At 39.1% G+C, this 72089-nt stretch overlaps 3 gene segments (V, D, J or C); all 3 read right to left on the reverse strand.

Annotated features, from left to right (window-relative positions):
* Window positions 1–348: 348 nt before the first annotated feature.
* Window positions 349–1708, reverse strand: LOC133255878 (T cell receptor alpha variable 12-3-like). The segment is given in 2 exon segments: window positions 349–1334; window positions 1422–1708. Coding segments are annotated over 2 exon segments (381 nt in total).
* Window positions 1709–15705: 13997 nt separating this feature from the next.
* Window positions 15706–38839, reverse strand: LOC133255500 (T cell receptor alpha variable 35-like). The segment is given in 2 exon segments: window positions 15706–16076; window positions 38809–38839. Coding segments are annotated over 2 exon segments (402 nt in total).
* Window positions 38840–43898: 5059 nt separating this feature from the next.
* Window positions 43899–44852, reverse strand: LOC133255875 (T cell receptor alpha variable 29/delta variable 5-like). The segment is given in 2 exon segments: window positions 43899–44415; window positions 44581–44852. Coding segments are annotated over 2 exon segments (483 nt in total).
* Between the last annotated feature and the right edge of the window lie 27237 nt (window positions 44853–72089).

Raw genomic sequence — 72089 nt, forward strand, 5'->3', positions numbered from 1 at the left:
TAGGTTTAAAGTCTTACTTTGTCTTTTATACCCTGTCCAACATTTGTACAAGGATGCTAGGTTTTGGATGGTAGTAGACAGTTAGAAGTGTGGTTTGAACCATTGCAGCAGGTGTCCTCTGACTCAAGCAGCCTGTGTGAAAATTTCCCTTACTCACTTGGCCTCCTGTCTCCAACTGGAAAGGTAAGAACTGACAAAGAAATATGGTATTATTATCTCTAATTTCAGGAAATAAGAATTCCAAAAGCTTAAGCTATTTGCTTACAACTGAATAGCTGTAATGTAGTCAGAGCAGAATTTTTCTGATCTCATATCTCCAAACTACCATGATGTGTCTTACAAAAAAAAAAAAAAATCAGTGTGTATTTTTTAATTAATTTATTTTAATTGGATGCTAATTACTTTACAATACTGTAAAGTATTGTACAATACTTCCTCCCCCATCCCATCCCTCAGGGTCATCCCAGTGCACCAGCCCCTGAACACCCTGTCTCATGCATCGAACCTGGACTGGCAATCTATTTCACATATGATAATATACATGTTTCAGTGCTATTCTCTCAAATCATCCCACCCTCGCCCTCTCCCACAGAGTCCAAAAGTCTATTCTTTATATCTGTGTTTCTTTTGCTATCTCGTATATAGGCTCATTGTTATCATCTTTCTAAATTCCATATATATGCTTTAGTATACTGTATTGGTGTTTTTCTTTCTGACTTACTTCACTCTGTATAATAGGCTCCAGTTTCATCCACCTCGTTAGGACTGATTCAAATACATTCTTTTTAATAGCTGAGTAATATTCCATCGTGCATAGGTACCACAGCTTTCTTATCTATTCATCTGCCGATGGACATCTAGGCTGCTTCCATGTCCTGGCTATTGTAAACAGTGCTGCGATGAACATTGGGGTACATGTGTCTCTTTCAATTCTGGTTTCCTCAGTGTGGTTTTGGGTGCTACATTCTGCTTCCTCCTGTGCGTTGATGTTCTTGTACGGCCACCCTATGCAGTATTCTCTTTGTGCCTCTCCAGGGCACAGAGATACAAGGCTGTGTCTGCAGGCACCACCTTTTTGATGTACAAATTTGTTGTGTTGGCTGTATTATCTGAGTAAAACCGTTCTGTGGCAAAACTGGCATATCCTTTTCCAGAGGACCCCCATTGTCTGTAGAGAATATATTCTGGTGCCTGATTTGGATATTGTCGATACCAGAGGACACTAATGAAGCTCTTAGATGAAGTATAATAATTACAAAAGAGGCTCACAGTCTTCCCCTCTTCTCCAGACACTTCTGACTCCTGGGATCTGATCCAGTCTGCTCTCCTCAGCCCTGAAACACAAAGCAGACCTCAACCAAGGCTCATTCAGGCTGCCTCCTCCAGGAGGGCAACTCAGATGCAGGACAGGACTCAGTTACCTGGAAGGGCCAGTGCTAGAAGTGAAGTGAAGATAAACTTCATATTCGTCATTCTTCTGGATCTCTTGGTAATGAGTTTACATTATTTGGTGACAGCTTCCAAGAGGACAGTGTCTCAGAATCAGGTCACTGGGTTTCAGATCAGAAATGGGAGGAGCTCAACTGAACTACATAAGAAGATTTTTTTTTTTTAAAGAAACAAAACTATCTTTTCTTGCAGAGACTTTGAAAAACACTGGTTCTTTGAAATAATGTAAACTTCCCACATCTCTCTAGACTTATTTTTTAATGTTTGTGAACAAGATGAAATGGAAAGTAGAAATGCTTAACTGTCCACAGTGGTAATTCCTGTAGGTTGAGGTTATAGGTGTTTCTTTAACATGATTTTCTTTGTTCTTTTTTTTTTTTTATGACAAATAAATACTGGTCTTGTAATTAGAATATTTCTTTTGGTGACAGGCTACTCTTTTGAGATGTAAATTCTGTTGGTTCTTGTTAATAGAAGGAAGCAGGAATGAATGAAAAAGAAACAGTTCCCATTTCAGCTGCGTTTTCGCCCCAGGACTAAACTAAATTGCAAGCTCTTCATATCCCTGAGCCAATGACCAGCTGTGAGAGGAGTTACCATGTTCTTTGTATCTCAGGGGTCTTCTGGAAAAAAACATACAAGCAGACAAAAAGTCTAACACCAATGTTTTCTTTTAGAAGTCTAGGTAGATTCAGCAAAATGAAAAAAAGAAAAAAGGAGGGGATGGGGGGGTCATAGTCTGGAATGATAGGGTAGCTTCTTAGAGTCCAGAAAGGGCAGAAGAGCACATTCTGCTTGACTGGTGGGTAAGAGGACCTGCTGCTCATGGAGGTCTGCGTTTTAAGTGGTATCAATGCCCGGAATGCCATTTGTGTAAATGCCCTCCTTGTGTAGCTCTGAACTAGTGCAAAGACATGTGTTCAAATACTCCACAGGAGGTTTTGGTCATGAGAGATGCCTTTCCATCAAAGCACCAGATGTATGTATTTTGAGATACAGACTCAGGGCTGTGGGAGCTTATAAAAACTCATTTATGTTTTGAGTGTATCTCCTGAGGACTTTCTGGTTATATTGTGAAGAGGTGGGATACCCTGGATTCAAGCATGTCAGAAAAGGAAAAAAAGAAGCAGGGGGTGAGGAGAGCCTTAAAAATCCTATTGAATAAGAAACATAGTTTTTAAGGCAGAAGCTTAAATAAAACAACATAGTTGATTTCAGTTCAGTTCAGTCGATTAGTCATGTCTGACTCTTTGCGACCCCATGAATCGCAGCACGCCAGGACTCCCTATCCATCACCAACTCCTGGAGTTCACTCAAACTCACGTCCATCAAGTCAGTGATGCCATCCAGCCATCTCATCCTCTGTCGTCCCCTTCTCCTCCTGCCCCCAATCCGTCCCAGCATCAGAGTCTTTTCCAGTGAGTCAATTCTTCCCATGAGGTGGCCAAAGTACTGGAGTTTCAGCTTTCGCGTCATTCCTTCCAAACACCCAGGACCGATCTCTTTTAGAATGAACTGGTTGGATCTCCTTGCAGTCCAAGGGACTCTCAAGAGTCTTCTCCAACACCACAGTTCAAAAGCAACAATTCTTTGGTGCTCAGCTTTCTTCACAGTCCAACTTTCACATCCATACATGACCACTGGAAAAACCATAGCCTTGACTAGATGGACCTTTGTTGGCAAAGTAATGTCTCTGCTTTTTAATATGCTATCTAGGTTGGTCATAACTTTCCTTCCAAGGAGTAAGTGTCTTTTAATTTCGTGGCTGCAATCACCATCTGCAGTGATTTTGAGTAGAAATTAAACTAAGAACACTTGAAACAAGGTGATGGCATTGTACTGTTTCTTTAACTTAATGTTATCCTATAAACACTATTGATATCACTTCATAATCTCTATATTTTTGAATGTTGAGTTTTAAGCCAACTTTATCACTCTCCTCTTTCACTTTCATCAACAGGTGCTTTAGTTCCTCTTCACTTTCTGCCATAAGGGTGGTGTCATCTGCATATCTGAGGTTATTGATATTTCTCCCAGCAATCTTGATTCCAGCTTGTGCTTCATCCAGCCTTGCATTTCTCATGATGTACTCTGCATATACGTTAAATAAGCAGGGTGACAATATACAGCCTTGATGTACTCCTTTCCCAATTTGGAACCAGTCTGTTGTTCCATGGCTGGTTCTAACTGTTGCTTCTTGACCTGCATACACATTTCTCAGGAGGCAGGTAATGTGGTCTGGTATTCCCATCTCTTGAATTCTCCACAGTTTGTTTTAATCTACATAGTCAAAGGCTTTGGTGTAAATAATAAAGCAGAAGTAGATGTTTTTCTGGAATTCTCTTGCTTTTTCAATCATCCAATGGATGTTTGCAATTTGATCTCTGGTTCCTCTGCCTTTTCTAAATCCAGTTTGAACATCTGGAAGTTCATTGTTCATGTACTGTTGAAGCCTGGCTTGCAGAATTTTGAGTGTTACTTTGCTAGCATGTGAGATGAGTGCAATTTCTGGAAAAGCTGGCTTAAAGCTCAACATTCAAAAAACTAAGATCATGTCACCTGCTCCCATCACTTCATGGCAAGTAGATGGGGAAAAATGGAAGCAGTGAGAGACTATGTTTTCTTGGGCTCCAAAGTCACTGCAGATGGTGACTGCAGCCATGAAATTAAAAGACACTTGTACCTTGGAAGAGAAGCTATGACCAACCTAGACAGCATACTAAAAACCAGAGACATTACTTTGCCAACAAAGGTCCGTCTAGTCAAAGCTATAGTTTTTCCAGTAGTCATGTATGGATGTGAGATTTGGACTGTAAAGAAAGGTGAGTGCCGAAGAATTGATGTTTTTGAACTGTGGTGTTGGAGAAGACTCTTGAGAGTCCCTTGGACTGTAAGGAGATCCAACCAGTCCATCCTAAAGGAAATCAGTCCTGAATATTCATTGGAAGGGCTGATGCTGAAGCTGAAACTCCAATACTTTGGCCATCTGATGCAAAGAACTGACTCATCTGAGAAGACTCTGATGCTGGAAAAGATTGAAGGCAGGAGGAGAAGGGGATGACAGGATGAGATGGTTGGATGGCATCACTGACTCAATCAACCTGAATTTGAGCAAGTTCCGGGAGTTGGTGATGGACAGGGAAGCCTGGTGTGCTGCAGTCTATGTGGTCTCAAAGAGTTGGACATGACTGAGTGACTTAACTGAACTGAATCTCTATATTTTAGAGTATTTTAAAAAATATACTCTAACAAGTAGGCTCCATCCTATGGGTGAATATTTTGTTTCTGAATATAGCACCTCAAGTTTCATGTTTCTCATTTTTTTTTTTCTTCTAGTAAATTTCTTCTTTAGGAAAAATTCAGTAGAATTCATGGGATTCATGACTATATAGCCATCTGCTGAGAATGAAAAGGACCTACTTTATCTTGATGAGTTGTCAAGAATGACAAGGGAGATGGCCAGGTAAAAACCATGTCCCAGGTTGTCATAAAAGGGCCCTGAATTCAGCCTATATGTTGAAAATCTCATAAACTCCCTTCCTTACCATGCATGAAAGGAGTAACTAAAATTAAGAAATATTTTAAACAGATTGAAAACCAGATCAAATAATGCAATAGACTTCCTTTACCCACCACATGAATTTTATAAATATTAAAAACTTATCATAACTTATAAACATTTATATATGACTGTGTATTTAATGCATTGGAGGCTAAGTGTCTGACAGGTCTTGTATATGGGAAAACTTGAGGGCATGTGGACTGTAAATTGCTGAGGGTAAGATGATTTCTACAGTGAATAATGAGTTAACACTGTGATTTTTATTTTTCAGTGTTTGGCCTTGTATACTTCTTGAGGATTAAGAATTGGGGGAGGGTGATAAGATAAAAACCCAGTTTACATACAACTTTTGAGGAACACACCTCCTGCATTAAAGAAGGCCATCTGCAGAGTGATTAGTCATCAGCCTCCTAGACCTTTTCTTCCTACAACTTCAAATGAAAAAAGAAATATTTTGTCTTTTTCTTCCTGTTGTCTTCACTTTATATTTGCCATAGAGTTTCTTACTTCAATTTTGTAGCCTTAAATAAATTAAAGATGAGTTCTTATCCCATCCCTGGCTTCTGGCTCTTTGTGTAGAAAGAAAAGGAGGAAAGAAAAATGGAAAGAGAGGTGTGTGGAGGCTGAAGAAAGGCAGCAACATCCTGGCACATTTAACTCTGTTTCTTCCTTTAATGATTATCTGCTGTTCTCCTGCTCTGTCTCCTCCTTTCCTGGTCAGTGTAATCAGAGCTGTGCTCAACTTGCAATGTGTTTTCTTAACACTCATGAGCCCAAGTTGTCTTTATTGTCTGCATTCTTCTACAGACAGGGTATTAGAACACTCCACTTATAGGTTAATCTTTAAAATTGATTATCAGGAGAAATAGGTCATTTTGTAGCTTTACCACCTTCCCAGTTTAAGGGATAGCATTAATCTGCTACCAATAAAAAATCTTGTTTTAATGCTGTGTCATTTGGTCTTGTATTGGTCTTGTCATAATCCAGCGACACTGTATATGTCAGATAATAACCCTATAATGCAGTTTCAGTTTCCTGGGATTTTGTTATTTTATTTTATTTTTAAACTTTACATAATTGTATTAGTTTTGCCAAATATCAAAATGAATCCGCCACAGGTATACATGTGTTCCCCATCCCGAACCCTCCTCCCTCCTCCCTCCCCATACCATCGCTCTGGGCCGTCCCAGTGCACCAGCCCCATGCATCCAGCATCGTGCATCGAACCTGGACTGGCAACTCGTTTCCTACATGATATTTTACATGTTTCATTGGGATTTTGTTATTTTAAAATGAAACATATTGTATTTTTTTTCTCCTTGCAGGCAGTTTAAACAGTAAAGAATATTATAAAGCAGAAAAATAATAAATAGTACTAAGCCTTTGGGTTTCCCAGGTGGTGTTAGTAGTAAAGAACCTGCCTGCCAATGCAAAGAAGTGCACTGTAGATGTAAAGTAGATGTAAAGAGATGCAGGTTCAATCCCTTGGTCAGGAAAATCCCCTGGAGGAGCAAATGGCAACCCTCTCTAGTACTCTTGCCTGAAGAATCCCATGAACAGAGGAGCTGGCAGGCTACAGTCCACGGGGTCACAAAGAATAGGACAAAACTGAAGTGACTTAGCACACACACAGTACTCAAAGACAACTATCAATAATATTGCTGCAAACATTTTGGTGTTGTTGAATTCTCATGTTATTGTGAACATGTTACTTTATTCATGTGTCAAATGTGTTATTCTGATGTTTTGTGTATTTCTCCGGTATAAAATTGTGGTCATGCTGTGATAATTTTTCTTCCCGTGATATATAACATGGGGCATGTATTGGAGAAAGCATAGCCTTTGGAGTTCTATAGTCTTAATTTCAAATTCTATCAGGTTTTTTTATGCGGGGATACCTTAGTCTTCCTGAAATTGCATTTCCTGATCTGTTAACAGGGAATAGGAACAATGATCAATCAGAGTTACATTGAAAATTCAATGAAGTAATATTTGTGAAGTACAAGAAAGAAAGAAAGAAAGTGAAGTCGCTCAGTCGTGTCTGATTCTTTGCGACCCCATGGACTGCAGCCTACCAGGCTCCTCTGTCCATGGAATTTCCCAGGCAAGAGTACTGGAGTGGGTTGCCATTTCCTTCTCCAACAAAGCACATAGTATTTTCTCATCTCAATAAACAGTTGTTTTCATTACAAACTCTTTGTTAATACAATAAATATGATGAAAGAATATTTCATGGAAAAATATATCATAACTCAACCAGGCTAAGCTTATGTTAGTTTTGTATGACTTGGGTTGGCTAACACTTATTTTTTTGGGGGGAGACTGCTTAAGATACTAAGTGTTCAAATTAATGTGTTATATCTTAAGAAAATTCTACTATGTCATTTTCATGAAGCACCTAGTATAAGCAACAACTCTCAAATCAAGGGAGTGAGTGAGAATACTGAAAGTAGGGAAGAAAAACTTTCATTTGAATCGAGCAACGATGCCTTGGTTTTCACTTTTTGTTCTTTGCTAATAGGTCCAGCAAACAAGTTGCAGGGAGAACTCCATCTGTAAATAAGTCTATTCTAGGTGGGACTAGAAAACCAAAAATAAACTGAACTTTTTATCCATAGAAGCTGTCAGGCAAAGTGAATGATGGGTGGTACACATGCTAGTTGCTGGTGCAATCCTGGTAAAAGGCTTTCTTTCTACCACAGGCCATAATAGTGTGGTAATGGAGTTGGTATTCACTGAAAATATTAGCTATGCTGACTTCCGTAAAGAGTGATATGATTTGGTCTGAGCTGACTCATTAAGCTTCCTGAGTAATTGTCAACAGGGGCACTAGGATCTTCACCAATAGTTGCTTTTCCATACAGCTTGATTTTGAAGGCATGCGTGATTTAGCAAGAAACCCATCCAACAGTTGCAGGAGCCTCAGTTGTAGCATTTGGGTCCAGGCTGCAGGTGCCTAGAAAGCACTGTGCCTCCACTGCACAGAGGTAGGTGGCTGAGTCTCCGAGCTCAGTGACTGTGATGTGCAGGGTGCTGAGAAGTTCTTTTCTGTCTAATGTGCCTACTAATCTTCCTGACTTCTTCTCAATCCCAGTTGAAATTAGCGCAAATAGAAATGTGGGAACTTTCTCTTCCTGCTTATACCAGTGCAGGCTTTGAAAGTTAGTCACTTTGTAACTGCAACTGAGAGTTGCATTGCTTCCCTCATGGACAATCAGAGATGGGGGACTCTGCATCACGTGGTCATCACTCTTCACCACTGTTTAGAAAAGATCAATAAATAAATTGGTCAGAGAAAGAATGATGTCAGGTCAAATCTTGTCAGAGATCATAAATATTCTCCGGTAAAAACATTAGATGCTCCCAGATAAGTCAGAATGAATTTCACTTTCCCCTCCTTGTGTTTTCTGAGGATTAATCCTCAGATTTTCTTGACTGTCCCTCATCTTTTATATTAAGAGTTGTGCTACTCACAGCTCAGTTGAAGCCAGAAGATCACTAGTGAAGCTCGTGGCCACGTCTCCATCCTTCGCTTCTTGGGTTTGTTTTCACTGCCTCAAGCTTTCTTTTTTTAAACCAACACCCTCTCTCTCTAGCACGTGTATGTGCATGCATGTGTGCAGATACACAGACACAGACACAGACACACACACCACAAAAGGGAAATAGCAATTTGACTATTCAGCCAGCCAGGAAAACAAGTATCGTTTAGCTCTAATTCAAATTCAAATCCCTGCCATCAGTCACTCGGGAGTCATTTAAAACAGAGCACTACCATCTTGTGAGCTGGTGAAGAATAGCTGTAAACTTGAATCCACATGTTTTAACAGTGATGATAGGTTCTTCCAAAATTGCGTCACCGTTGAAGGACAGACTACTCCAAGCTACCCATACCGCTAATAGTGGTTGTGGCTCAGCGAAGGCAGAGGGAAACGGTACACCAGAAAGTTAGAAAATGCTGTTAGTTCCAGGAGGAACCCACGCTGTGGGGTGAAGGGCTGAAGCATTCTGTGGAGAGCTGGAACAGAGGAACAGGTGGGGAGAGAGGCAAAACTTCTTTCCCAAAACTCCTTTGAAGACTCACTATTGATCTCATTATCCTGGAAGACAGGAGAGCCGCTAGAAAATAAGCAACACGTCGATATTCCCAGGGTCTTCAAATTTGGAATTATTAAATCTAAAATATCTATGTATGCAACATTAAAAAGATAATACAGGAAGTCAACGATGAGAAAAGAATCAAGATGAAAAAACTGGCTAGGTGGATTAAATAAAGAACCAAATATAACTTTCATAAATGAAATAATGTAATTGTTGGATGTCATAATTCAGTGGATGGGCCAAACAATAGATTAATAGAATTAAAAGGATAATTCATGAATTGAAAGATAGATGTGAATTTTTGTGAATTCAGTATAACATAGAATCTCCAAGGAAGAGACCTGAGAGTCTACATTTTTTAAACCAGCAACTCAGGTTATTTCTATAAACAGCCACATTTTAGAAATATTGCCAAGTCAAAGAGAAGATTTTAAAAGAAGTCAGAAAGAAAAAAAAAAGTTATTGACAAAGGAATGGCAATGACACTGAGCAGATATATCAAAATCAGCAATGGAAGCTATAATATACTGGAAAATGTCTTCAAAATACTGATAGAAAATAGCTATTAACCTATTAACGAGTAATAAATTAATGAGTAATAAACTAAAATTATGAGTAAACTATCTTCAAGAATGAGGTTGGAAAAAAAAATGAGGTTGAAATTAAGACTGCAGACTTTGTTCCTAGAAAGAAACGAGCAAAAGCAATCTCTCAGAATGAGACTTCCCTGCTGGTCCAATAGTTAGGACTTTGAGGTCTCAATGCAAGGGATGTGGGTTCCATTCCCAGTCAGGAAATGAAGATCCCTCATGCAGCTAGGTGTGATCAAACACACACACACACACACACACACACACACACACACACACACGAAATCTCAGAAGGAAGATCTGAGATGCAGGAAGGGATTGTGATCAAAGGAACTGCTTTAAAGTAATTCAACTGGGTGAGGGTGAGAGGGGATGAAGGAGTATGAATGAAGAAAAATTAGTCATGCTGAGATTACTGATAATTGTTGAATTCTGGTGAGGCATACCTATATTATTATTTATATTGTTTACTATTTATATTATATTATTTATTATTATTTACATTATTCTATCTTCCTTTGTACATATTTGAAAATGTCCATAATAAAACATCAATTAAAAAATATTATCTACTGAGATACTCTTGGAATTTTTTCTTTTAATCTACTAAATTAAAATTACATGAAAGCATGTGCACATTTTCAGTCATGTCCAACTCTTTGTGACCCAATGGATTTTCCTAATGTTATTTTCCACACATTTCTAAAATGAACTCTAATTACTCATATTATTTTATGTCATGTATTCATTACAGTTTAGATTTGCCAATATTTTTAATTTTTATTTTTCAGTTATTTTCAGGAAAGAAATTTCTCCCATTCAATCGTCTTAACTGTTTTTTTTTTTTTAAATCAAAGTTGTAAAGCATCACAAAATGAATTAGGAAGATTTTTCTTTGTTTTCTTTCCAAAATAATTTTTAAATGATGCTAATTATCTTTTAAAATATCTTTTCAAAAAACTGGACCTGAGATTGGTATGTTCCTGTGTGTGTGTCTGTGTGTGTTTTTGTGTGTAAACATTTAGCTACTAATTCAATTTTGTTGTTTTGATAGATATATTCAGATTTTTTCTCATTTTAAAAAATTTAATTGGTGTATAGTTGATTTAAAATGTGTTTCTGCTGTATAGCAAAGTGAATCAGTTATACACATATAAATATGTATCGACATTTTAAAAACTTCTTTTCCCACAAAGATTATTACAGAGTATTGAGAAGAGTGCCCAGTGCTATGGAGCAGGTTGCTATTAGTTATCTATTTTATATGTAGTAGTGCAGATATTTTTCTTGTCAGCGTTGGTGAGGTTTTTTCTTTTTTTGCCCTATGAAATCAACTATTGTATCTGTTTTCAATTTATTAGCATGAATTATTTCTATCGCTATAAATCTATTGTATCTTTAATGATACTCTCTTTTCTTTCCCATTCCTAATGTTGTTTCTTTTTATCAATTGCTTCCTCTTTCACCAGTTTTGCCAGAGGTTTATCAACATTATTTGTCATTTCAAATGATATTTTGCTTTTGCTCTATTTTATTAATTAAATTTTGTATTTATTATTCTGTTTGGGATTTATTTGTTGCCCCTTTTCTATGTTAAGTTGATTGCTCAGTTCAGTGGACATGCAACCTCTTCTTTTCTAATACATAATTTAGGACTAGAAATATCCTTTTAGGTATTGTTTTAGTTGCATCCAACAAACTTGACAGGTGGTGTTTTCATTTTTATTGAATTAAAATAATTTGAGTCCTATCATAAAATTGTATGTAGTGTGTTTTAAAGTATATAAATATATGGAGTGTTTTAATTATGTTTTTGTGGATTATTTGTATTTCTGTTAGATTCTGTCAAGAGATCAGTTTTTTATGAGTTTGGCTCTTTAGTTTTGTTTTCTTTTCAGCCAAATTAGATTAATTTCTAATTGTTGGGTATAGAATTTGACATAATCCTAATATGAATATAATGCAATATAATGTGATAATATGGATAAGCCACATTTCATATATCTCTTTTTTAGTGGATGGACACTTGGGTTGTTTCAATTTTTTGGCTATTAGGAATCATGCTGCTATGAACATTTGTATATAAGCTTTTGCAAACATGTTTTCAATCCTTCTGTAGACACCTAGGAGTGTAATTACTGGGTCAAATGGTAACTCTGCTACTGCTAAGTCACTTCAGTCATGTCCGACTCTGTGTGACCCCATAGATGGCAGACCACCAGGCTCCCCCATCCCTGGGATTCTCCAGGTAAGAACACTGGAGTGGGTTGCCATTTCCTTCTCCAATGCATGAAAATGAAAAGTGAAAGTGAAAGTGCTCAGTCGTGTCCGACTCCCAGCGACCCCATGGACTGCAGCCCACCAGGTTCCTCCGTCCATGGGATTTTCCAGACAAGAGTACTGGAGTGGGGTGCCATTGCCTTCTCCAAAATGGTAACTCTATTTTTAACCAATTAAAGAACTGCCAAGCTGTTTTCCAAAGTGGCTACATCATGTAGCATTTCTATTTCTCCACAGTCTCACCAACACTTATCATTTTCCATTTAAAGAAAGATGTCTATTCTAGTCAATGTGATGTGGTATCTCATGATTTTGATCTACATTCCCTAATGAATAATGATGTTGAGCATCTTTTCTTGGTCTCACTGGCCATTTACAGATCTTATTTGGAGCAATGACTATTCAAATTCTTAGCCCATTTTTAAATTGGTATTTGTCTTTTCATTACTGAATTGTAAGTTACTTTTTAAATATAGTTTCAATTTTATATCTTCACCAGATACATGATTTGTGAATATAGATTTCCATTTTTGGGGTTGCCTTTTCACTCTCATTTGTGGAAAACTTTGTGACCTTTGATGCACAAAAATTTTAAATTTTGATGAAGTTGAACTTACTTATTTTTTCTTTGGTTATTTTGCTTTTGATGTCACATCTAAGAAACTGTTAAATAGTCGAAGGTCACCAAATTTTACATATGTTTTCTTCTAAGGGTTTCTAGTTATAGCTTTTATGTTCAAGCCTTTGAACCATTTGAATTAATTCTTACATATGTATGTGCTCTTGCATACAGCTATCCAGTTGTCCCTGTGTCGCTTCCTTTTTGAATGGCCTTGGCACTTCATTGAAAATTAATTGGCCACAGATGCATGGATTTATTCCTGGTCTCTCAACTCTATTTGATTGATGGCTATCCTTTTGTTTTATTTTATGTTTTATTTATTTGTGTTTAATTGAATAAATTTGATGTGTAACAGCATGTGAGTTTAAGGTATTCAGTTCAGTTCAGTTCAGTTCAGTGGCTCAGTCGTGTCCGACTCTTTTCGACGCCATCAATCGCAGCATGCCAGGCCTCCCTGTCCATCACCAACTCCCGGAGTTCACTCAGACTCATGTCTATCGAGTCAGTGATGCCATCCAGCCATCTCATCCTCTGCCGTCCCCTTCTCCTCTTGCTCCCAATCCCTCCCAGCATCAGAGTCTTTACCAATGAGTCAACTCTTCCCATGAGGTGGCCAAAGTACTGGAGTTTCAGCTTTAGCATCATTCCTTCCAAAGAACACCCAGAGTTGATCTCCTTTAGAATGGACTGGTTGGATCTCCTTGCAATCCAAGGGACTCTCAAGAGTCTTCTCCAACACCACACTTTAAAAGCATCAATTCTTCGGTGCTCAGCCTTCTTCACAGTCCAACTCTCACATCTATACATGACCACAGGAAAAACCATAGCCTTGACTAGACAAACCTTTGTTGGCAAAGTAATGTCTCTGCTTTTGAATATGCTATCTAGGTTGGTCATAACTTTCCTTCCAAGAGTAAGCGTCCTTTAATTTCATGGCTGCAGTCACCATCTGCAGTGATTTTGGAGCCCAGAAAAATAAAGTCTGACACTGCTTCCACTATTTCCCCATCTATTTCCCATGAAGTGATGGGACCGGATGCCATGATCTTAGTTTTCTGAATGTTGAGCCTTAAGCCAACTTTTTCACTCTCCTCTTTCACTTTCATCAAGAGGCTTTTGAGTTCCTCTTCACATTCTGCCATAAGGGTGGTGTCATCTGCATAGCTGAGGTTATTGATATTTCTCCCGACAATCTTGATTCCAGCTTGTGTTTCTTCCAGTCCAGTGTTTCTTATGATGTACTCTGCATATAAGTTAAATAAACAGGGTGACAATATACAGCCTTGACGAACTCCTTTTCCTATTTGGAACCAGTCTGTTGTTTCATGTCCAGTTCTAACTGTTGCTTCCTGACCTGCATACCGATTTCTCAAGAGGCAGATCAGGTGGTCTGGTATTCCCATCTCTTTCAGAATTTTCCACAGTTTATTGTGATCCACACAGTCAAAGGCTTTGGCATAGTCAATAAAGCAGAAATAGATGTTTTTCTGGAACCACCTTGCCTTTTCCATGATCCAGCGGATGTTGGCAATTTGATCTCTGGTTCCTCTGCCTTTTCTAAAATCAGCTTGAACATCAGGAAGTTCATGGTTCACATATTGCTGAAGCCTGGCTTGGAGAATTTTGAGCATTACTTTACTAGCATGTGAGATGAGTGTAGTTGTGCAGTAGTTTGAGCATTCTTTGGCATTGCCTTTCTTTGGGATTGGAATGAAAACAGCTTTTCCAGTCCTCTGGCCACTGCTGAGTTTTCCAAATATGCTGGCATATTGAGTGCAGCACTTTCACAGCATCATCTTTCAGGATTTGGAATAGCTCAACTGGAATTCTATCACCTCCACTAGCTTTGTTCATAGTGATGCTTTCTAAGGCCCACTTGACTTCACATTCCAGAATGTCTGGCTCTAGGTGAGTGATCATACCATCGTGATTATCTGGGTCGTGAAGATCTTTTTTGTACAGTTCTTCTGTGTATTCTTGCCATCTCTTCTTAATATCTTCTGCTTCTGTTAGGTCCATACCATTTCTGTCCTTTATTGAGCCCATCTTTGCATGAAATGTTCCCTTGGTATCTCTGATTTTCATGAGGAGATCTCTAGTCTTTCCCATTCTGTTGTTTTCCTCTATTTCTTTGCATTGATTGCTGAAGAAGGCTTTCTTATCTCTTCTTGCTATTCTTAGGAACTCTGCATTCAGATGTTTATATCTTTCCTTTTCTCTTTTGCTTTTCACTTCTCTTCTTTTCACAGCTATTTGTAAGGCCTCCCCAGACAGCCATTTTACTTTTTTGCATTTCTTTTCCATGGGGATGGTCTTGATCCCTGTCTCCTGTACAATGTCACGAACCTCATTCCATAGTTCATCAGGCACTCTATCTATCAGATCTAGGCCCTTAAATCTATTTCTCACTTCCACTGTATAATCAATAGGGATTTGATTTAGGTCATACCTGAGTGGTCTAGTGGTTTTCCCTCCTTTCTTCAATTTAAGTCTGAATTTGGCAAGAAGGAGTTCATGGTCTGAGCCATAGTCAGCTCCTGGTCTTGTTTTTGTTGACTGTATAGAGTTTCTCCATCTTTGGCTGCAAAGAATATAATCAATCTGATTTTGGTGTTGACCATCTGGTGATGTCCATGTATAGAGTCTTCTCTTGTGTTGTTGGAAGAGGGTGTTTGTTTGACCAGTGCATTTTCTTGGCAAAACTCTATTAGTCTTTGCCCTGCTTCATTCCGTATTCCAAGGCCAAATTTGCCTGTTACTCCAGGTGTTTCTTGACTTCCTATTTTTGCATTCCAGTCCCCTATAAAGAAAAGGACATCTTGTCTAAATTCATTATACTGTACATTAGATCTTTGTGGTTATTTACTATTCATTACATAATATCTATCCATTTGTAAGAGAAATATGCTAAACATTTGATTGTGATTGTATATTGATCCTTTCTCTTTATATCCTGACAAAATAAGTAAGCAAACCTACTCTATAGATTAGAAAGGAGTTGTGTTCATTAAGCAGAGGTAATGCACCTTGACTACATGAGTTTGCAGTAGCAGAAGGGCAGGGGGCAGGGGCAGGGGTCATGCGCACAGTTGCATCTCATGTCAAGAGAGCAGGAACTGGGAAAGCACGGTGACTGATGTGTTCATTGCCAGTTTGAGTGCAGGCTGCAGGTGCTTGGGGAGCACTGTGCTGCCAGCACAAACGTAGGTGCCTGCATCTTTAGGTTCAGAGGCCGAAATGTTCAGTAAGCTGTCCTTTTTTGTTCCTCCAAACTGAGCAGTCAGTTTCCCATTTCTGGCCAACTCACCACCCTTAAGTAATTTTATTAGTAGGATTGGGCCTTCTCCGGCATCCTGCTTGTACCACAGCAAGAGGTTTAACATGCTTGAGGAATTGCAGTTCATGGAGACGTCCTCTCCCTCCTGAATGGACATAGACTGAGGACTCTGATTCAGCTGTTGGGCACTCACACCTATTTAGAAAATCAAAGAAAGATAGGCTAAACCATTTCAGATCACCTTTCTGAGAGCTGCAATGGACACTCTTTTCCCTAATTCCCCAGCCCTGGCTCTGTGCTTTTCCCTTTTCTTCTTCCTTCCCCCCTCCCCTCCTCCCTCCCTCTGATTCTCCTGTTTCTCTTTTCATAGACCCAGTTATACCTCACCTCCTTCTCTCACAGATTTTCTACCCCTTTAGAATTCCCTGTGTAAGGTCCAGAAGCCCTCAATACTCACATGTCAGGTGCATCCATAGGATTATTAATAAATCTTCAAGGCACATCCCTATCACTTATTTCAGCAAAAAAATTACTTCCTAAAAGGGTTTTTTTTTTTTTTTTTGCTTCAAGAAACTCCCCTGGGCTTAGAGGAACACTATGAATGCTGTCGTAATGTTAAAATATATGCTGTTCTGTATATCAGCCTGTCTGATCTCTAACTGGAGGTTTCTCTGAATTTTGAGCTAATCTTGAAAGTTAATATGAACACAGGCAGTGCCCCCTTGTGGCTAGTCGCTAGATTGCTGTCTGAGAGGTTTTTAAAACTCAATTCTCTTATTTCTCCCATTCACTTGGTGGGTGCTTACTGAGTGCTCACTATCTGCTAGGAAACAGAGACATTAGCAAGACAGGAACTCTTCCCCTGAGCACCTTATAATATATCTTAAGAAAATCAGTGAAAGCTACTCTTATACTAAGCATGATGAACTAAAGACGTATTTTTTTCTGTTTCTTTCTGAGAACCTATGGAAATGACAGTAAAAAAAAATTTTTTTTTTTAAAGTTACGAATGCCAAAGGATTTATACAATAAGCAAGAAATGACAGCAGGTGAGATGTTTTGGGAATTTAGAGTGGACGGAGAAGTGGTAACTGGATTAGCTGAATTAGCTGAATTCAATTAGTTGAATCTTGAGGGCCCAATGAAGGAAATGCTAAAAAAAACCCCAGGTGCCTTGAAAGTCGAAAGCCTATTTTTCTGAAGATTTTGAATAAAAGATCTTAAGAATCTGGGATGCCAGTCTCAGCTGAGAATGAAGCGAGGCCATCTTCTTCTGCTCAAATCCCAGATTTATAACCTATTAAGTATAAATGAATTGGGCTTTTCAAGTGGCTCAGTGGCAAACCTGCAATACAGGAGGCACAGGTTCAATCCCCAGGTTGGGAAGATCCCTTGGAGAAGGAAATGGCAACCTGCTGCAGTATCCTTGCCTGGAAAGTCCCTTGGAGCCTGGTGAGCTACACTCCAGGGGGTTGTAAAAGAGACAGGACATAACAACTAAACCACAAGAAAGTGCGAATGAGCATCTGATATCACTAGACGTTTGAGAAAAATCACACTTAATATGAAAGGCAGAGGCAAAAAACACATAAACAAAACAAACCTAAAAGAGAAAAAACCTTTGGAAAGACGATGCAGGAAGAAGGTTGCCATTGCTCATTAATGCAGTGGTGTGAACATTCGCACTTTTTTAAAAGAAGAAAATAAAGCTCTGAATAAGCAAAACATCATTTTTACAAAATGAAGCTTTAGAGGGGAAATTTTGCTTTAAAAAAAACTTGATTCCCTATCTTGGAATTTCAACCTCCTATGTTCTAGGCTGAGAAGCTGAGGAAGACCTCATGAACTTCCACCATGTCCTGATGACCAAAGTATCTGTCTTTATAGCCCACTATGCTCCTCAGACTTAGGAGAGCAGGGATTTCCACTTCAGATTTTCTGAGTGTCCTTTCCTCCTTCGAGTATCAATTCCAATTACAAGTCTTGGTTTGCCTGAGAATCACTTCTGGTTGTATATTTACCTTGTCTCTTCTCTATTTTTACTGTGTAGTAGGCTTCTTAATATGAATCACTGTCTCTGACCGAGTAAAAATACTGATAACCTTACCTTTCTTTTTTAAATGACTCTGCATTATTTTATTGGAGAAATGCATTAAGAAAAAAACCAAAAAGCATTTTCAAAAAACCAGAAACATCTTCATTAGATAAAAACAAATTTGCATTAATCTACTCCTATCTTAATGGGGTGTGGGAGGCTCAGAGATGACAGGATGAGAGGTTTATCACTAGGTCTCTTGATCTTTTTGTGATCACCACGGCTGTGGCTGTAATAACAATGAGGAGCTGTTGTTCCGGTTTTCCATGAGACCAGCTGCCTCAGCCTTGAATGCATCCCCATTTCCTTGAGAATTCTATCAATATATTTCTATCCTCTAAGGGAAAATAGGCCAGCTAGCGGTGTATGAGGGTGACATTAAACTGGGATAAACATGGTATGCAATTCTAGATGATCAATTTAAAGCATTTTTTCATATATTGAAACAAATAAGGTTATATTACAGAGTAGAATGTAACATGTGAATTCCATGAACATAGGATTTCAGAGAAATTTCATACATATAGGGCACCATATCTCCCAGACTTCCAAGAATATATCCTCACTCTCCCAGATTGTTAGTGGTAATTTGTAGGGAAATTAAAAAAAAAAAAACAAAAAACACTCAGGTTACTAAGATATATGTTATATATGTCTAAAGTGTGCAACAATACTTTATGTGTGCAATAACAAAATATTTCTATAACAACCTAAACAACCTAAGAAATACCATTGCTGTGTATTCTAATTTATTTATTTGGATTCTGTTCTAATTGGAATTGCTAAGCCAGAAAATCAAGGCATAACAAATGCCTGTAGTGAGCTTATTCAGGAAAAAATCCCTGCAATAATAGAATGGATTATTTCTATTTCAAGTTGTAAAAGAAGAAAGATACCAGTCAGGAACCCCAGTAAAACAAAATGAAGTAACAACCAGTGAGCCAGTTTTGAGTGCAGGAAACTGACACCTTCAGGGCTGCACATATTGTCCCTGGGGAGAGGTTTTGGAATCGACAGAGGTCTAGCTCACGGACCTGGCAGGGTCAGAAGCAAAATGACCCAGGTTTCACCATTTTCCGATAGGCAGTTTGGGTAAGTGGGTGCAAAGCGTCACCTGTCTCCAGTTTCCAGGTCAGTGGGCAATGACTATGAGAAAAAATTTGGTAATGGCACCTAATGAAAGGAAGACAGTGGAGGTGAGGACCAACCACAAGATGGGCGAGTGGCCTCTGTGTCTCTGGAGTGGCTGTGGATCTCCTGTGTTTCCCCAGAATTCAAGTTGTCAGAAACGTTCCTTGATGGGAATTTTTCTGCCTCTCAGTTTTCTCATCAGCAAAATGAAGGTAATAATATCTCCATTCGATGTCTTCTCCTATATTAGATCTAGATGAATATGGTTCTTTAAATGTGTATTATATACCATCATTTCCATGATTGTTATGAAAATGAAATCCATCTTACATAACAGATGCTGCCAATTATTATGTGTAGTGTCAAGCAATAGAATCTTTATCCATTTTCCTTTTTGTAGTATATTATGCTTCTGAACAAATTTGAATAAAAATGTATTTCTAAAAAATACCAACACTGTGGTGCTGGCACCCTTGCTCAGGGGATCTGCCCTACACACAGGCACATGACCTACACTATGGTTTGAAAGTGTGGGAAACTGTTTTACCATGAAATGTCCTTCTTACCACACTGTCACAGCAACTAAAAGTGTAACATTTGAGGTGACTTCTTTTCAATCTCCTCTAACATTTCCCTTTTTGAATACAATCTGGGAGAGCTAATCCAGCATGTTGTATTGAAATGGAAGTACAGAGTACAGACCATTCCATTTTACAGATTGATTTGACAATGGAATCCATAAAGTGAAAGAAGATTTTGGAAAGCAATTCAGTGACTAGAAACATTAGGCTTTGAATGGACAACAGGGGAAGTAGAGAGTCACTGGGGTACATGAGGGGTTGGTAAGAAGCAAGAGCAGAGATGGAAGGGAGGCAGATAAAGGCACAGAGATGGTGAAGAACTAAAGACAAAATATTTACATGTCTTAGTTCCGTTCCATCTGGCCCTAAGTTCTGATCTTTTTATCAACAGCAACAAGACAAACGGAAAAAGTCTGCAAATTGAGCTCTGCCACAGGACTGAGTATGACCTATTTCTTTGTGAAGCTAAGTCACAGGTGAGGGGGCTGTAGCCCGTGGGAGGTGAGCACAGGTGAGGCCATGTTGTTGGAGAAGTATAAGAGCAGATTAGGCATGGATCTACGTCTTTTCTCTTCTTCTCTCTCTCTCTCTCATCTATCTACCCATCTATTTGTCTATCTCTATATTTACAATGTAAACTCAGAAGAAAATATTGCCCTTGACTCTGCCCAGTATGACAATCTTGCTGTTCTAGTACTCATGGTAGAGTTTTCATATGCCACAAGGAACCCAATAAATAACTGAGAATTTCTTTCTATTAACATGTTGTGTGAATAACAGATGGGAAAGAGTCTCCTTGGGACAATCAAAGCACAAGATTTGTGAATAGTTATTGCAGCAATCACTGACATTCATGCTATTCTCACCCCATGAGGTTCTACCCACTAAAATGTAACAATTACCAGAACAAAAAGTCAAATTAAATTTCAGAATGAAAGTATAGCTTCCTTTGCTCTCACTCCTTTATCCCCCTTTTTCAGGAATGAGGCAATAACATCTTCCTTAGGCTTCTCATTCTGGCAAGTGTCCCAGCCACCCCTCAGGAGCCCTGTGTCAGGGAGCATCTGTGGTCCAGCTGTATGTTTGGGGACAGCCTGTAAAGATCTGGAATCACTGTGGGTCTCCCCTACAGAGTAGATGCCCAAGTGACTGGACTGGAGGTTGTGATATGCAGGGAACTTTGCTGCCTTTTTCTCATTCAAATTGGCAGTTATTTTTCATTGACTCTTTTCTCCCCTAAATTTCCATAGCACCACCAAGAATATCAGACCTTCGCTATGCTTTTGTCTGTACCAGTATAAGGCATGTGAGGTCGCTGATGAATGGCAGTTTATGGTGAAATCTTTTTCCTCTTGGATGATCAGGGATCATGATCTGTGCTCCAGTTCTTGGATACTCAGCCTGCTCAAAAAGATAAAGTAAAAAAAAAAAAATTTATATATATATATATGATTCACATAAAATGTCCAAGCTCATATTATATTAGAAATGTTTTTTCTTTACCTTGTCTTGTTCTCTCCAGGCGGCAACATTACCACATCAGTATCAAAGTCTGTCTATTTCTACTTGTATCTGGGTCTCAACAGCCTTCCCAAGACAGAATGTGACTCAGTTCCTGCCCTCAGGAAGTTGTCATGATCTCCTAACTCTCCTACATTTAGCCACATACTCACAGGCTGCCTGCAACCCCAGTGTCCCTATGAGTACTTGCAGAAGAGCTTCCATCCCTTGATTTCTTAGGACACAGCTGAGTCAGGTTTTCTTGAATGGGCTTTCCTAGAAGAGGTCACTTTAGCTCAGGGATGACGACTCTTCTGAGAGATCTCATTTGTGCAGGAGACTGCATCAATCAGAGATCAGACCTAGTTTCTTGTTTGTCCAGCACTGTGGAAATCTGAACTCAAATACTTTTTAGACACTACCATACTTTGGCTAGACTGAGAAATGTTGAATAATTACTAACTTTTCAGAAATTATATATGAGTTACGTGTATTTTTTGCAAAAGATAGCTCAGATAGTGAAGAATCTTCCTGCAGTGAGGGAGACCTGGGTTTGATCCTTGGGTTGGGAAAATCCTCTGAAGGAGGGCATGAAAATCCACTCCAGTATTCTTGCCTGGAGAATCCCATGGACAGAAGAGCCTGATGGGCTACAGTTCATATGGTCACAAAGAGTTGGACAGGATCAATAACCTCAGATATGCAGATGACACCACCCTTATGGCAGAAAGTGAAGAAGAACTAAAGAGTCTCTTGATGAAAGTGAAAGAGGAGAGTGAAAAAGTTGGCTTAAAGCTCAACATTCAGAAAACTAAGATCATAGCATCTGGTCCCATCACTTCATGGGAAATAGATGGGGAAACAGTGGAAACAGTATCAGACTTCATTTTTCTGGGCTCCAAAATCACTGCAGATGGTGATTGCAGCCATGAAATTAAGACGCTTACTCCTTGGAAGGAACGTTATGTGCAACCTAGATAGCATATTAAAAAGCAGAGACATTACTTTGTCAACAAAGGTCCATCTAGTCAAGGCTATGGTTTTTCCATTGGTCATGTATGGATGTGAGAGTTGGACTATAAGGAAAGCTGAATGCCGAAGAATTGATGCTTTTGAACTGTGGTGTTGGAGAAGACTCTTGAGAGTCCCTTGGACTGCAAGGCGATCCAACTAGTCCATCCAACAAGTCCTGGATGTTCATCGGCAGGACTGCGGCTGAAGCTCAAACTCCAATACTTTGGCCACCTGATGTGAAGAGCTGACTCATTTGAAAAGACCCTGATGCTGGGAAAGATTGAGGGCAGGAGGAGAAAGGGACTACAGAGGATGAGATGGTTGGATGGCATCACTGACTCAATGGACAAGGGTTTGGGTGGACTCTGGGAGTTGGTGATGGACAGGGAGGCCTGGCGTGCTGTGGTTCATGGGATCGCAAAGAGTCAGACATGACTGAGGGGCTGAACTAAGCATGTAAGCACAGCACAACACATTGCAACAGAATATGTTATTTTATGAGATTTAGAAAAATGTGCTGTTACCCTTGCCTGCTTGAAAGTTTCCCCTTTGTAAATTTTAAAAAGTGAAAAATTCTGCTCTCTGTAGAATTGTTTCTTAACATTGGGTCTGTTTTTTATTTCATTCTTTTAAAACCTGCTTTATTGAGGCATCGGTTCAGTTCAGTCGCTCAGTCCTGTCTGACTCTTTGTGACCCCATGAATCGCAGCACGCCAGGCCTCCCTGTCCAACACCAACTCCTGGAGTTCACTCAAACTCATGTCCATCGAGTTGGTGATGCCATCCAGCCATCTCATCTTCTGCCATCCCCCTCTCCTCCTGCCCCCAATCCCTCCCAGCATCAGGGTCTTTTCCAATGAGTCAACTCTTCGCATGAGGTGGCCAAAGTATTGGATTTCAGCTTTAGCATCAGTCCTTCCAATGAACACCCAGGACTGATTTCCTTTAGGATGAACTGGTTGGATCTCCTTGCAGTCCAAGACTCTCAAGAGTCTTCTCCAACACCATAGTTAAAAGCATCAATTCTTCAGCTTTCTTCACAGTCCAACTCTCACATCCATACATGACCACTGGAAAAACCATAGCCTTGACTAGACGGACCTTTGTTGGCAAAGTAATGTCTCTGCTTTTCAATATGCTATCTAGGTTGGTCATATCTTTCCTTCCAAGGAGTAAGCATCTTTTAATTTCATGGCTGCAATCACCATCTGCAGTGATTTTGGAGCCCAAAAAAGTAAAGTCTGACACTGTTTCCACTGTTTCCCCATCTATTTCCCATGAAGTGATGGGACCAGATGCCATGATTTTCGTTTTCTGAATGTTGAGCTTTAAGCCAACTTTTTCACTCTCCTCTTTCACTTTCATCAAGAGGCTTTTGAGTTCCTCTTCACTTTCTGCCAATAACCTGCATATCTGAGGTTATTGATATTTCTTCCGGGAATCTTGATTCCAGCTTGTGCTTCTTCCAGCCCAGCGTTTCTCATGATGTACTCTGCATAGAAGTTAAATAAGCAGGGTGACAATATACAGCCTTGATGTACTCCTTTTCCTATTTGGAAGCAGTTTGTTTTTCCATGTCCAATTCTAACTGCTGCTTCCTGATCTGCATACAGATTTCTCAAGAGGCAGGTCTGGTGGTCTGGTATTCCCATCTCTTTCAGAATTTTCCATAGTTTCTTGTGATCCACACAGTCAAAGGCTTTGGCATAGTCAATAAAGCAGAAATAGATGTTTTTCTGGAACTCTCTGGCTTTTTTGATGATCCATCAGATGTTGGCAATTTGATCTCTGGTTCCTCTGCCTTTTCTAAAACCAGCTTGAACATCTGGAAGTTCATGGTTCATGTACTGCTGGAGCCTGGCTTGAAGAATTTGAGCATTACTTTACTAGCATGTGAGATGAGTGCAATTGTGCAGTAGTTTGAGCATTCTTTGGCATTGCCTTTCTTTGGGATTGGAATGAAAACTGACCTTTTCCAGTCCTGTGGCCACTGCTGAGTTTTCCAAATTTGCTGGCATATTGAATGCAGCACTTTCACAGCATCATCTTTCAGGCTTTGAAATAGCTCAACTGGAATCCGTCACCTCCACTAGCTTTGTTCATAGTGATGCTTTCTAAGGCCCACTTGACTTCATGCCCAGCTCTTTTCGACCCCATGGACTACAGGCTGCCAGGCTCCTCTGTCCATGAAGTTCTCCAGGCAAGAATACTATAGCGAGTGCTGTTCCTTTCTCCAGGAGATCTTCCCACCACAGGGGTGAAACCCAGGTCTCCCGCATTGCAGGCAGATTCTTTACTGTCTGAGCCATCAGGGAAGACCATGGGATAGAATAAAATTAAGATTACTCATCCTATTCAGCTGCAATACTAAGCTTATTACTCTACTCTAGGAACAGATATTTGGCCACTAAAATTCAACTATTAATCGTTCTCTCCATTTTTTCCCTGTGAGTGGGTCAGCTCTTTGCTTTGCATTTAGGAAGGGGGTTACCCAGGCCCTTGAAACTCAATGTGAGATTATGAAGTACAAGGTGATGAAGAGGATGAAAGGAAATTCATTGTATAACTCACTGATAGGTTCTCCCTCACCCTGGTTGGAGCTTCGGTTTTCCAGAGTAACAGCCCCATCTTGTGACTGCATACATGAACTCCTTTCCTAAGAAAAGGAACTTAAGTCAGTCAGCAGCCAATGGGGCTTTGTGTTTCAGCTCTAAGAATAAGTATCACACAGGTGCTGCCTCTGGACCTCTAGTGGCAAGGTTTCCTGACATAGTACTCTAAAGATTGAATTATTTTCAGTCACTTGGGAATTTTAGAACACTTTCTGTGACATTTTTTTCCTCACAGAAATAATTCTAAATCCCCTCAATCAAATGCCTTTTACTTCCCTTAGTGTGTTGAACTTCCCATGTTGGAGGGCAGTTTCCAAAGGCCCCATTATTCATCTGTAGCATAGGATTTGGTACAGGCTAAGCACTTAATGGCAACCCACTCCAGTACGCTTGCCTGGAAAATCCCATGGGAGGAGAAGCCCGGTAGGCTGCAGTCCACGGGGTTGCTAAGAGTCGGACATGACTGAGTGACTTCACTTTCACTTTTCACTTTCCTGCATTGGAGAAGGAAATGGCAACCCACTCCAGTGTTCTTGCCTGGAGAATCCCAGAGACAGGGGAGCCTGGTGGGCTGCCGTCTATGGGGTCGCACAGAGTCGGACACAACTGAAGCGACTTAGCAGCACCAGCAGCAGCAAGCACTTAATACTAATTTGTTGGGTGAATGTATTAATTAATATGTACTAAGAAAAGTTATATGGAGTAACTCTCAAAATTATTCCATACCAAAGCTTCTAATTTTGTGGTAAATAAATTGAACACAAGTATCCAGCTGTGTATCCACTATGTGTGTGAAGATAAATGCAAGAACAAACCTAAGAGGAAAATTCAAATAGACAGCACACTAGTTCTTATTTTTTATCCTACAAAGAAGGGCAAATTCACATATATAGGAAAGGGAAAACTTGGTTTTGAAAATGTGGCAGTCTATGGATTGGTGGTTGTGTAGTCAATGTCAATTTAATCACCATTAAATGTGTATCTACTGCTTGCCAGGTTATAAACTAACAATTAAAATTTAAGGCTGGTATAATATATAAATGATAGAAATATATATATTTTTAAAATTATTATGCTATATAAGTACTATTGTGTTATACTGTATATATAATATATACAATAACATATATAATATAAATATATAAATGAGAGAAACAATGGAAGTCCTGAAGGAAATATGAAAGTTAAGAGTCATTATATTATTTAGTTACACAATACAAAAGTCAAGCTCAAGTTACAACTTTTTATCTAGTGTTAATTACTGCAACGGTCAGATGGTATGGACAATCCAGACCAAGCACAGAGAACCATAAATATTGTGGCACTTTTTATTTTTGTTGATTTGTTTTTACATAATAATTTCTTTGTGATACAATTCACATAAAATTCAATTCACCCGTTTAAATTGTACAATTTAATGTGTTTTTTTTGGTATATTCACAGAATTGTGCAGCCATCACCAAAGTCAATTTTAGAACATTGCATAATCTCTTAAAGGAACCTATACCATTAGCAGACACTCACCATTTCTCCTCATGAAATTACACCTAGGCAACTACTAATCTACTCTCTGTCTTAGTCCACTTGGACTGCCTTATGAAATTACCACAGACTGAGTAGTTTAGAAACAACAGAGATTTTTTCCCCCATACAGTTCTAGAGGCTGGAAATTCAAGAACAAGGCACTGGCAGATTGGGTATCTAGTGAGGACTGGCTTCCTGGCTCATAGGTGATGCCTGCTTGCTGTCTCCTCATGTGGTAGAAGGGGCAAAGGCTGTCTTTCAGTTCAGTTCAGTCACTCAGTCCTGTCCAACTCTTCGTGACCCCATGGACTGCAGCATGCCAGGCCTCCCCGTCCATCACCAACTCCCAGAGTTTACTCAAAGTCATGTCCGTTGAGTCGGTGATGGCATAAAACCATCTCATCCTCTCATCCATCCCCTTCTCCTCCTGCCTTGAATCTCTTCCAGCATCAGGGTCTTTTCAAATGAGTCAGTTCTTCTCAGCAGGTGGCCAAAGTATTTGAGCTTCAGCTTCAGCATCAGTCCTTCCAATGAATATTCAGGACTGATTTCCTTTAGGATGGACTGGTTGGATCTCCTTGCAGTCCAAGGGACTCTCAAGAGTCTTCTCCAACACCACAGTTCAAAAGCATCAGTTCTTCAGCACTCAGCTTTTTTTATAGTCCAGCTCGCTCATCTATACATGACTACTGGAAAAGCCATAGCTTTGACTAGACAGACCTTTGTTGTTCCATGTCCAGTTCTAACTGCTGTTTCCTGACCTGCATACCGATTTCTCTGGAGCCTCTTTTATAAGAGCACTCATTTCAAAGGAGCCATATTGGTGTGGTCCACTCAGATCAGTCTCCCGAGGCAGAGAGCAAGGAGGAGAAAGATTGGAGATTGTATGTGAGAGGCAAATATAATACTTTGAGCTGACAATCTGTATCTAGTTGTCTATTCTTTCACTCATACCATAGTTTTAACTTCATAGTCTTAATATTTAAGGTAGACGAAGTCCTTGTCTTGCTTTTTACATTCCAGAGTGCTTTAAATAATCTTGACCTCTTAAAAAATACAAAGTTTTGAATTAGCTTTTCCATTACACACACATACACAGAGATGAGACTGATGGGGACTTCATTGAATTTATTTATAAAATGTGAGAAGACTCACATTTTTGCCTCATCTTTTAATTCATGAACATGGTATATTCTCCCATTTATATGTGTGTATTAGTCACTCAGTTATGTCCAACTCTTTGTGATCCCATGGACAGTAGCCTCCAGGCTCCTCTTCCCATGGAATTCTCCAGGGAAGAATACTGGAGTAGGTTGCACTGCCTTTTCCAGGGGATCTTCCTGACCCAGGGATCAAACCCAGGTCTCCTGCATTGCAGGCAGATTCTATACCAACTGAGCCACCAGGGACTTATTTATATGCAACTATAAATTATTTTTTATAGTTTTCTATGCTGTGAACTTCCAGATGTTCAAGCTGGTTTTAGAAAAGGCAGAGGAACCAGAGATCAAATTGCCAACATCCGCTGGATCATCAAAAAAGCCAGAGAGTTCCAGAGAAACATCTATTTCTGCTTTATTGACTATGCCAAAGCCTTTGACTGTGTGGATCACAAGAAACTGTGGAAAATTCTGAAAGAGATGGGAATACCAGACTACCTGACCTGCTTCTTGAGAAACCTATATGCAGGTCAGGAAGCAACAGTTAGAACTGGACATGGAACAACAGACTGGTTCCAAATAGGAAAAGGAGTACATCAAGGTTGTGTACTGTCACCCTGCTTATTTAACTTATACACAGAGTACATCATGAGAAATGCTGGGCTGGAGGAAGCACGAGCTGGAATCAAGATTGCCGGGAGAAATACCTCAGCCATGCAGATGACACCACCCTTATGGCAGAAAGTGAAGAGGAACTCAAAAGCCTCTTGATGAAAGTAAAAGAGGAGAGTGAAAAAGTTGGCTTAAAGCTCAACATTCAGAAAACGAAGATCATGGCATCTGGTCCCATCACTTCATGGGAAATAGATGGGGAAACAGTGGAAACAGTGTGAGACTTTATATTTTTGGGCTCCAAAATCACTGCAGATGGTGACTGCAGCCATGAAATTAAAAGATGCTTACTCCTTGGAAAAAAGTTATGACCAACCTAGATAGCATATTGAAAAGCAGAGACATTACTTTGCCAACAAAGGTCCGTCTAGTCAAGGCTATTGTTTTTTCCAGGGGTCATGTATGGATGTGAGAGTTGGACTGTGAAGAAAGCTGAGCACTGAAGAATTGATGCTTTTGAATTGTGGTGTTGGAGAAGAGCAAGAGAAAACTTTTGGGGGGTGTAACTACACAATGGAATACGACTCAGCAATTCAAAGGAATGAACTATGATAAATGCAACAACATGGATGAATCTCAAAATAAATATACCCAAAGAAACCAGACAGGAGAAAATATATACTCTAGGATTCTGTTTACATAAAACTAGAGAAAATGCACACTGATCTACAGAAAGAAAGAGCAGACTAGTGATTGCTTCAGACTGAATGGGGATTGGAGGGGGGACATGGTAAGAAGATATACAGGAGGGATTAAAAAGGACCACAAAGGGAGGAGCTAAGATGGCGGAGGAGTAGGACGGGGAGAACACTTTCTCCCCCACAAATTCATCAAAAGAACATTTAAACGCCGAGTAAATTCCACAAAACAACTTCTGAATGCTGGCAGAGGACATCAGGCACCCAGAAAAGCAACCCAAGTCTTCGAAAGGCGGTAGGAAAAAATATAAAAGACAAAAAAAAAGGGACAAAAGAGGGAGGGACAGAGTTCCGTCCTGGGAAGGGAGTCTTAAAAGAGAGAAGTTTCCAAACACCAGGAAACCTTCTCACTGCCGAATCTGTGCCAAGCCTTGGAAGCACAGAGGGCAACATAACAGGGAGGAAAAATAAATAATTAAAACCCACACATTGCGAGCCCTACGGTAACTCCCCCAGCGGAGAAGCAGCGCAGATGCCTGCATCCGCCATTAGCAAGCGGGGGCTGGGCGGGGAGGCGCTGTGCGGGCTGCATCGCAAGAATCTGGCCTGAATACCCCAAGCGCTATCTGAGCGAAATAATTTGGGCTAGCAAACCAGACTGTGGGATATCTACCACGCGAAAAGCCAGCCCTAACCTATGACACCGCCAGGCCCATGCATGGAACAAAGGACTGAACAGAGATAGCCGGCGGCAGACCATCCCCCTCTGGTGATAGGCAGGCAGAGCCGGAAGGGGACAATCGCAGCCCCAGAGAGACATTATCTATAAAACTGTAAGCAGGCTTCTTTGCTATCTAAAATTCTTGGGGGTCTGGACGGTCAACATCTGCCTGAGAAGGTGTGCTGGTGCACAACTAGATAACCGAGTGGCGAGGAGGCAATAAGTCGCAGCAATCGCGTGCGCAAAACACCTCATCACCTGAGCTTCTCGGATCTGGGAAGGGCACAAAACGCAGGCCCAACCGAGAGTCTGCGCCTCTGAGGACTACCCGAGTGCCTGAACCTGAGCGGCTTGTTCCTGGGAAGTACAGGCAGCCCAGGGCCAGCCGCGGATGGTTCGCGGCGGAGCAACCTAGAGCCTGAGCAGCAGTGGGCAGAGAGGCTACACGCGCTGTGAACGGGGGGGGGCAGACCCAGTGTGGCTGAGGCACTGTGAGCACACGCCAGTGTTATTTGTTTGCAGCATCCCTCCGTACCTCCCCTCAGCGCGACTGAACAAGTGGCCTTAAAAAAAAAAAAAAGTGTCCTCCACCGTCCCCTTTGTGTCAGGGCGGAAACCAGACACTGAAGAGACCAGCAAACAGAAGAAGCTATAACAGAGGGAACCACCTTGGAAGCTACAGGCAATAGATTAAAACCCTGTGGTTACTACCATCTACATAGGAAGGGGCCTATAGCTCTTGAGAAATATAAGTCAGACCAAGGAACTAGCCAAAAATGAACGGAACTCACAATACTCACAAGAAAACCGGAGAAAGTCCTAGATATATTTTTACTATTTGTACGATCATTCTTTGTTTCTTTTTTTTTTTAATTATTTTTTTTAATTAAAAAAAAAGTTTTAAAGTCCTCTATTATTCCTTTAATTTCCACTTTTATAACTGATTACTTTGCAAAGAAAAAAAAAAGACCCTATTTTTTTTAAAGCAAACTTCATACATATATATATATTTTTTAATAATTTTTTGACCTTTTTTTCCCTTCTTTTCTTTAACATTGTATTTTTGAAATTCCGAACTCTACTCTAGATTTTTAATTTTAGCTTTTTAGTATTTGTTATCAATTTTGTACCTATAGTTTTTTTTTGTTTTTGTTTTTATATAATTTCTGTGACCCTTTTTTCTTTTTTTCTTTTTCTTTTTCTCTGTTTCTTTCTCTTCTTTTTTAAAATAACATTGTATATCTGAAATTCCAAACTCTACTCTAGATTTTTCATTTATGCTTTTTGGTATTTGTTATCAACTTTGTACCTGTATTTTTTTTTTTTTTATAATTTATGCGACTTTGTTTGTTCTTGTTTGGTTTTTTTTTTCCTCTCTCTTTCTTTTTCTTCTTCTTTTTTTAACATTGTATTTTTGAAATTCCAAACTCTACTCTAGATTTTTAACTTTTGCTTTTTGGTATTAGTTATCAATTTTGTACATATATTTTCTTTATAATTTTTGAGACCTTGTTTGTTTTTGTTTGTTCATTTTTTCTCTCTTTCTTTTCCTTCTTCTTTTCTTTAACATCGTAGTTTTGAAATTCCAAACTCTACTCTAGATTTTTAATTTTTGCTTTTATGTATTTGTTACCAATTTTGTACCTTTAAGAACACAATCTTCAGTACCCATTTTTCACTAGGGTGCGAGATTACTGGCTTAACTGCTCTCTCTCCCTTTGGACTCTCCTTTTTCTCCACTAGGTCGCCTGTGTCTCCTCCCTAACCCCTCTCTACTCTACCCAACTCTGTGAATTTCTGTGTGTTCCAGACGGTGGAGAACACTTAGGGAACTGATTACTGGCTGGATCTGTCTCCCTCCTTTTCTTTCCCCCCATTTATCCTCCTGGCCACCTCTGCCACCTTCCTCCTTCTTCTCTTCTCTGTATAACTCTATGAACAACTCTGAGCGGTCCAGTTGTGGAGTGCACATAAGGAAGAGATTAGTGAATAGCCCACTCTCTCCTCTATTGATTCCACCTCATCTTATTCGGGTCACCTCTAACTCCCTCCTCACTCTTCTCTTCTCCATATAACGCTGTAAACCTCTCTGGGTGAAACAAGTTTCAGGGCAAGACATACCAAGCAAATTCTCCAGCAACAAGGAACTCAGCCCTGAGCTCCAAGATACAGGCAGCCCAAAGTCACCCCAAAACCATAGACATCCCATAATTCATTACTGAACATTTCATTGCACTCCAGAGAGAAGAAATACAGCTCCACCCACCAGAACACTGACACAAGCTTCCCTAACCAAGAAACCTTGACAAGCCACCTGTACAAACCCACACAGAGCAAGGAAATGCCACAATAAAGAGAACTCCACAAACTGCCAGAATACAGAAAGGACACCCCAAACTCAGCAATTTAAACAAGATGAAGAGACAGAGGAATACCCAGCAGATAAAGGAACAGGATAAATGCCCACCAAACCAAACAAAAGAGGAAGAGATAGGGAATCTACCTGATAAAAAATTCCGAATAATGATAGTGAAATTGATCAAAAATCTTGAAATCAAAATGGAATCACAGATAAATAGCTTGGAGATAAAGATTGAGAAGATGCAAGAAAGGTTTAACAAGGACCTAGAAGAAATAAAAGAGAGTCAATATAAAATGAATAATGCAATAAATGAAATTAAAAACACTCTGGAGGCAACAAATAGTAGAATAACAGAGGCAGAAGATAGGATTAGTGAATTAGAAGATAGAATGGTAGAAATAAATGAATCAGAGAGGATAAAAGAAAAACGAATTAAAAGAAATGAGGACAATCTCAGAGACCTCCAGGACAATATTAAACGCTACAACATTCGAATCATAGGGGTCCCAGAAGAAGAAGACAAAAAGAAAGACCATGAGAAAATACGTGAAGAGATAATAGTTGAAAACTTCCCTAAAATGGGGAAGGAAATAATCACCCAAGTCCAAGAAACACAGAGAATCCCAAACAGGATAAACCCAAGGTGAAACACCCCAATACACATGTTTAATCAAATTAACAAAGATCAAACACAAAGAACAAATATTAAAAGCAGCAAGTGAAAAACAACAAATAACACACAAGGGAATTCCCATAAGGGTAACAGCTGATCTTTAAATAGAAACTCTTCAAGTCAGGAGGGAATGGCAAGACATACTTAAAGTGATGTAAGAAAATAACCTACAGCCCAGATTATTGTATCCAGCAAGGATCTCATTCAAATATGAAGGAGAAATCAAAAGCTTCTCACACAAGCAAAAGCTGAGAGAATTCAGCACCACCAAACCAGGTCTCCAACAAATACTAAAGGATATTCTCTAGACAGGAAACACAAAAACGGTGTATAAACTCGAACCCAAAACAATAAATAAATGGCAACGGGATCATACTTATCAGTAATTACCTTAAATGTAAATGGGTTGAATGCCCCAACCAAAAGACAAAGACTGGCTGAATGGATACAAAAACAAGACCCCTACATATGTTGTCTACAAGAGACCCACCTCAAAACAAGGGACACATACAGACTGAAAGTGAAGGGCTGGAAAAAGATTTTCCATGCAAATAGGGACCAAAAGAAAGCAGGAGTAGCAATACTCATATCAGATAAAATAGACTTTAAAACAAAGGCTGTGAAAAGAGACAAAGATGGTCACTACATAATGATCAAAGGATCAATCCAAGAAGAAGATATAACAATTATAAATATATATGCACCCAACACGGGAGCGCCGCAATATGTAAGACAAATGCTAACAAGTATGAAAGGAGAAATTAACAATAACACAATAATAGTGGGAGACTATAATACCCGACTCACAACTATGGATAGATCAACTAAACAGAAAATTAACAAGGAAACACAAACGTTAAACGATACAATAGACCAGTTAGACCTAATTGATATCTATAGGACATTTCATCCCAAATCAATGAATTTCACCTTTTTCTCAAGCGCACATGGAACCTTCTCCAGGATAGATCACATCCTGGGCCATAAATCTAGCCTTGCTAAATTAAAAAAAATAGAAATCATTCCAAGCATCTTTTCTGACCACAATGCAGTAAGATTAGATCTCAATTACAGGAGAAAAACTATTAAAAATTCCAACATATGGAGAATGAACACCACCCTGCTGAATAACCAACAAATCACAGAAGAAATAAAAAAGAAATCAAAATTTGCATAGAAACTAATGAAAATGAAAACACAACAACTCAAAACCTGTGGGACACTTTAAAAGCAGTCCTAAGGGGAAAGTTCATAGCAATACAGGCATACCTAAAGAAACAAGGAAAAAGTCAAATAAATAACCTAACCCTACACCTAAAGCAACTAGAAAAGGAAGAAACGAAGAACCCCAGGGTTAGTAGGAGGAAAGAAATCTTAAAAATTAGGGCAGAAATAAATGCAAAAGAAACAAAAGAGACCATAGCAAAAATCAACAAAGCCAAAAGCTGGTTCTTTGAGAGGATAAATAAAATTGACAAACCATTAGCCAGACTCATCAAGAAACAAAGGGAGAAAAATCAAATCCATAAAATTAGAAATGAAAATGGAGAGATCACAACAGACAACATAGAAATACAAAGGATCATAAGAGACTACTATCAACAATTATATGCCAATAAAATGGACAACGTGGAAGAAATGGACGAATTCTTAGAAAAGTACAACTTTCCAAAACTCGACCAGGAAGAAATAGAAAATCTTAACAGACCCACCACAAGCACGGCAATTGAAACTGTAATCAAAAATCTTCCAGCAAACAAAAGCCCAGGTCCAGACGGCTTCACAGCTGAATTCTACCAAAAATTTGGAGAAGAGCTAACACCTATCCTGCTCAAACTCTTCCAGAAAATTGCAGAGGAAGGTAAACTTCCAAACTCATTCTATGAGGCCACCATCACCCTAATACCAAAACCTGACAAAGATGCCACAAAAAAAGAAAACTACAGGCCAATATCACTGATGAACATAGATGCAAAAATCCTTAACAAAATTCTAGCAATCAGAATCCAACAACACATCAAAAATATCATACACCATGACCAAGTGGGCTTTATCCCAGGGATGCAAGGATTCTTCAATATCCACAAATCAATAAATATAATACACCACATTAACAAATTGAAAAATAAAAACCATATGATTATCTCAATAGATGCAGAGAAAGCCTTTGACAAAATTCAACATCCATTTATGATAAAAACTCTCCAGAAAGCAGGAATAGAAGGAACATACCTCAACATAATAAAAGCTATATATGACAAACCCACAGCAAACATTATCCTCAATGGTGAAAAATTGAAAGCATTTCCTCTAAAGTCAGCAACAAGACAAGGGTGCCCACTTTCACCATTACTATTCAACATAGTTTTGGAAGTTTTGGCCATAGCAATCAGAGCAGAAAAAGAAATAAAAGGAATCCAAATTGGAAAAGAAGTAAAACTCTCATTGTTTGTAGATGACATGATCCTCTACATAGAAAACCCTAAAGACTCCACCAGAAAATTACTAGAACTAATCAATGATTATAGTAAAGTTGCAGGATATAAAATCAATACACAGAAATCCCTTGCATTCCCATACACTGATAATGAGAAAACTGAAAGAGACATTAAGGAAACAATTCCACTCACCATTGCAATGGAAAGAATAAAATACTTAGGAATATATCTACCTAAAGAAACTAAAGACCTATATATAGAAAACTATAAAACACTGGTGAAAGAAATCAAAGAGGACACTAATAGATGGAGAAATAGACCATGTTCATGGATTGGAAGAATCAATATAGTGAAAATGAGTATACTACCTAAAGCAATTTATAGATTCAATGCAATCCCTATCAAGCTACCAATGGCATTCTTCACAGAGCTAGAACAAATAATTTCTCAATTTGTATGGAAATACAAAAAACCTCGAATAGCCAAAGCTATCTTGAGAAAGAAGAATGGAACTGGAGGAATCAACCTACCTGACTTCAGGCTCTACTACAAAGCCACAGTTATCAAGACAATATGGTACTGCCACAAAGACAGAAATATTGATCAATGGAACAAAGTAGAAAGCCCAGAGATAAATCCACGCATATATGGACACCTTATCTTTGACAAAGGAGGCAAGAATATACAATGGATTAAAGACAATCTCTTTAACAAGTGGTGCTGGGAAAACTGGTCAACCACTTGTAAAAGAATGAAACTAGAACACTTTCTAACACCATACACAAAAATAAACTCAAAATGGATTAAAGATCTAAATGTAAGACCAGAAACTATAAAACTCCTAGAGGAGAACATAGGCAAAACACTCTCTGACATACATCACAGCAGGATCCTCTATGACCCACCTCCCAGAATATTGGAAATAAAAGCAAAAATAAACAAATTGGACCTAATTAAACTTAAAAGCTTCTGCACATCAAAGGAAACTATTAGCAAGGTGAAAAGGCAGCCTTCAGAATGGGAGAAAATAATAGCAAGTGAAGCAACGGACAAACAACTAATCTCAAAAATATACAAGCAACTCCTACAGCTCAACTCCAGAAAAATAAATGACCCAATCAAAAAATGGGCCAAAGAACTAAATAGACATTTCTCCAAAGAAGACATACAGATGGCTAATAAACACATGAAAAGATGCTCAACATCACTCATTATCAGAGAAATGCAAATCAAAACCACTATGAGGTACCATTTCCCACCAGTCAGAATGGCTGCGATCCAAAAGTCTACAAGCAATAAACGCTGGAGAGGGTGTGAAGAAAAGGGAACCCTCTTACACTGTTGGTGGGAATGCAAACTAGTACAGCCACTATGGAGAACAGTGTGGAGATTCCTTAAAAAACTGGAAATAGAACTGCCTTATGATCCAGCAATCCCACTGCTGGGCATACACACTGAGGAAACCAGAAGGGAAAGAGACACGTGTACCACAATGTTCATTGCAGCACTGTTTATAATAGCCAGGATATGGAGGCAACCTAGATGTCCATCAGCAGATGAATGGATAAGAAAGCAGTGGTACATATACACAATGGAGTATTACTCAGCCATTAAAAAGAATACATTTGAATCAGTTCTAATGAGATGGATGAAACTGGAACCTATTATACAGAGTGAAGTAAGCCAGAAAGAAAAACACCAATACAGTATACTAACACATATATATGGAATTTAGAAAGATGGTAACAATAACCCTGTGTACGAGACAGCAAAAGAGACACTGATGTATAGATCAGTCTTATGGACTCTGTGGGAGAGGGAGAGGGTGGGGAGATTTGGGAGAATAGCATTGAAACATGTATAATATCATGTATGAAACGAGTCACCAGTCCAGGTTCGATGCACAATACTGCATGTTTGGGGCTGGTGCACTGGGACGACCCAGAGGGAGGGTATGGGGAGGGAGGAGGGAGGAGGGTTCAGGATGGGGAACACATGTATACCTGTGGCAGATTCATTTCGATATTTGGCAAAACTAATACAGTATTGTAAAGTTTAAAAATAAAATAAAATTAAAAAAAATAAAAAAATAAATAAATAAAAAGAAAGGACCACAAAGAATAAGGCCACCAAGGAACTTTGGGGTCCTGCATGTGCTTTTACCTTTATTCTAATAATGATTTCACACTTATATACCTTGTAAAAAATGATCAAATTGTACATTTTAAGTACAACTTATTTGATGTCAAATGTGAGAGTTGGACTGTGAAGAAAGCTGAGTGCTGAAGAATTGATGCTTTTGAACTGTGGTGTTGGAGAAGACTCTTGAGAGTCCCTTGGACTGCAAGAAGATCCAGCCAGTCCATCCTAAAGGAAATCAGTCCTGGGTATTCAAGGGAAGGACTGATGCTAAAGATGAAACTCCAATACTTTGGCCACCTCATGTGAAGAGTTGACTCATTGGAAAAGACCCTGATGCTGGGAGGGATTGGGGGCAGGAGGAGAAGGGGATGACAGAGGATGAGATGGCTGGATGGCATCACCGACTCGATGGACATGAGTTTGAGTGAACTCCGGGAGTTGGTGATGGACTTGGAGGCCTGGCGTGCTGCGATTCATGGGGTCGCAAAGAGCCGGACACGACTGATCGACTGAAGTGAACTGATGCTGTGGTATTGTAACTATATTTTACAAATTTAATCCTAAGTATATTGATTCTTATTTTTAGTACATTGATTCTTATGTGCTTTTGATAATATTTTTTAAAAATTTCATTTCTAAGTTTTAGTTAGTTACATATGACATATAATTTTAAATATTATGTTACTAAACTGCTTTAGTAATTTGTAGATTATTTTGCATTGTTTATATCACAATCATATTTGTGATATGATAGTCCTTGATTTCTAATTACTAAAACTTTTGTTTCTTTTTAAATTCTTTCTATACCAGCTAGGATCCAGTACACTGTTTAACAGAAATAGTGCTATCTGGCTTCCTTGAAAGAAAGGATTTAACATTTCACCATTATGTTGGGTATTTGCTTTATGTTTATAGCATATACCTTTTACAAAAGTGAAGAAGATTTTCTTTTACTCCTAAGTTGCTGGGAATTTCTTTCTTTACAATGAGAGAATGATGATTACACATTTAACACTTTTGTGTAATTTTTATTGATTGTGTGTTGATGTTTTTATTAATGTGAATTATTACTTTAATTGATTTAAAGTGTTAAATAAGTATACATAGAGCCCAACTTGGTTGTGGGTGCTTTTATATAAAATTCTAATTGTTTTGCTAATGTTTCATTAAAAAGTTTTGAGTTTCTGTTCATTGAAAGACTCTATCTTATACCTTGCAAAAAATTTCTTCATTCAAGTTTTAGTGTCAAGACTATGGTGTCCTTTTACAGTGCCTATTCCTTTTTTTCTGTATTTAGGTAAGTTTGGTATGCAAGTTATGATAGGTTATGCTGTTATAATAAGCAACTCCAAATATCTATGGCTTAATGAAACAGTCATAATTCATTTAGAATCAAAGTGATTCCCCAGGTCAGCTATACTACATGTGATGGTTAATGCTTTCACATTTGAACCTCTGTAAACATTGTATCAACACACAATTCAACAATCACCACAGTCTGTGAAAGTAAAGGTTGAAATTTAAACTAGACAGTTAAATGCCACTATTGTGAAGTGACACATGCCGTTTCTATTCACATTTCTTTGGCTGAAGGAAGTCCTATGGCTCTGTGAGTCTTCAGGAGGCAATTCTGCTGCATGGCTGGTATAGAGGGAACTGGATACAGTGCTGACGAATAGCTATCATGCGCTCCATAGTTGAGCTCCCCACTTGTAACCAAGAACTTATTTCCTCCCTTCTCCCTATGCAGGAGGCAGGTACTCCTTCTCTAAGCAAGATGGCTTAGAAACCCTGTTCAGTCACCCCTTTTGAGGAAAAGCAAGGTCTCTAATTGAGACCCTGTAGTCTTCCTCAGATGTCTCTTGGTGTGAAGATCTATGAAAAGACAAATAAGCAGAAAGCAAACAAGTGAAGAAAGACAAGTAAGCTCCACATACTAAGTATACCATTATGGAGAAGACATTGGATTATATCATTCCAAGTTCCCTTGGGAAGAGAAGAGACACAGCGCTGATGTGAAGCAAGTCTACGGTCCCAGGAGGAATTGGTTGTGGCATTTCTTACCCTATTTTGATGAGACTCTGATTGTGTTTTATGTAAGGAGCTAGCTTGCTCATTGCTTTGCACATTCTCTGACTTAGTGCTCAAGGATATTCTTTTTCCATTATCTCCTTTGGCCACATCTTAAGGACTATCACTTCTATATTGGTAAATAGACTTCTCAGTCTTCTCTACCTGGATTTGTTAAGAGCTGAAGAAATACAACTGACTTTCAAACATTGCAGGAGTCCAGGGGTGGTGAGTAGCCCTTCACAGAGTCAAAAAACTGTGTGTAACTTGTAGTAGATCCTCCTTACACATGATTCCTCCATTATCTGAGGTTTTGTGCCCACAGTTCAGTCAGTCGAGGATCATGTAGTACTGTTGTATTTATTTTTGAAAAAAAAAAAAAAAAAAGCTGTGTATAAGTGGACCACCAAGGTTCAAATCCATGTGATTTGTTCAAGGTTTAACTGTATTGTGAATCCATAATGACCATAGTTTGTTTTAGGCAAAGCTGATTTTGACCATCCAGGTCTTTCAAAAGATTGGTAACTTATTTATTTGATTCCAAAAAAGTCTTATATTTATGTGTTTAATTTTTTAAAATAAAATACACATATATACTACACAAGGTAATAAGATGCATTATTATATTTGTAAGAACCGTTAAAATCAGGATGATATTGAAAGAGAAGTGAATTTTTTTTTTAGACTATTTTTAAAATTTTTGGCTGTGCTGGATCTTCATTATCTTGCACAGGCTTCTCTAGTTGCAGCAAAGGGGGCCACTCTCTGGTCGTGATACACAGACTTCTCATTGCAGTGGTTTCTCTTGGTGTGAGGCATGGGCTCTAGAGCGCTGGCTCAGTAGTTGTGGCGAACAGGATTAGTTATCCCGCTCCATGTGGGATCCCCCTGGGCCAGAGATAGAACCTGTCACCTGCATTGTAGGTGGATTCTTTACCACCGAGCCACCAGGAAAGCCCATGAATGGTTTTTACTACAGCTTCAGATCTGAATATCCAACAATTCAAGAATTAGACACTACCTCTGATTTTCCCAGAATAAGTGGGTGCATTCAATCTAGTTGTTTAGGATTTTGTGATTTATTTTAACCCAAGGAACAAACATAGTATTTGGGCATCTCAGGAAATAGTGCAGTTTCATACACTGAGTTCAAATAAGGGAACATATTTTATAGAAGGAAAGTTTACATCAGAAGGTCTAAACTGTGCTACCACAGTGCCTGCCTTCTTCCTGTCTGTGGTTCATGGGATTTTTCTAAGCCTCTGAGCAGGTGGTTGCCTTAATGCAGCTCTAAGGTTTTTGATTATCCTCTACTATCATTTCTATCACTGTGATCTTCCCAGAGAACACAGAAATACTTTGCTGAGTCAGCCAGGTACAAGGAAGAGATGGTGAGGCTGATGATTTTTTTTCCCTTTTGAAAGTTTACAGAGTAGCGATCCCTCCTTGCATTTGCATTATTACTATCCTGATGAATAAGGAATTCCATCCTTCCACCGGGAAACTGTCTGTACCAGAACAAAGTATAATAAGTCCGAGAGGTTTCATACGTGCAGCCTATGGTCACAGCTTCTCTTTCCCGCGCTGTTACTGTAGTCTGAGCTTCAGTAACTTTGTCAGCCATGCTGGATCCTGTGGGGAAAGGAGAAGACAGGATTGGTCCTCTGAAATGACTCAGGGATCATGAGGGCTAGGTTAAGTTACGACACAGGGACAAGAAAAGGGTCACTAGTTGTTCATTTCCCCACCTCTTTTCCCTCTAACCCCCCTGCCAGTCACAGCTTGCACAGGGCCACCCCTCAGCTCTAAGAGGAAGCTGAGGTCCCATGCTGAGGGCCACACGTACTGAAGCCAAAGGTAGCCATGAACACCCACAGCAGGCCAGGGCAGAACATGACAGACATTCTTCTCTGGTTGAAATGCTCTTGTTCTTACTGCAGCACAGACCAGCCCTTCTCTGGGTGGCTGAGTGCAGAGTCCCTGTGGCTTTTAGATGATTCTACTGCAAACAGGAAGTAATTTTCATAATAAGGGCGTTCCATTCAGTCTTTTCAGAGACTGAAACATCTACCCCACCACAAAACACTGTTTTGCCTTGATGTTTTCTGGAGTAGTACCTTTTAAAAATGGCTATTGTAACTAGCAAGTTACAGGAATGAAGTTTAATTATCTTTTTGTTATTGAATTGTTGCTTAATACCATTGTGATCAGAGACTGTATTCTGAATGACTGAAATCTTTTGAAATAATTAAGCCTTGCTTGAAAATCCAGAGTAGAGTCAACTTTGATAAATATTCCACATGCATTTGAAAATAATCTGTATTATGTTGTTTTGGTTTAAAGTATTCTATATATGTAAACTAGGTAAAAAATAGGTAATTGTCTTTGATAAGAAGAGAATATTTTCTCTCTACTTGAGGGAATATTGAGAGATGTGTGTTAATGTCCTGCCACAGGGGTTGTATATTTGTTTACTGATTATTTTCGAATTAATAAATTCTACACGTTTAATCTTGCTGATTAACTCTACTGATTTATGTTGGATGTAGTTTGAAGCTATGCTATTCCGTGCATGCACATAAACATAGAATTGTTTCTATCTTCCTGGTAGAGTGTGTACTGAATCATTTTGAAGTGCTGTTCTGTATTCTTAGTAACAATTTCCATTTTAATGTCCACTTTATCTGATATTAGCATAGTACTCAGCTTTCTATTGGTTAGGGACTCCAGATCAAATGTTTCATTACTCATATGCAAAAGAATGAAGTTGTATCTCTATCTCCTACAATATTAAATAGTTAACCTGAAATGAATCAATGACCTCTATATAAAATTTTAAACTATCAAACCCCTAGAAGAAATCATAGATGTAAATTGTTGTGATTTTGAATTAAACAATGGTTTTTAAAATATTACAGCAATGCACAAGTAACTAAAAATGTAGATAAATTAGGCTTCATCAAAATTGCAAATGTTCTGTTTCAAACAACAGTATCAAGTGAGAAAGACAACCCACAGAGTGGGGAAAACTATTTGCAGATCATGTCTATTAAGGCCTGAGTAAAATCAGAATACATAAAGAACACATATAACTCAAGATAAAAATACAAATAACTCAAGGAAATTTTTAATTTTAATCATATTTTTTTACTAGGGTTGTGCGGACAGTGGGAATGCATGTAAGAAGTAATGTTACTTTCCTGTACACACAATAGATGGGCTTCCCTGGTGATTCAGGTGGTAAAGAATCTGCTGGCAATGCGGGATTCAATCCCTGGGTTGGGAAGATCCCTTGAAGAAGGGAATGGCAACCCACTCCAGTGTTCTTGCCTGGGAAATCCCACGAACCCAGGCTGTGGTCCATGGGGTCAAAAAGAGTCAGATATGACTGAGTGACTAACACTTTCGCTTCCTTTTTCATACACTATAGATACATTCAGTATATGCCCTTTTGTATAATTAAAAAATTTTATAAAAAAAAAAAAAATTTTATACCATATGCATTTGTTATATACTCAAAAATCAAAGAATAATTTGTATTAAAATTGTTTCACTACCAATCTACTGATGGGATGGTAGTGAAAGGTCGTACAAATGGACAGTGGAAGTTAGAATATAAAATGTCAAGATATCTTTTATTAGCTAACAGACTCATTTCATTACTACTCAATTGTAGGAAAGGAGATTTTCATGTAGGTAAACTTTCACCATGTAGATCAATAAGTTTGAAGTTGTAAACTACTTGTGGTTTTGATTAACTGACAACGAACTGAAGACCTCTGATTTACTAAACCTTTGGGATGTTTTCCACATCCTCTAAATTCATATGGATCATATGGTCCTCCTAGAATGACCTTGGCCTGGTTCTTCCTGCTCAACATTGAACTGCATCCTAAATGCTCAATGCCCTATATTCATCTCAGCAGAGAGTAAGAATGGCTACCAATAATAAAGTCTGTGCAGCTGACAAACTTCATGAGATGCTTGTATTTACTATTATGATCCACAGGACACCAACATTTACTTGTGGACAATGTGTCAAATATTGAATGTCATTCAGGGAAAGAGTACACAGCAAATTATTTGCTGAGGCATTGCCCAGAAGCACTTATAAGTGAAGAACAGAGTAAGTAAATGTGATTTACAATATACAAATTCTCAAATGCTTTACATGGAAGGGTTCATTTACCTAAGGGCTTCCCAGGTGGTGATAGTGGCAAAGAATCCACCTGCCAATGCAGGAGACATATTAGAAACACAGTTTTGATCCCTGGGTTGGGAAGATCCCCTGGAAGAGGGCATGAAATCCACTCCAGTATTCCTGCCTGGAGAATCCCACAGACAGAGGAGCCTGGCGGGCTATGGTCCACAGGGTTGCAAAGAGTCGGACACAATTGAGTGATTAACACACACACTTACCCAGAAACAATAATCATGTATTATATTGTCCATTTTATACAAAACTGAAGCACATGGCTACTGATACTCAAAGGCACACCAGCATCCACTGGTGAAACTTGCACTGGGACCTGGTTCCCTATCCTGAACACACTTTTCCCTGGAATACAGGGGTAACAAGGTACCTCATTCCAGGAGCAAGTCAGAACAAAGCATCATTGGTGACTGGAGCTCAGCTGACCCACAGCCTCTCTCTGAAGGTAAAAAAGGAAAATGGCTAGATTCCTGGACACCCTGGAGCCCATGGAATGTTCTTAACTCATTAGTAGAACTTGCCGCCTATTGGTCCTCTTTGAAGCTCAGCTGCCTCACTCACTTTAAGGCACAGCTTCTCACACTGCCAGGTATAATGGGAAGCAAGTCTGTGTGCCTCTGAGTCTGAGTCCCCAGAGCACGTTTGAGTACAGGCTGCAGGTGCCTGGGGAGCACCGTGTGATGGCCTGCACAGAGGTACAGGGCTGAGTCTCCAGGCTGGGAGGCGGAGATGTGCAGAGAGAGGTGTTTGGCATTTCTGTTGTGAAAGACTGTGAACCTTCCATCCTCATTTTTCTCCAAAACGGAACCTATTGATATCAGGAATGTGGGACTTTTCGCTGGGTAGTTTCTGTACCAATGGAAGTAATTCAACATAATGTTATCATAGTCACAGTTCAGAATAGAAATCTCTCCTTCTGTCACACTCAGGGATGGAGGATTTTGCTTAACCTTCTGCTGGTCACCATTCTTCTGTTGACTCTTCACCCCTGTTTGAAAATGGAGTAACAGATTTCAAATTTTATTCTTTCCACAGAAAACCATTATGAGCCAGAAGACATATTGAAATAAAAATCCCCAATTATCTCATCTCCCAGCCTTGTGTTATTCTTGGAGTTTTTCTACTATATTTAAACTTCCTGCCCACAACTCACAGTCAGACTGAAGCCACAGAATCAACAACGATGTTCCTAGGAGTTTACTCATTTCTCCTGCAAAGACTTAGGTCGTTCTCTTTCCTGCCCAAGCAAACATAAATCTGACTGCCACTTCCTCCACTTCATTTATTTCCTTCCACAGAGCCTTCACATGTGAACAGCCGTTTTTTTAACCAAATTTACTTATGTTTATGAAAGGCAGCACTGCCCCCTTTCGCCCACATGCAGACAATTCCTAAAAACGCATTTCTGTGTTTCTTAAAGATCAATTTGCAATCCCTTCCCTATAAAAAACATTAAAATCAGAGTTTGTAAGAGAAAGAAAGGTATTTGGAGATCACATTATATATATATATATACATATATATGTATAGAAAGAAAGAAAGTGAAATCACTCAGTCGTGTCCGACTCTTTGCAACCCCATGGTTTATAGCCTACCAGGCTTTTCCATCCATGGGATTTTCCAGGCAAGAGTACTGGAGTGGATTGTCATTTCCTTCTCCAGGGGATCTGCCCAACCCAGGGATCAAACCCTGGTCTCCCACATTGTAGACAGATGCTTTTTCTGTCTGAGCCACCAGGGAAGAGGTATATATATATATATATATATATATATATATATAGAGAGAGAGAGAGAGAGAGAGAGAGAGAGACAGAGAGACAGAGACAGAGAGACAGAGGGAGAAAACAAGTAGAAAATAACTGAGAATATAGAGAATTAGTGAAAGAAAGTGAAGTCACTCAGTTGTGTCCAACTCTTTTCGATCCCATGGACTATAACTTTCCAGGCTCCTCTGTCCATGGGATTTTCCAGGCAAGAATACTGGAGCGGGTTGCCATTTCCTTCTCCAATGTAGAGAATTATGTTAGGTCAAACAAGTGGCACTTTGCCAATTGGTATATTTAGACAGGCATCTTATTTAAAATACTAAGAAGACTTGGTGCCTTGGGGGACAAAAAGCATATGATGGTCTATCTAATACAATGGTTACAAATATATAACAATGGTAGTTTAAAATCTTTGTCTTCAAAGTAGTTGCATTTTACATGATCTTCAGAGGTGCAGTATTTGTTCTGGTTAAATAAATGCCACAAGGTAATTCAATCTGATGTAAATTCTGGGCATCTCTCTTAAAAACACAAACCACCACAATAAAATTTACCCTGTCTGTTAAATCACCCTCTGAACTAAATTATCTCTCTTAGAATTTGGACGAGATCATTTAATGTGTTCCATATTCTCAAATGACAAAAAGCACACGATCCTATAAAGTCTATAGAAAGAATGAGGCAATAATGTTGAAAGGTACCAGAAGATGCCAAAAAGGTAGCTTATTTGTCTTCAGTCTTGCTTCACATCTGGTTGTCTTCACAGCTTAATCCAATGTAAGAGTCAAGGAGGCACTACTGTGTTTTCACTCCTAAATCAGTTGGGCAAGTAATGATTGCAGGTAAGGATAATTCCCGGAATAGCTGTTTTATTGTATGTTCTATGATGCAGGTAATAATATACAGAACTCTGGATTATTTTGTCTTCTTCTAAAAAAATGCTAGATTTGTTAAATTATCCCTTAGAATCTGTTGAGGCTTACTTTAATCTCTTTTAGAGCAGAGTTTTTGTTTTTTCCCCCAGCTTTCTTTTATATTAGAATTTAGCCCTTACCCCTAGCCTGCAGTCCTTGTTCTGGTGACTCCATTGAAGGTTCAGTGTTTGCCAATATTCTTTACTCTGGAAAGGCCAGAGCTCTTATGTCTTCCCAGTACTGTGTAGTCTCTGAAATCTCCTTGGAGTTTTTCAACCCTCAAAAGCTGCTTTCTGCTGGCTCTATCCATGTCTCTCTCTGTGCACGTGCAGCTTGTGTGTAGGTTCAGAAGATCCGCTCTGCAGATCTTAAGATCCTTTATACGAGGCTCACTTCTCTCTAATACCTTTTCCCTCAGAGTCCAGGGATGTTACCAGCCCTAACTCTGACCTCTGTTTCCTGCAAACAGCAAGCTGTCACTCTGCTGGGGCTCCAGGTCCTTGTGCTGAAGGGTAGAAGATCCCCCTAGGAGATGCCTTGTGAATGTGGGGGTCGTTCTGCAGGTTTTCTTTCTCCTACAAACTATAAACTTTCACTGTCTACACTCGTTGGAAACAGTTGTTTCATACTTTTTCCAGTTTTAGAGTGGTTTACACTTAGAAGATAATTCCAGTATCAGCTATATATAAGAACCAAAAGTAGATTTTTCTCTTAAGATAGCATGTATTTATGCATTTCCTCTATTTTTTCCCTCTAGTTTTATTGAAACAATTTACATACTGCTGTGCATAAATTTAGGGTGTACAACATACTGAGTTGATTTATGTCATGAAATCATTGCCAGAATAATTTTAGTGAACATCCATTATCTTGTATAGCTACCAAGTTAAATTAACAAAAGCTTTCATAATTAGAAATCAAGGACTATCATATCACAAATATGTTTGTGATATAAACAATGCAAAATAATCTACAAATAGATCACATTACTAAAGCAGTTTAGTCATATAATATTAAAAATTATATTTTATATGCAAATAACTAAAAATTAGAAATGAAATTTAAAAAAATATTAATTTAATTCCCCTCTCATTCTCCCTTATAATGAGAATTCATAGGATTTACTCTCTTAACTTTCATGTATAACAAACAGCAGTGTTAATTATATTTATGTTGTGTATTACATTCCTAGTACTTATTTATTTATAGCTGGAACTTTGTACCTTTTGACTGCCTTCATCCAATTAGCTCTTCCTCCAGCCCCTTCCCCCACTAACTATAAATCAGATCTCTTTTTCTACGAGTTTGATTGTTTGTCTGTGAAGTATATAATTGATCTATAATGCTAAGCTAGTTCCTTTTATACAACATTGTGATTCAGTATTACAAAATGATCACAAGTCTAGTCACCATCCAAATACATTATACATAATAATTGATTATATTCCCTCCACTATTCATTTCATATCTGTGACTCATTTATTTTGCTGCTGGAAGTTTGTGCCTCTTAATCTCCCTCATCTACTCCCTTCCTCCTCCTCATTCCCATCCCTCTGGCAATGCCTATTTGTTCTCTGCATCCATAACACTGTTTCTGTTTTGTTTCATTTGTTCATTTGCTCTGTTGTTTGCATGTAAGTGAAATCATACAGTATTTGTCTCTGTCTGGCTTATTTCACTATTTCCTCACTTTTAAAGGCAACTGTCATTTTTATTTCAGCCAAATAAATGTATTTTGCATGTGTATCATATTTATGATATTTTGTGCAGCTTATTTAAAAATGTTCTCTGCATTTAAAAGGAATAGGGTGTCTAGAGAACTAATACTCCTTATCATTAATTATTTTCGTGATTTTTTTTTTCATGGCTTTCAATGCAGTTACCACCTGTCTGTACACCCTGAGTATGTAGATGTGCTTAGTGAATTTTGTTCCCCATATCCTTCACCTTATCACATTGTAATATTAAAACTATTCACTCCAAGAACTATTATATTTTATTTTAAGTCTCCCACAACATAAAGAGTCACCCATGCAGTGTTTATCACTTGAAAATTACATTTTAGGTCTTAAATTAGCCATGATCTGCCTTGTTTCACACATCCATATACTTTTCCTCAAATTGGAGCACTTCCCCTGCCCCCTCCAGCCCTTTTTTGTCCTTTAGCCTGATTAACTTCTATTAATCTAGTAGTTTTCAAGCTGAGACTCCACATAATTCAGGAAGCTATCTTTGACTGATATCTATTTGTATTTATAACACTTAATTTGGAACTGTATGATAACAAAAATGGGTTCCCCACTGGACTACATATTCAAAAAAGGAAGGAACTCATTATTTATTGGAAGCTCCTTACCTAGTACCTAACAGATATTAAATGCATATTTGTTGAATGATTGAATATACGAACTCTGCGAGTAATGGTGGGTGGAAAATACGTCTGCAGCTGAGGATTCCTGAAAGATGTACAAAGATGGTGACTCATTTTCTAAAGAGGAAATAGCATACTATTGACTGGAAATTAGCTTTTTTCTAATGGCCTTCCAAAACATAAAAAAGGATAATGATAAAAGTGATATTAGTAAATACTATTGAATATGAACAAAATTAACAATTAAATGCACTGTAAGAAGTTGAAACACAAATAAGTGAAGGATTACAGATCCTTATCTGCTCTTTCTTTGACACTTTCAGTTCAGTTCATTTGTTCAGTCATGTCTGACTCTTTGAGAATCCCATGGGCTGCAGCATACCAGTCCTCCCTGTTCATCACCAACTCCTAGAGCTTGCTCAAACTCATGTCCATCAAGTTGGTAATGCCATACAACTATCTCATTCTCTGTCATCCCCTTCTCCTCCTGCCCTCAATCTTTCCCAGCATCAAGGTCATTTCCAATGAGTCAGTTCTTCACATCAGGTGGCCAAAGTATTGGAGCTTCAGCTTCAGCATCAGTCCTTCCAATGAATATTCAGGACTGATTTCCTTCAGGACTGACAGGTTTAAGGTTTGACTTTCTATGATTTTCCTTCATACATGAGAATAATATGGGTTATGAATAAACAGCTTTCAGGCTGAATATACCCATTTTAACACAGAGCTTTATAACTACGTTTAAGATTTGCTAACTGGAATTACTGTGTCACTGATTCTCTGATTTAGGGATTAGGATGTTAGAAATAGTTCTATTTAGGAAATGAAAGAGATAATTACTAGCTTAAATATTCATCAACATTTCCATTTTTTTTTGAAAGTGAAATCACTTAGATTTATTCAGTCATTTCTTAATACCACGCTAGGTGTGAGTAAAAACATTCAGACACCTCTACCTCAAGTTGGGTTTGGGGACTGCAGACACACATCTGGGTTCAGACTTAGGTGCCTGGGAATCACTGTGTCCCCACAACACAAGGGATGTGGCTAAGTCTCTGATCTGGTGTGCAGAAAGTTCTGCCCAGCCTTCATACTAATAGTGGTTCTTGACTTCTTTTGCTCCTTTTATTCCCCATTTAAGTGTATTTAAAAAGGAAAATAGAACTTTTCTCAGGGTTCTGTCTGTACTAGTGTAAGCTATAAAAAGATGTTGAAGAGAAGGTGAAACTGGTGCTTTCTTGCCCTTAGAGATGGAAGGATCAAGGGTTCTGCTCTACACTGAACCAGCTGCTCACTTCTGTCCAGAAAGACAGAATCAGATAGGAAAGAGTTTATCAATCTATAGATTTTACCTAGTTACAGAGATCTCCAGAAGACCTGCTTATGTGCCTACTCTGCAGTGTCAAGTTGTAGTTCAATAGAAATGCTTTCTGCAGGAATCAGGAGATGCAAGACAATGATATTTCAATTCTAATCACATTGGGCATCTGCTCCCACTCTGGGGGTTGGGTTAAGTCCTCAACTATGGTTTTGTGTACAGGCTGCAGGTGTCTGCAGAGCACTGTGTCTCCACAGCACAGAAGTAAGTGGCTGAGTCCCCAGGCTGGGAGTCTCTGATGTAGAGTTGACTGTAACGCTCCTTACTATTAATGGTGGATTTCAGTCTTCCTTTCTGCTGCATTCCTGAAGCTATATAAAACAAGGAGATGAGGCGTCCATCAGGATTTTGTTGGAACCACTGCACACTGGTCATGGAAATAGAATAATTGCATATCAGAGAGGAATTTCTCCCCTTTTGGAGAGTCAGAACCCCCAGACTCTGCTCCACCTTCATCTGCACTCTGAGGCCTGTTGAGAAAGAGAGAAAAAAGCACAGGTGAGGGTCCCTGAACAAAGACTGTGGCTGTTTGCAAATGGAGGGCATTTTCCTCTAGTTTCTATCCTCATGGTGGAGGATACAGCCCAACAGACTCATGTTCTCACTTCCTCCATCTTCCCCTCCACTTTGTTCCTTTCTAAATCCAAGCGTGATGTTCCTTTATGTTCCCCCGGGATGTTCTTAACTCACAGCAAATCTGTATCCACAAGAGACTCAGCAAGACTCTTCTTTGTGTCTTCATGATTCTTTACTCTTTTGATACAAGGACACACTTTGACATCAAGTTCCTTTAAATATTGGTATTCATCATACCTTGAAAATGGGGCTGATTCTGTTCCTGTGTCTGATTGCTTTCATGAGAGATTCAACAGAAGCCAACCCTAAATGTCATCACTCAGCTGTGTAGTGGGAGCTCCACCCATCTATGATTTAGTCCTTCTACACACTGTGGTCTGTGAGCTTTTATGTGTGTTTGTTATGTGTAAGGGAAGGGTTATCTTTTCAGGGTTTAAAAGTCTTTTTTTTTTTTTTTTCTGTAGACTTTGGGTATGTGTAAAATAATTTATGTTAAGATTATAGAGACAATATATCATAGGGGGAATAAAGAAATGATTTCTATGTCTATAAAGAGCCATGTCTATAAAGGGCTTCCCTGGTGGCTCAGAGGTTAAAGGGTCTGCCTGCAATGCAGGAGACCTGGGTTCGATCCCTGGGTAGGGAAGATACCCTGGAGAGTTGACTGTAACGCTCCTTGCTATTGATGGTGGATTTCAGTCTTCCTTTCTGCTGCATTCCTGAAGCTATATAAAACAAGGAGATGAGGCGTCCATCAGGATTTTGTTGGAACCCACTGGAATACACTCCTGGAATACAGGAGTGGCAACCCACTCCTGTATTCTTGCCTGGAGAATCCCATGGATGGAGGAGCCTGGTGGGCTACAGTCCACGGAGTTGCAGAGTCGGACATGACTGAGCAACTTCACTTTCACTTTTCACTCTCAAAGAGCCATAGGTAAAAGATATTGACCAAGCTGAAATCTGAGACATGATCAGATGGGGAAACTTTTCTGGGTTGTGATAACATATATATGGAATATTGTTGTTGTTCAGTTGCTAAGTCATGTCTGACACTTTGCGACCCCCATGGACTGCAGCACGCCAGACTTCCCTGTCCTTCACTATCTCACAGAATTTGCTCAGACTCATGTCCATTGAGTCAATGATGTTATCCAACCATCTCATCCTCTGTTGCCCCTTTCTCCTCCTTCCCTCAAACTTTCCCAGCAACAGGGTCTTTTCCAATGAGTCGGCTCTTCTCATTAGGTGGCCAAGTATTCGAGCTTCACCTTCAGTATCAGTCCTTCCAATGAATATTCAGGGTATATTTCCTTTAGGATTGACTGTTTTGGTCTCCTTTCTGTCCAAGGGACTCTCAAGAGTCTTCTCCAACACCACATTTCGAAAGCATCAATTCTTCCGTATTCAGCCTTCTTTAGTGTTCAACTTTCACATCTGTACATGACTACTGGAAAAACCATAGTTTTGACTATATGAACCTTGGTCAGCAAAGTCATGTCTCCCCTTTTTAATACACTGTCTAGGTTTGTCATAGGTTTTTTCCCCAAGGAGCAAACATATTTTAATTTCATGGTTGCAGTCACCATCTGCAGTGATTTTGGAGTCCAAGAAAATGAAGTCTGTTACTGTTTCCATTGTTTCCCCATTTATTTACCAAAAAGTGGTGGAATCTCAGATGCCATGATCTTAGATTCTTGAATGTTGAGTTTTAAGCCAGTATTTACTTTTGAAAAGGATCCTTGTATAAGTGAACCCACACAGTTCAAACCCATGTGGTTTGTCCAAGGTTCAACTGTATTGTGAATTTCTAATGATCATTGTTTTAGCCAAAGCTGTTTTTTGGCCATCCAGATTTTTAAAAAGATTAGATGCCTTCTTATCTATTTGATTCCAGTAAAAATCCTATATTTACATATTTATAATTTTTTCCAAAATATGCACATATACAAAGCAATAAAACACATTATTATATTTGTGAGAACTGTTAAAAATCAGCATAATATTGGAAGATAAAGTGATTTTTCCTGCAACTTCAGACATGAAAATCCAACAACTCAAGAATTAGGAAACTACTTGTGATTTTCCTGAATAAGTAGATGCATTCAATCTAGCTGTTTAGAAACAATTTGTAAAGCACTTGGAGATTTATTTTCACCCCAGATACAAATACAATACCCGAGAGTCTCAGGAAACAGTGTTGTTTCATACACTGAGTTCAAAGGGAAAATGTTTTGTAGAAGGAAAGTTTACATTCAGTTCAGTTCAGTTCAGTTGCTCAGTCATGTCTGACTCTTGACTACCCCATGAACTGCAGCACGCCAGGCCTGTCTGTCCATCACTAACTCCCAGAATTCACTCAGACACATCCATCGAGTTGGTGATGCCATCCAGCCATCTCATCCTCTGTCATTCCCTTTTCCTCCTGCCCCCAATCCCTCCCAGCATCAGAGTCTTTTCCAATGAGTCAACTCTTCACATGAGGCGGCCAAAGTACTGGAGTTTCAGCTTTAGCATCATTCTTTCCAAAGAAATCCCAGGACTGACCTCCTTTAGGATGGACTGGTTGGATCTCCTTGCAGTCCAAGGGACTCTCAAGAGTCTTCTCCAACACCACACTTCAAAAGCATCAATTCTTCAGCACTCAGCTTTCTTCACAGTCCAACTCTCACACCCACACATGACTACTGGAAAAACCATAGCCTTGACTAGACGGACCTTTGTTGGCAAAGTAACGTCTCTGCTTTTGAATATGCTGTCTACGTTGGTCATAACTTTCCTTCCAAGGAGTAAGCATCTTTTAATTTCATGGCTGCAATCACCATCTGCAGTGATTTTGGAGCCCAGAAAAATAAAGTCTGACACTGTATACACTGTTTCCCCATCTATTTCCCATGAAGTGATGGGACCAGATGCCATGATCTTCGTTTTCTGAATGTTGAGCTTTAAGCCAACTTTTCACTCTCCTCTCTCACTTTCATCAAGAGGCTTTTTAGCTCCTCTTTAGTTTCTGCCATAAGAGTGGTGTCATCTGCATAGCTGAAGTTATTGATATTTCTCCTGGCAATCTTGATTCCAGCTTGTGCTTCTTCCAGCCCAGTGTTTCTCATGATGTACTCTGCATAGAAGTTAAATAAGCAGGGTGACAATGTACAGCCTTGATGTACTCCTTTTCCTATTTGCATTAGAAGGTCTCAACTGTGCTACCACAGTGCCTGCCTTCTTCCTGTCTGTGATCATGGGATTTTCCTAAGCTTCTGAGCAGGTGACTGTCTTGATTGAACTCTTATGCTTTGGTTGTCCTGTACTGTCATTTCTATCATTCTGGTATTCTCAGAGAGCACAGAAATACATTGCTGAGTCATCCATTTATAAGGAAGAGACGGTAAGGCTGATGGATTTTTTTTGCCATTTGGAGGTTCCAGTAGTAGTGATACTGCTTTGCATTTGGCGTGTTGTCAAGCTGATGGATAAAGAAAACCATCCCACCACTGGGCTGTTTGTATCAGTACAAAGTGTATCTCCTCTGAATGGTTTCATATGTGCAGTCCATGGTCAAAGCTTCTCCTTCCTGACTGTTGTTGTGGTTTGCACTTGGGTTACTGTTGGGAACCACGATAGGCATTACTGACAAAATGGAGGCACTGCCCTAAACCCCCTCCCTTTGTTCAGTAGGCACGGACCCGGAATGAAGGAGTTAGGTTTTGTGATTCTGACTTGTTTTTTCCTTTCCTCGGCTGAGTTGACTGAAGAGAATATTAAGGTGCTTATTGTTTTTGAGAGGAGCATGAGAAAGCATAAAGCCTTATGCAGCTCAAAGAATAATTCATAAAGTTAACCACTGACATTTGTTCAAGGACTTTTACAAAAGAGTGTTCCAGGGTGAGCACGCAGGCTGCAGCTTGAGGCCATGGGAGGGATTGCTATCTAAAGCCCATTTGTGAGAAACGTGTTTGTGGCAAAGGATTTTGCTGAATTTAGGGCTTAGGAATAATTAAAGTAGTTAGAAGCTAAAGATTTAAGTATTGCTGAAATGTTAGCATATTCTACTATAGCTTATAGAAATTAGGGACTTTAGAGGTATTATTAGCTAGAAGCCCTTTCTAAGAAATAGTGAGCTTAGGATACTAGGGGCAAACAGGACTTAGAAAGATAAGAAATAAACTGAGGAATGTGGTATGCAGCCCAGACATTAGCATGAGTTACAGTATATTCACAAGGACACATGAGAAAAAGTAGATAAGAGAATCGCTGAGGAAGGAAATCCTTTTGAGGGGCAACAATGATTTTTGGAGAAAAATAAATCTGGGTCAATGGGAACTAAAAATATCAAACCTCTGACCTAATGCTTTTGTAAAAGTATAAAAGAGAATCATAAGCTTGAAATAAACAGACAGTCAAAGAAAAATGAGAGGCTGCCTCAGTTTCTCACTGACACCGTTTACCCCTTCAGGTTGAATCCCTGGCTGCTGGAGCTGGACTCCGGCAGGTTACTTTGTCAGCCATGCTGGATCCTGGGGAAAAAGGAGAAGACAGGGTTGGTTTTCCAAAATGTCTCAAGGGTCATGAGGGTTAGATGAGGTTATGACACAAGGACCAAGAAAAGGATCACCAGGTGTTCATTTCCTCACTTCTCTTCCCTCTAACACCCCTGTTACTCACAACTTGCACAGGGTCATCCCTGAGCTCTAAGAGAAGCTGAGGCCCCATGTTTAGGGCCACACATACTGAAGCCAAAGATGGCCATGAACACCCACAGCAGGCCAGGGCAGATCATGACAGACATTTTTCACTGGTTGAAATTGCTCTTGTTCTTACTGGAGCAGAGACCAGTCCTTCTTTGAGTAGCTGAGTGCAGAGTTCCTTCAGCTATTAGACATTTCTGCCCCAAACAGGAAGTACTGCTCATAAGGAAGATGTTCCATTCAGTCTATTCACAAGGAACCACCTCAAACCACTGTTTTGCATTGACGTTTTTCTGGAGGAATACCTTTGAAAAATGGCTATTGTATCTATCAAGGTACAGGAATGAAGTTTCATTATCTTTTTGTTATTGAATTCTTGTTTATTGCCATTTTGATCAGAGACTATATTCTGAATGACTGACAATTCTTTGAAATTGATTAAGCCTTTTTTTAAGAGCTAGAGTAGAGTCAACTTTTATAAACATTATGTGTGGGTGTGAATATAATCTATATTCTGTTTTTTGGGGGTAAAGCATTTTATTAATATATACCTAAATAAAGAATAATAGAGTTTTGCCAAGAAAATGCACTGGTCATAGCAAACACCCTCTTCCAACAACACAAGAGAAAACTCTATACATGGACATCACCAGATGGTCAACACTGAAATCAGATTTATTATATTCATTGCAGCCAAATATGGAGAAGCTCTATACAGTCAGCAAAAACAAGACCCGGACCTGACTGTGGCTCAGATCATGAACTCCTTCTTGCCAAATTCAGACTTAAATTGAAGAAAGGAGGGAAAACCACTAGACCACTCAGGTATGACCTAATCAAATCCCTTATGATTATACAGTGGAAGTGAGAAATAGATTTAAGGGACTAGATCTGATAGACAGAGTGCCTGATGAACTACGGATGGAGGTTCATGACATTGTACAGGGAACAGGGATCAAGACCATACCCATGGAAAAGAAATGCAAAAAAGCAAAATGGCTATCTGGGGAGGCCTTACAAATAGCTGTGGAAAGAAGAGAAGAGAAAAGCAAAGGAGAAAAGGAAAGATATAAGCATCTGAATGCAGAGTTCCAAAGAATAGCAAGAAGAGATAAGAAAGCCTTCCTCGGTGATCAATGCAAAGAAATAGAGGAAAACAACAGAATGGGAAAGACTAGAGATCTCTTCAAGAAAATTAGAGATACCAAGGGAACATTTCATGCAAAGATGAGCTCGATAAAGGACAGAAATGGTATGGACCTAACAGAAGCAGAAGATATCAAAAAGAGGTAGCAAGAATACATAGAAGAAATGTACAAAAAAGAGCTTCACAACCCAGATAATCATGATGGTGTGATCACTGACCTAGAGCCAGACATCCTGGAATGTGAAGTCAAGTGGGCCTTAGAAAGCATCACTATGAACAAAGCTAGTGGAGGTGATGGAATTCCAGTTGAGCTCTTTCAAATCCTGAAAGATGATGTTGTGAAAGTGCTGCACTCAATATGCCAGCAAACTTGGAAAACTCAGCAGTGGCCACAGGACTGGAAAAGGTCAGTTTTCATTCCAATCCCAAAGAAAGGCAATGCCAAAGAATGCTCAAACTACCACACAATTGCACTCATCTCACATGCTAGTAAAGTAATGCTCAAAATTCTCCAAGCCAGGCTTTAGCAATATGTGAACTGTGAACTTCCAGATGTTCAAGCTGGTTTTAGAAAAGGCAGAGGAACCAGAGATCAACTTGCCAACATTCACAGGGTCATAGAAAAAGCAAGAGAGTTCCAGCAAAACATCTATTTCTGCTTTATTGACTATGCCAAAGCCTTTGACTGTGTGGATCACAATAAACTGTGGGAAATTCTGAAAGAGATGGGAATACCAGACCACCTGACCTGCCTCTTGAGAAACCTATATGCAGGTCAGGAAGAAACAGTTAGAACTGGACATGGAACAACAGACTGGTTCCAAACAGGAAAAGGAGTACGTCAAGCCTTATATTTTCACCCTGCTTATTTTACTTACACGCAGAGTACATTATGAGAAACGCTGGACTGGAAGAAACACAAGCTGAAATCAAGATTGCCAGGAGACATATCAATAACCTCAGATATGCAGATGACACCACCCTTATGGCAGAAAGTGAAGAGGAACTCAAAAGCCTCTTGATGAAAGTGAAAGTGGAGAGTGAAAAAGTTGGCTTAAAGCTCAACATTCAGAAAACGAAGATCATGGCATCTGGTCCCATCACTTCATGGGAAATAGATGGGGAAACAGTGGAAACAGTGTCAGACTTTATTTTTTGGGCTCCAAAATCACTGCAGATGGTGATTGCAGCCATGAAATTAAAAGACGCTTACTTCTTGGAAGGAAAGTTATGACCAACGTAGACAGCATATTCGAAAGCAGAGACATTACTTTGCCAACAAAGGTCCGTCTAGTCAAGGCTATGGTTTTTCCTGTGGTCATGTATGGATGTGAGGATTGGACTGTGAAGAAGGCTGAGCGCCGAAGAATTAATGCTTTTGAACTGTGGTGTTGGAGAAGACTCTTTTTTTGTTTGTTTGTTTTTTTGTTTGTTTTTTAATTATTTAATTAGTATACATGTGTTCCCCATCCTGAACCCTTCTCCCTCCTCCCTCCGCACACCATCCCTCTGGGTCGTCCCAGTGCACCAGCCCCAACCATCCAGCATCGTGCATTGAACCTGGACTGGCATCTCGTTTCATACGTGACGTTTCACATGTTTCAATGCCATTCTCCCAAATCTTCCCACCCTCTCCCTCTCCCACAGAGTCCATAAGACTGTTCTATACATCAGTGTCTCTTTTGCTGTCTCGTATACAGGGTTATCGTTACCATCTTTCTAAATTCCATATATATGCGTTAGTATACTGTATTGGTGTTTTTCCTTCTGGCTTACTTCATTCTGTATAATAGGCTCCAGTTTCATCCACCTCATTAGAACTGATTCAAATGTATTCTTTTTAATGGCTGAGTAATACTCCATTGTGTATATGTACCACAGCTTTCTGATCCATTCATCTGCTGATGGACATCTAGGTTGCTTCCATGTCCTGGCTATTATAAACAGTGCTGCGATGAACATTGGGGTACACGTGTCTCTTTCCCTTCTGGTTTCCTCAGTGTGTATGCCCAGCAGTGGGATTGCTGGATCATAAGGCAGTTCTATTTCCAGTTTTTTAAGGAATCCACACTGTTCTCCATAGTGGCTGTACTAGTTTGCATTCCCACCAACAGTGTAAGAGGGTTCCCTTTTCTCCACACCCTCTCCAGCATTTATTATTTGTAGACTTTTGGATCGCAGCCATTCTGACTGGTGTGAAATGGTACCTCATAGTGGAAGACTCTTGAGAGTCCCTTGGACTGCAAGGAGATCCAACCAGTCCACTCTGAAGGAGATCAACCCTGGGATTTCTTTGGAAGGACTGATGCTAAAGCTGAAACTCCAGTACTTTGGCCACCTCATGCAAAGAATTGACTCATTTTAAAAGACTCTGATGCTGGGGGGGATAGGGGGCAGAAGGAGAAAGGGACAACAGAGGATGAGATGGCTTGATGGCATCACTGACTCGATGGATGTGAGTCTGAGTGAATTCCGGGAGTTGGTGTTGGACAGGGAGGCCTGGTGTGCTGCGATTCATGGGGTCGCAAAGAGTCGGACACGACTGAGTGATTGAACTGAACTGAAGTAAAGAAAGTAATTGTGCACTATTAATCAAGTAAAGATAAACATAAGCAGAAACAGAAACATCTTCATTTAGATAAAAACAGATTTCCATTATTTAACCGCAGATGTTTCTGTTTCTATTTATGTTTATCTTTTATTAATAGTGCATAATTACTATTCTTTACTTAAGTATATATTAGTAAAATGCTTTACCCCCCAAAAACAGACTATAGATTATAATCACACCCACACATAATATTTATAAAAGTTGACTCTACTCTAGCTCTTATAAAAAGGCTTAATCAATTTCAAAGAATTAATCTTATACTATCTTTGGGCTTCCACAGTGGCTCAGAGGGTAAAGTGCCTGCCTGCAATGTGGGAGACCCAGGTTTGATCCCTGGGTTAGGAAGTTTCCCTCGAGAAGGAAATGGCAACCCACTCCAGTATTCTTGCCTGGAGAATCCCATGGATGGAGGAGATGGTGGGCCACAGTCCATGGAGTCGCAAAGAGTCGGACACAACTGAGTGAGCTCACTTCACTTATACTATTTTAATGGAATGTGAGAGGTTCAGAGATGACAAGATGAGAGGTTTATCACCAGGTCTATTACCCCCCATTGTGATCATGATGGTTGTTGTTGTAACGGCAATGTGAAGCACTTGTTCTAGTTCTTCATGAGATGTGCAGTCTCAGCCTTGATTGTATTTTCACTTCCTTGAGAATTCCTTCAGTATAGTTGTATCCCCTAAGGGAGAATAGGCCAGCAAACAGTGTATGAGGGTGACATTAACCACTGGGATAAACATTGGGTGCAATTCTGGATCACCAATTTGACATTGTGTTGGTATACTGAAATAAATAAGGTTATAGTACAGAACAGAGTGTAACACATGAGTTTCATTAACATGAGATTTCAAAGATATTTGATACATGTAGAGGACCATATCTCTCAGGCCTCTAAGAATACATCCTTACTCTCTCAGATTGTTAATGGTAATTTGTAGGGAAATTTTAAAAAACACTCAGGTTACTAAGATATATGTCATATATGTCTTAAGTGTGCTAACTGGAATAACCTAAGTAGTACCACTTCTTTGTGTTCTAATTTATTTGTTCAAATGATGTTCTAATTGGAATTTCTAAGCCAGAAAATCAGGAGTAGCAAATGCATGTAGTGAGCTTTTTTGGAATGAAAATTCTGCCATAAAGGTGGGTTATTTTTATTTTAAGTTATAAAAGAGGAATCATATCAAACAGAAATCCCAGTAAAATAAAACGAAGTAACTATAGGGCCCTGCTTTCAACTGCAGGAAACTGACAGCTCCAGGACTGCATACATTGTCCCCGGGGAGAGATTTTTGGAATCAAAGATGATCTAGCTCATTTACCTGATAGGATCAGAAGCAAAATGACCCAGTTTTCACCATTTTCTGATATGCAGTTGGGGGAAGTGGGTACAAAATGTGACCTATTTCCATGTTCCAGGTCAGTGAGAAATGACCATGAGAAAATTTGGTCAGTGGCACTTAATGAAAGGAAGAGGGTGGAGGCTAGGATTGACTACATAATGGGCGAGTGGCTTCAGTGTCTCTGGAGTGGCTGTGGATCTCCTGTGTTTCCGCAGAATTCATGTTCTCAGAAGCATTCCTTGATGGGAATTTTTCTGCCTCTCAGTTTTATCATCAGCAAAATGAAAATAATGATACCTCCATTTGATGCCTTCTACTATATTAAATCTAAATGAATATGGTTCTTTAAATGTGTATTGTACACCATTATTTCCATGATTGTTATGAAAATTAAATCCATCTTACATAACAGATGCTGCCAATTATTATGTGTAGTGTCAAGCAAAAGAATCTTTATCCTTTTTCCCTCTTGTATACTTTCCTTCTGAACAAATTTGAATAAAAATGTATTTCTAAAAAATATCAACACTGTGGTGCTTGCACCCTTGCTCAGGGGATCTGCCCTACACACAGGCACATGACCTACCCTATGGTTTGGAAATGTGGGAAACTGTTTTACCATGAAACATTCTTCCTACCCAACTGTTATAACAACTGAAGATGCACAGTTGAGGTGACTTCTTTTCAATCTCCTATATCATTCCCTTTGCAAATACAATCTGAGGACAGTTAATCCAGCATGTTCAACTGAATGTAATTTAGGGTATAAATCATTCCATTTTAAAGACTGATTTGGGAAATAGATATGGAAACCATAAAGTGAGAGAAGATTTTGAAAAGTAGTTCAGTGACTAGAAACATTAGATTTTGGGTCTGCAAAAGGGGTAGTAAAGGGTCACAGGGTACATGAGGGGCTGGATAAGAAGCAGGAACAGAGATGGGATGGAGGCAGATAAAGTAACAGAGATTGTGGAAGACTAAAGACAAAAGATTTACATTCCCAGTTCTGTTTCATCTGGTCCTAAGTTCTGATCTTTTTATCAACAACAGTTAGACAAGTGAAAAAAGTCTACAGATTGAGCTCTGCCCAGGCCTGAGTATGACTTGTTTCTTTGTGAAGCTATATCAAAGGTGAGAGGCCAACTGGGTGCGACTGCAGCCCGTGGGCAGTGAGAACAGCTGAGGTCGATGCTGGAGTAGTGAAGGCCAGTAGGAGACCAGATTAGATGCTGATCTATGTTTCTCCTTCTCTCTGCCTCTACCCCACCCACTCTCACATATATCTATTGGTCTACCTCTATATCTATAACATACACTTAGAAAAAAGTACTCCCCATGAGCCCTCCCAGTATGTCAATATTGTTGTACCAGTACTCATGTTGCAGTCTTAATATGCCACAAGGAATCTGATAAATGACTCTGAATTTCTTTCTATTAACAAGGTATGTGAATAACAGATGGGAAAGAGTTTCTTTGGGACAATTAAGGCACAAGATTTGTGCACAGTTATTGCAGCAATCACTGACATTCATGCTATTCTCACCCCTGTTTCAGGTTTTATCTACTAAAAAGTAAGTTACCAGGACAAAAAGCCAAATTAAATTTTGGAATGAAGGCATAGCTTCTTCTGCTCCGACTCCTTTCCCTTTCTTTTGGCAGTGGGACAATAGCATCTTTCTTAGGCTCTTTATCTCAGCAAGTGTCTCAGCCTCCCCTCGGGAGTCCTGTGTCAGGGAGCATCTGTGGTCCAGCTGTATATTTCAGGACAGCCTGGAGAGGTCTGGAGATCACTATGTGTCTTCTCTACAAAGTTGATGCCCAAGTGGCTGGACTGTGAGGTTGTAATATTCAGGGAACTTTTCTGCTTTTTCTCATTTAACTTGGCATTTATTTTTCACTGACTTATTCCTTAATTTTCCACAACACCATTTAGAAGATCAGACCTTCACTATGCTTTTGCCTGCATCAGTATAAGGCATGTGAGTTCTCTGAGGAATTACAGTTTATGGTGAAATCTTCTCTTTCTTGGATGATCAAGGACTGTAATCAGTGGTCCAGTTTTTGGCTATGAGACCTGTTCAAAAGTTTTGGCTATGAGGCCTGTTCAAAAGTACAAGAGACCCACATAAGATCTTCTCTTCATACTAGAGATGGTTTTTTCCTTCCCTGCCTCACTCCCCCAGGCAGCAAGGTCATTACATCAACACAGAAGACTGTTTACTTCTACTTCTGTATCTGGGTCTCAAAAGGGCTTTCCCAGGATTGAAGGTGACTCAGTTCCTGCCCTCAGGAACTTGGCATTATCTCCTGACTCTCCTGCATTTAACTACATCCTCACAGGCTGTCTGCAACTTCAATGTCCCTTCCAGTACTTGCGGAAGAGTCTCCATCCCATGATTCTTTAGGAAACACAGCCCAATCAGGATTTCTTGAATGCGCTTCCCCAGCAGAGGTCACTTTAGCTCAGTGGTCTCCCATTGGTGCAGGAAACTGCACCAATCAGAGACCAGGTTTCTGGTTTCTTGTTTGTCCAGCACTGCGCAAACCTAACTCAAATATCTTTTAGACTCTGCCATCCTTTGGCTAGACTGAGAAATGTTGAATAATTCATGACTTTTAGGAATTAATTTATATATGGATTATATCTCTTTTTACAATATAGTATGATATTTATTATGAGATATATAAAATATCCTGTTATACTCACATGTTTGAAATAGTTTCCCCTTTGTAATTATGAGAAAGTGAAAAATTCTGTTAATTGTAGCCTGTTTTTCATCATTAGGTTCTATCTGCTTTGGGTTTTATTCTTTTAAAAAACTGCTTTATTGAGGCATACTTGACCACTGAATAATTGCATATACTTAAAATGTACAATTTAATCATTTTTTCATGTGGGCATAAAAATGTGAAATTATGACAGTGAAGGTAAAGAGCAGATGTATACAACCTTAAAAGTTCCCTAGTGGCCCTATTCTCTGCTCATTTTTAATCCCTCCTATATATCTTCCTACTATATCCCTCCAACCCCTATTCATCCCTAAGCAGTCACTACTTTGCTTTTTCTTACTATACACTGGTGTGCATTTTCTCTAATTTTATGTAAATAGAATCACAAAGTATATAATTTCTCTTGATTTCTTTGGGGATATTTATTTTGAGATTCATTTATGTTGTTATATTTATTAGTAGTTCATCCTTTGAATTGCTAAGTAGTGTACCACTGTGCAGATGTATATCAATTTATTTATTTATTTACCAACTGATGGACTTTAGGGTTATTTCCAATACTCTTTTATGAGCTATAATGAACATTCATGTCTAAGTGTTTTTTGTATGGACATAAGGTTTTATATCTTTTGGGTTATAAGTAGGCATGGAGTTGCTAGGTTATGTGATATGTGTATGCTTAACTTTTGAAGAAATAGTGAAACTGTGTTTTTAGGTAGTTGGACCATTTACATTCTTGCAGCACTGTATGAGAGTTCCAATTGCTCCAAAACCTCATTAACACTTGGAATTGCCAGTCATTTTTATTTTAGCCATTCTATTAGGTATGTTCAGTTCAGTCGCTCAGTTGTGTCAGACTCTTTGTGACCCCATGAATTGCAGCACACCAGGCCTCCCTGTCCATCACCAATTCCTGGAGTTCACTCAGACTCACGTCCATCGAGTCAGTGATGCCATCCAGCCATCTCATCCTCTGTTATCTCCTTCTCCTCCTGCCCCCAATCCCTCCCAGCATCAGAGTTTTTCCAATGAGTCAACTCCTTTTCCTATTTGGAACCAGTCTGTTGTTTCATGTCCAATTCTAACTGTTGCTTCCTGACCTGTAGTGTTATCTCATTCTTTTAATTTGCATCTCCCATACTATAATGATTCTGAGCATTTTTTCATGTACTTATTTACCATACAGAGGCATACTTTAGTAAAGTGTTCAAATTTTTGGCCCATTTAAAAACAATAAACTTTTGTTTTATTAAATTGTAAGAGTTTATATGTATAATATACATAATATATATAATATATATATTCTAGATATGGATCTTTTGTTAGATATTTTGCAAAGTGTTTCTGCTAGTCGGTGGCTTTTGCTTGTATTTTTCTAACAGTGTCTTTTAATGACCAAACAATTTTAATATTATGAAAGTCAGTGTGTTTAAATTTTTCAAAAATCACTACTTTGACATATGAGTGATATACAAAAACCAGTATGCATTTAATGTATAAAGCTTGATAAGTTTTGGGGGAAAATATAGTCTTGAAACCATCACCACAATCAATGTCATAAACATATTGGTCACGTCCAAAAGTTTTCTCTTGCTCTCCTTATTTTTATTTTATTTTTATTATTATTTTTATTTTTAAACTTTACAATATTGTATTGGTTTTGCCAAATATCTAAATGAATCCACCACAGGTATACATATGTTAACATCCAGTATCAGTGCAGTCGTGCCTGAACTGGTGACTCATTTCCTACCCCATGATATTACATGTTTCAATGCCATTTCTCTTCCATCACCCTCTCCCTCTCCCACAGAGTCCATAAGACTGTTCTATGTTTCACTGTTGCTGTCTCTGCTGTCTCGTCCTCTGTTGTTCCCTTCTTCTCCTGGCTCCAGTTTCATCCACCTCATTAGAACTGATTCAAATGTATTTTTTTAATTAAGCTGGCTGAGTAATACTCCATTGTGTATATGTACCACAGCTTTCTTAGCATCATTCGTTAACTAAGGATATGCCTATTGTATGTTTTCATGGGTATAGTAAGATTGTCTTCCAAACTGGCTCTAACAAGTTACACTGCTGCTGCTTCCCTTCCCCACTAAGGACACACTGCACAGGTGCAGCCCCGTCTGTCCCAGTGTGTGTCTCTCAGGACACAGTAGTACACATCGGTGTCTCTCAGGGTGACCTAGGGCAGGACCAAGGTGCTGGACTTTCTGTCTTTGGTGATGTTCAGAGAGGCCATCCTATTTGTCACATTGTTGTTCAGACCATGAATCAAGTACTCTGGACCCTGGTGGGGAATCTGTCGATACCAAGATATGTACTCAGGTCCACTGATTGTGGAGTGATTACAGGGCAAGTGCACAGGTTCTTCTTCAGATCCCTCCACTGAGTTTGGCTGTGTGGTCTTAGAATCTCCCAATACACCTGAGGGATTGAGAAACAATCAATTAGCTCTGGATTGTCAAATCAGGGTATGCCTAAGGGGCAGGTTCATAAACACTGCCAGAGTTCCCATCTCTGGCTTTGCCCTGTCCTTGAGAATTTTCATGTTTGTTGCACTGGACAAGATAAGTATTACTAGTGTTTATTACTGAGCTACTTAGAGCCACAAAGCCAAAGATAAATTGTTGTCTTTCATGACCCTTGGATTCACTGAAGCCCCAGGCTCCTTACAGTCTGAAAACTGAGACTCAGGAGATCTTCTGTGAGTAAAGGATGTATAGTCTCTCACAGTGATGATCAGGGTCTCTAGACAAAAGCACAGACACACAGAAACACAGAGATGCACGTTCTTTCCTGTAGTTTGGTAAAGCAGTGGGAGAAGTGAAAGCAGCAGACATCTGCCTTTGTCTTTAGCCATGAAAGTCATTCTTTCTTAGGCCCAGATCACTTACCCAAAGTTAGGAGAAGAGTTATTCCTGTCACCAGTCTCATAGTTGAAGTCCCAGGCCTCAGAGCTCAGGATCTGTGTCTAAGCCTAAGTTGGGGGAGGTCCCAAGTGCCAAATCAGCAGCCACTTGCACAGCCCCACACCAGGCAGCTCAGTTGTGGTGTTCCTCAGCCAAGCGTTAGCTGTCTCTTGATTGGGTCTATTCCCATGCCCAGGACTAAACACAAATCTAAAAAGAAACTAATAATATTTTCCCAATGTTAAGCCATAATTCAGAAAGTTTACATTAAGATTATTTTCAAGGTCCAAACATAAATAGTCTATGTCTGTGTGAGCATATTTCAGATGAAGATTGATGAATTCCTCTGGTCTTGGCCCAGGAACCAATGACTTGTATGGTACTTATTCCTATTTCACTTGGGTCCTTTATAATGCATAGTTACTAGTCACGTTGCTCATGACTTGGGGGGAAATGAATTGAGGATAGTAGGAGAAAAGAATAGAGGAAAAGAGGGGAAAATAAAATTTGGAAAGGGAAATGAAATGAAACCATCTTATAAAAGAGACAGAAATAACCATAAAGCTATTTCTGTTACTCCCAAAAATGGTTATTATTAAAGAAATGGGATAGAATAAAATTTAAGATTACTCATCCTTCTCTGTTACAATATCTAAGCTTATTACTCCACTCTAGCAACAAATATTTGGCCATTTAAAATTAAACTATTAATCACCTCTACCTTTTGTTTTTCCTGTGAAGGGTCAGCTCTTTGCTCTGCACTTGGAAAATGGCTTACTCATGTCCTTAAAACTGCACACACACTCAATGTGAAATTTTGAAGTACAGGTGATAAAGGGGATAAGAGTCAATTCTTTGTACAACTCAATGATAACTTCTCTGCTACCCTGGATGGAGCTTTGGTTTGCAGAAGTAACAGCCCCCTCTTGTGACTGCATATATGAACTCCTTTCCTTGGAACCTGGAATCAGCAGCCTTTCGAGCTTTGTGTTTCAACTCTGTGAACAGCTATCTCACAGGTGCTCCCTCTGGCCCTCTAATGGCAAGGTTTCCTAACATAGTACTCTAAAGACTGAATCATTTTCAGTCACTTGGGAATTTTAGGACATATAAAATTTTAGAAATTTTATATTTCTGTGACATATTTCTCATAGAAATAGTTTTAAATATCCCTCAACCAAATGCCTTTTATTTCCCTTATTATCTTGAACTTCCCATGTTTGAGGGCGGTTTCCAAAGGCCAGTTTATTCATTGTTTAGCATGGGATTTGGCACAGGTTTTGCTTACACTTAATACTAATTTGTTGAGTGAATGTATTAATTAATATAGACTAGGAGAAGTTATATAGAATTATATGGAGTGACTCTAATTATTCCAAACCAAAGATTCTAATTTTCTGGAAAACAAACTGAACAAAAAGTATACAGCTTCTCTGGTGGCTCAGATGGTAAAGAATCTGCCTGCAATGTAGGAGACCTGTGTTCAATCCTGGGTTGGGATGATCACCTGGAAGAGGGAAATGGCCTCCCACTCCCATATTCTTGCCTGGAGAATTCCATGGACAAAGGAGCCTGGAGGGCTGCAATTTACGGGGTGGCAAAGAATCGGACAACTGAGCAACTAACACTTTCTTCATCCAGCAGTGAAGATAAACACAAGAGTAGACCTATGGGCAAAATTCAGATAGACAGCACACCAGTTCTTACTCCCCATCCTCCAAAAATGGAAGAATTCAAAAATTCAGGAAAGGGAAAGCTTGGTTTTGAGAATATGGTAGTCCATGGCATGGTGGTCATAGTCACTGTTAATTTAATCTACATTCAATGTGCATCTACTACGCACCAGGTTATAAACTAGCAATGGTGTTTTAAGGTTGATGTCAATATATAAATGAGAGAAATACTGGGATTGCTGAAGGAAATGTGAAAGATAAGAGTCATTATATGGCAGATTCATTTTGATATATGGCAAAACCAATACAATATTGTAAAGTTAAATAAAATAAAATTTTAAAAAGTCATTATATCATCTAGCTATATAACATAAAAGTCATGTTCAAGTACAGCCTTTTATCTACTGTTTATTACTGAAGAGGTCAGGTGATATGGACAATCCAGACCAAGCACAGAGAACTCTAAGTATTGTGGTACTTTTAATTTGTGTTGATTTGTTTTTATATAAAAACTTCTTTGAGATACAACTTATATGTCATATAATTCACCATTTAAATTGTATAGTTCAATGTTTTTTAGTATATTCATAGAGTTGTGCAACTGTAACCACACTCAATTTTAGAATATTTCATGATCTCTGAAACGAACCTATACCCATTAGCAGCCACCCACCATTTCTCCCCATGAAACTCCATCTAGGCAACCACTCACCTACTCTGTTTCTGTCCTAATCCATTTGGACTTCCTTAACAAATAAGGACTGAGTAGCTTCAAAACAAGAGAAATTTTTTTCCCATACAATTCTGAATGCTGGAGGTACAAGAGCAAGGCACTGGCAGATTGGATGTCTAGTGAGGGTATGCTTCCTGGCTCACAGGTGATGCCTTCTCGCTATCCCCCTCATGTAATAGAGGGGGAAAGGGTCTCTTTGGAGCCTCTTTTATAAAAGCACTCATTTTAAAGGAGCCATATTGATGTGGTCCACTCAGATCGGCCTCCTGATGCAGACAGCAAGAAGGGGAAAGATAGATATGTGAAAGGCAAATGAAATACTTTGAGCTTATGATCTATATCTAGTTGTCTATTCTTTCAATTATTCCACAGTTTTAACTTCATAGGCTGAATATTTAAGGTAGAGGATGTCCTCCTACTTGCTTTTGAAATTTCAGTGTGTTTTAAATATTCTTGGCCTTTTAAAATATACAAATTTTAGAACTGGTTTTCATTTTTACATACATACAGAGAGTTGAATCTATTTAAGAAATGTGAAAGAATTTGACATTTTTGCTTCATGCATCTTTTAATTCATGAACATAGTATATCCTCCCATTTATTTACAACTGAAATTAATTTCTTTGTGTTTTGTAATTTTCTGTGCTGTGGTCTTATAAATATATTTTAAAATTTTATTCCTAAGGATTTTGATTCTTATGCTATTTTAAGAATTTTTTTTCAAAATTTCATCTCTATTTCTAGTTACTTGAATATAAAATATATTTTAAATTTTATATTGCTCAACTGCATTAATAATGTAATATATTTGTAGATTATTTTGGATTGCTTATCTCACAATCATATTTGTGACTATCATATAGTCCTTGATTTCTAATGATTAAAACTTTATTTATTTTTCTTTCCTCTCTATAACTGGCTAGGACCAAGTACACATTTTAATAGAAATAGTACTACTTGGCTTCAATGAAAGAAAGCACTTAATATTTCACCATTAAGCTTGGTATTTGCTTTATGTTTGTAGCATATACACTTTACCAGAATGAAGAAGTTTTTTTTCAATCCTAATTTGTCGGGAATTCATTTCTTTATTTTGAGTGCCTGTTGATTGCACTTTTGTGTAACTGTTGAGATGATATTTTTATTAATGGGGATTATTACTTTGATTGTTTTAAAATGTTGACTAAACATACATGAAACCCAACATGACTGTCATATATTATGCTTTTATATAAAATGCTAATTATTTTTGCAAGTATTTCATTTAAAAGTTTTAACTTATGTTCATTGAATGACTATATCGTATTCCTTTAAAATTTTTTCTTCATTCAAGATTTAGTGTCAAAATTAAGCTGCCTCTGTACAGTGTTTCCTCCTTCTTTCTGTTGTTAAGTAAGTTTGGTACACCAGTTGAGACAGGTTATGCTGTGGTAATAATCAATTCCAAAATATCAGTGCCTCAAAGAAAGAGTTGTTTGCACATGTCATCCATTTTGAATGAAGACGATTCTCCAGGTCAGCTATAATACATGTGAGACTAACATTTTGGTATTTGAATCTCCATTAATATTGTATCAATACAGGATTCAGTAGTCACCACAGTATGAGAAAGCAGAGGTTGAAAGGTAATCTAGAGAGTTAAATTCCTTTATCATGAGGCGACACATGCCATTTCTACTCATACTTTCTTGGCCAAAGCAAATGTTATGGCCATGTCGATTTTCAGGAGACACACAATTCTCCAGCATGGCTGGAGGAGTGGGAGCTGGGTACAGTATTTATGAACAGCCATTTTGCATTCCATAGTCAGCCTTCCCACTTGTACCTGAGGACTCATTTCCTGTCTTCTCCCCATGTAGGAGACAGGTACTTCTTCAAGGAAGACAACTTAGGACCCCTGTTAAGTCACTCCTGAGCAAAGGCAGAGTCTCTGATTGAGATTCTATAGTCTTCCTCAGGCTCTTCTGGGTCAGAAAATCAATGAAGAAACATATAAGCAGAAAACAAACAAAGGAAAACAAGTAAACTCCACACATTAGATACACCATTATGGAATAGACATTGGATTATATCATGCAAGGTTCTCTTGGAAAGGAGAAGAAAGACATACAGTGTTGGTCTCAAGCAAGTCTGGGGCCCCAGGGGGCATTGCCTGTGGCATTTCTTAGTCTGTTTTGATGAGACTCTGATTGTGTTTTAAGCAAGAAGCCATTCTGTGACTTAGCCCTCAGGGATATTCTTCTTCCATTATATTCTTCAGCCACATCTGAAGGACTATGACTTCGATGTTGTAAACAGATTTTGTCTGCCTGGGTTTGTTAAGAGTTGAAGTATAGTTGGCTCTCCAACAACGCAGGAGTTTGGGGGGCCAACAGTTGAAAATCTGCATATAACTTATACTTGGTTCTCCTTATATGCAATTCCTCCATATCTGAGGTTTTGCACCTGCAACTCAACAAACTGAGAATCATGTAGCAGTATTGTGTTTACTTTTGAAAATAGTCCTTGTTTGAATGGACCCTCACATTCAAACCCATGAGGTTTGTTCAAAGTTCAACTGTATTTTGAGTCTCTAATGATCATAGTTTGTTTTAGTCAAAGCTGTTTTTAATGATTCAGATTTTTCCAAAAAATAGTTATTTATTTGAATTATGTTAATGTCATATATCTATGTATTTATAAAATTTGTTTTTATAAAATATACAAAGTAATAAAATGCATTATGTAACAGTAAGAATTACTAAAATCAGCATGATAGTGGAAGAGAGAATGGTTTTCCCCACAATTTCAGGTCTGAAAATCCAGCAATTCAAGAATTGAATTGCTTCTAATTTTCCTGAAGTTAGTGGCTTCTTCAATGTAGCTGTTTAGGAACAATTTGAAAATCACTTTGGGATTTATATTAATCCAAGATACAAACATAATAGCTGGGAATCTCAGGGAACAATGCTCTTTCTAACACTGAGATTAAAAAGGAACATGTTTTATACAAGGAAAATTTACACTAGAACGTCTAAACTGTGCTACTACAGTGTCTGCCTTCTTCCTGGCTGTGGTTCATGGGATTTTCCTAAGACTCTAAGCAGGTGGCTGCCTTAATACAGCTCTAAGGTTTTTGCTTATCTCTACTGTCATTTATCAAGGCAAGAACACTGAAGTGGTTTGCAATTCCCTTCTCCAGTGGATCACATTCTGTCAGACCTCTCCACCATGACCCGCCCATCTTGGGTGGCCCCACACGGTATGGCTTAGTTTCATTGAGTTAGACAAGGCTGTGGTCCATATGATTAGATTGACTAGTTTTCTGTGATTATGGTTTCAGTGCGTCTGCCCTCTGATGCCCTCTTGCAACACATACCGTCTTACTTGGGTTTCTCTTACCTTGGACGTAGGGTATCTCTTCACGGCTGCTCCAGCAAAGCGTAGCTGCTGCTCCTTACCTTGGACGAGGGGTATCTCCTCACCACCGCCCTCCTGTCCTTGAACGTGGAGTAGCTCCTCTCAGCCCTCCTGCGCTGGCACAGCCACTGCTCCTTGGATGTGGGGTTGCCCCTCTCAGCCACCACCCCTGACCTCGGGCATGGGGTAGCTCCTCCAGGCTGCTGCCCCTGGCCTCGGACAGGGGGTAGCTCCTCTTGGCTGCTCCTTCACCATGGCAGCCTGTCACTCTGTGCCACTGCCCCTGACTTGGATGTGTTCTTGCCTTGAGAACCCCATGAACAATATGAAAAGGCAAAATGATAGGAAACTGAAAGAGGAACTCCCCAGGTCATTAGGTGCCCAATATGCTACTGGAGATCAGTGGAGAAATAACTCC

Source organism: Bos javanicus, chromosome 10 (assembly GCF_032452875.1).
Source record: "Bos javanicus breed banteng chromosome 10, ARS-OSU_banteng_1.0, whole genome shotgun sequence".
NCBI lineage: Eukaryota > Metazoa > Chordata > Mammalia > Artiodactyla > Bovidae > Bos > Bos javanicus.